Source organism: Excalfactoria chinensis, chromosome Z (genome assembly GCF_039878825.1).
Source record: "Excalfactoria chinensis isolate bCotChi1 chromosome Z, bCotChi1.hap2, whole genome shotgun sequence".
NCBI classification, from domain to species: Eukaryota; Metazoa; Chordata; class Aves; order Galliformes; family Phasianidae; genus Excalfactoria; species Excalfactoria chinensis.
Genome location: NC_092857.1, coordinates 62,631,930 through 62,704,018, shown reverse-complemented (window position 1 = coordinate 62,704,018; position 72,089 = coordinate 62,631,930). Strand labels below are relative to the sequence as shown.

At 46.1% G+C, this 72,089-nt stretch overlaps 1 protein-coding gene across 2 annotated transcripts; it reads right to left on the bottom strand.

Moving 5' to 3' along the window:
* Positions 1-19,298: 19,298 nt before the first annotated feature.
* Positions 19,299-70,835, bottom strand: CORO2A (coronin 2A). 2 transcript variants are annotated; one of them, XM_072359214.1, is made up of 12 exons: positions 70,737-70,835; positions 41,247-41,447; positions 36,806-36,922; positions 28,008-28,157; positions 27,340-27,519; positions 26,435-26,551; positions 25,476-25,580; positions 25,027-25,123; positions 23,537-23,649; positions 22,843-22,933; positions 22,290-22,555; positions 19,299-21,530 (listed from the first exon to the last, which is right to left on the bottom strand). In XM_072359214.1, the coding sequence occupies exons 1-12, from the start codon at positions 70,779-70,781 to the stop codon at positions 21,399-21,401; spliced, it is 1,614 nt and encodes a 537-aa protein (XP_072215315.1). In that variant the 5' UTR covers positions 70,782-70,835; the 3' UTR covers positions 19,299-21,398. The 2 variants fall into 2 exon arrangements, with proteins under 2 accessions (XP_072215315.1, XP_072215316.1); XM_072359215.1 differs by having other exon boundaries at positions 19,423-21,530; positions 22,350-22,555.
* Positions 70,836-72,089: the final 1,254 nt, after the last annotated feature.

The window sequence follows — 72,089 nt, the reverse complement described above, 5'->3', positions numbered from 1 at the left end:
TCAACCCAGGCCATTCTATGATGATTCTATTTTTCAGTGAAGTGTGATTTCATCAGTAAGAGTCTACTAATCCCTGTATGTTGTAATACACCTAGGAACCAAAATAACTTTTTGTCTACATGGATTTTGCAAGTGCTTTTATTACAAGAAATGAAGCAGATGCACAGGCATGCAAGCCATTTTGCACAAACTCCATCATATCAGATGTCTCCCTACACTTTACACAAGATGTCACAATGCAGTTTCTTTCAGGCTTCCTCAAAAGTGTGACTGAGAATGCTGACATCTCTCACTCCAGCAGCTGCAACAAACCCCAGCACTCGCTACTTTGCAAGGGACTGGAAATCTGAGGCTTCCCCATACAGTACCAAGCCCTAACAACCCTCCAACCCTATGCAGAGCTGATTCCAAGCATGGGAAAGGTTCTACAAGCCTTCTTGTGCTGCAGGTAGACATTGAAAAGGCCTATGGGTGGATCCAGCTCTGTAGCTGCAAGTTGGTGGGGATACAGCATGGGAGATGGGCATAGTTCATCTCCACCTGTGTTTTTCTTCAAATGCTTCTGACAAGGAGCTTTCCTCCATGTACTGAAGCGTTAAAACCAGATCCCAGAGGTTTTCTTATCAGGAAGAGGAATACACATTGTTTATATATATATTAGATTTTGAGCTTGATTGAAATCAAATGTAAAAATGCAGCAGTTTTTAGGAACTGAGTAGATGTATGCTTCATTTGGCGTGGTGTTTTCACTTAGAGAAGGAAAACACAAATTTCAGCTCCAGTATGCCTGGTTCTTAATGCAAGGTGCTCAGATTCACGGTAGTGGGTCATCTTTCCCTTCAGAGAGTTCCTTTCTATATTTCTGATGAGTTTCCAGGTGCACTGATGGTGGGACTCTGATCTCAGCAAAATGTCTATGTAACACCAGCGCATCCAGTATAAACTGAATTAATTTGGAATTGCTCTTTGCCATTCCTCTTTGCAATATGAAGTAAGCAAACACCAAACTACCAGAATTACTTAAAGGTTGTCTATGTAAATTTGTGTTTTCTGGAAATAAAGAATAGAAGAACCCAAAAAAAGAGTATTGTTTTAATAAAAACAAAGAGTTTTGAACCTATGAATCTAATGCCACAAAATGCATCAGTTGCTTTGGAAAACTCAAAAACTCACTGTCTGTAAAAATGCTTGGACACAGTGGTTGAAAAAGGGCTTACAACTAATATGCTTTAGTGAGCATGGTAGTGACAGCTTTAAAGCTGGACTTGGTCTTACAGGTCATTTCCAGCCTTAATGGCTCTTCAAGCCTATGATCCTGTGCTTACTTTATTGGAGATAATTTATTATTTAAAGTTATAAACTCGACTGTCCCAAGCAATTATGAACTTCTTCCTCCTTTAGTCCCAGAATTCGGTTTAAAAAAAAAAAACACAACGAGCAATTGAAATTAATGAAAACACACCCCTGCTACCAAATTGGTTGTCATGGTAACAAATGTTACATCCAGGAAAAGAAAGAAGTGGCTTACAGAACTAACCTTCCCACAATCCAAAGCACAAAGAAGCTTCACATGGTGGCACGTTCCATCACGACTCAGTCCTGGATGCCAGCAGCCACTCCTGACCCAAGAGGCAGAAGTCTGAACTCCGTGTCCATCTCAGGGAGTTTCAGTGGTAAACCATCTGCTGTTATTGCTGCCAAAGCCCAGTTATGCAGCGCCACTTCCAAGTGAAATGATTGTACTTCTGGTTGAGGTCATCAGCTGAGAGCACAGAGCAACTCTTCTGCACTAGCACCAGGACAGAGCACATGTCAGCCTGCTGAGGACTACTCACATCTGAACTTTTGCTCTTAACAAAACAGCAATACTGAACTCCAATTCTAAGACAGTGCAGACCTTCACAGGCAAGCAAATCTTTGCATGTTTCAATTATTAGGAATAGAGCTAATGCTGACATTTACTTCACCCTGATTAAACTGTAGAATAAATTGGATATTATTTAAAACACCCATTTTAAGGAGTTGATTTTCTGTCTACGATCTGTACACCCTTTGAGACCTACAGATTATACCTAGTGCATCTGGAAAAGATAATTAAGAGAAGCAAGATGTTATCTGTTGGCTTGAACTCTTGTCTGCATCTCCAATCTCCACACATTTTAGGGATCTACAAAATGAAAGTCACTGCTTTTCAGGCCCTAGCTGCATTTCATATGAAAGCCTCAACTGACAGAAGAATCTCTGTATATCCCTGCCAAACAAGAAATCGTGAAGCTGTGAGTGACATCCATTCATGGAATGTGCATAACCCTAAAAGAATAAAAGAAACCTTCCTCCACAGGGTATCCAGACCTATTGTAACTGAACTACCTTGTAAGGAACTGTGGTGGACCTGACTCTGGAAGGGACCTCAGCAGAACAACAGCTGTTCCCTTCCTTGGTAGATACTCCTTTATGACCACATAAAAGTCCCTGCTCCCCATCTCTTGTTGGCCACTGCACTGAGAAGCTAAATCTGGAGCCATACACCTCCACATCACTGCCTGCCTTTGAAATTTCTCTCTCTTTGCACTGATATCAGAACTATAATGCAGACTTACATGCTAACTTAGATACCTTATCCCATTTCCCACTCTTAGCAGTGAAAGATTTTGAGGAAGAAGGAGGGTGAAATCAGCTGACAGAGACCTGTGTAAACATCAGCAGTATCCTCATTTAATATACACGTTATAAAAGTAGATTGTTCAATCAGTAGTCATTGTAAGAAAACACGCTTTCACTGTTAATGCTTTGCTGACTCTTCCAATTCAACACTGTTAATTCATCTCACAGGCATTTAGCTTACATGTGGCCTGATCAGAAAGCAAACCAAAGCCTTGCCCTTGACTTCAGTATACTTCAGCTGGCTGTTTTGCTGCTGTTTTTGTGCTCCTGGACTGAACTGTCATGCAGCATCTTTCAGGCCAGAGTGAGAGTTTTTATTGCAGTACTATATTCTCTGGAGGAACAACTTTTGTAATGAAAGCACCGACACTGACCCTTAACTAAAGGACAGCTTTAGATGCTGTTACTGCTCTGCTTTTATAAAGTCTCCTACCAGCTTCACAGCTCTAAAGAAGAAAAAGCCAAGTCTCATGGTGCTGTCAAGGAGCATTTCACTCATGCTTACAAGGTATTATTTTTATTCAACCTACCTTTGCCAAATTTTAAAGTCTATTTCACTTCCTCACTGAATACACCTGCTGCTGTCATATCATTAACTTCACTTGCTCTTGAGCTATACAAAGCATTAGATTTATGTCACTGTTAATTTGCCCCTGTGCATAAAGCTCAGAGGCTGATTTATAGCTTTAAAATAATTTCTAGGCATAAGAAACTGGGCCAACTACATTCCAGAAGCAAATCACTGAGTATTTTTCTTCTGCCCTACATTACTCCCCTGCAGGCCTCTAAATGCTATTAATCTGTACAGCTCCAAGTGGCCAGGACCACCTTAAGAGGTTTCATCTTCTCCCCCTTCTGCCACTTTCTTCCCTATTACACTCATGGCAAAAAGTTATGCAGATTAAGGCAAATTGTAACTGGTCAGGATGTCAAGGTCCAAGCCAGTGATTCAGCCCTACATGTCACCATTACACAGCATGAATAAAGCATGACAGAGAGGGCACATTTCAAAGGCCCAGACCTCTCACCAGCTTGCCCTCATTGCTGATCCATCATTTCACTGATGAACCACTGCAGAGGGCTGTCAGTATTGCTGTCACAATGATAAATGAGTCCACTGGCTACAACTTTCTCAAACAATATATTGACCCCATCTGTTGTTAATGTTGCCAACACCTCCCTCTCAAGACACTCCCGGGCTGCCATCACTTCAACAGTTGTGTTTGTCTATTTGAAATTGATGGGGGAGTAATTGGAGTAAACACTCTATGATTAGAAATGCAGGGACTTGGTCACAGATAAGAATACAGGAATAAGCATTTGGAGCAATCGTCTTTACCTATATACAGAGACACACAGTCATTTTAACCAATGCGACCAGTATATTAGCTGCTTTAGCCCATAATCATGCTTTCCAGTGTAAAATATGTAAATCATAAAAGGATATACACAGGTACATTACTCCTCTGTTAGCTACTGTTACTCACTACTGTTAGCGTCAGGTTCTATGATTTGATAAAGTACTGCCTTCACAGTAGGACAGCCTTAAAGCATTTGCACTAGGTCAGTATCCAGTGCACTCTCCTATATGTGCTTGTAGGATCTGCAGAAAGTTAGAACAGCAATCTGATCCCTGTATTGAACAAGGTTTTGTAATATTACTTAATCAAACACTGATGCGCTGGTAAACACTGATAATCAGTGTGGCTGAAATGCTAATGAGTTTCAGGATTACATGACAGGATATATTGTTTATTTTTTGGTTTTGGGTTGTTTTTGTTTTGTTAATAATAGCCTTATAAAATCAGTTTTTGTAAGTGCTGATCCCTGAATCTTTGTTGTGAAATGTTTTGTTTAGGTAAGCACAAAAAGCACACACTTATTAATCCGGTTTATAAATAGCTTTAAAAACAAAACTGAAATCAATTAATAATGCAATTCCCACTACAGAATACTATTTCATTGAGTATTCTGAGGAGCTCAGTGGCAGATCCCAGGTCCCTCAATTCCACTGTAATAACCTTCCATACTCGCCTTTGAATGTAGTCATTAATCAACAAGCATAAAACGTCAAGTGATAGATTTAGCCTTTCTTGTGGTTACAAAAAAGAGGCAGGAAAAGGAAAGCGTTGAAGAGAAGTCCTTATTTTCCAGTTCTGAAGATAATATAATGATAAAAACAGCAGGAGCCAGACTTCACTACTGCTCACATTTGTTTTTCAAAGAGAGACTGCCAAGTCCTGTGCACTATTGAAGGACATCTCTGAGTACCTTGTTCGAAAACCTTTCCAAGTCTAGAAAGGAGAGGGTGGCTGTTACTGCTCATCTCTGCTCAAGCACATCTTAATGAAACCTCTTCCTGTCTTACTTCAGACTGCACCCATCTCTTGGTTCAAGACAAATCCTTGGAAGAAGGATAAGGTAGGAAGAATGAAATAAAATGGATCAATGTTCTTTAATCACTGGAAGGACGTGAAAAGGGCCTATGACACAATACAGCTCAAAAGAAGCCCCCAAAATTCGGGGTGCCAGTATGTGATGTCTCCTCTGTTCAGGATGCCGTTACTGTCATTTTGTTTCACTTTGCTGTAATACACACACCACCGTACCCACATGCAGGTGAAAGACACACTGCCCATTCTCCCTTTGCATCTGCTGCTGACAGCCAAGGGTCACTAAACCTTAACCCTAGGCATCCCTTGGACAGTAGATCTTTTGAAAATGTTAAGAAAAAACTCATGCAGAAGGCAAAAAGCTTACACCAGCCATGCTGCTGAAATTAGGCCATAGGAGTGAATGCCACGGAAGGTGTTCCAAAGAAATAACAAAAGCCAATTAGTGCTGCCTAGATCCTTTTTCCACATCCAAAGTACATGAGCCTCGCTGTGTTACTTGGGCACCAACAGTGCCTTTGTCCTCACTAAAGTCCTCTGAGGTAAGGAAAAGAAAGTTCCTGACTTGTGAAACTCAGATCAGGGCTGAAACTGGTCTACCTAACCCATGCCCTTTGTTAATTCCTTAAGATACTTATGACACAGAAGTAGGGATCTCTGCAACTTGCACACTGTCTTCCCCCTTGCCAGAAACCAATTTTATCCTACTCAAGGCTAAAACCTCCTTCTCTGGAAGCGTATAATTTCTCTGCGGACCCCATAGCTGGCATGTCATTGGTCTGGAGCATTGTAAAGGACATCAGGCATCTAGAGTTAAGCTGGATGAATCCCAGAAGAGGGCCCAGTGTCACATAAGTGTTATCAGAATAGAGAGCAGCAGTATGGCATGATCCTACTTTTTCATCCATTCCACTCCAGCAAATATGCTGCCAGAGCTTCAGAATTAAAAAAACAAAGCACAGGACAGTCATGTCATTGCATACAAGTTTTACTGGGCATGGTGATGATGGGTCCACATTTGGACTTGACGGCCTTAGCAATCTTAATGGTCTTTTCCAATCTTAACGATTCTGTGATTCTGTGGTCTCTCCACCCAGGCAGGTGACTGATTTATCTGAGAAACATTTACATATTTTTTAATGAACTGGTATATAAAACAGTCCAGCACCATTTTTAAATTTCTGAGCCTCAGAATTACCTTATGTATCTCACTCAACTGTGCATGAGGCAAGCACTCTTTGCCAGCCCTTGCAGACAGCTTGGGTTTTACAATTCAAGCCAATGGTATTGTCACCTCAATGCAATTTGGAAATCATCAGTACACTGGAATTCCTGCTTATAACCTTTAGCTTGTCTGAGTGCTTGGGACAGATACAAGCCCAACCTTGTATGACTGCTTTCATAGACCCCAAGGAGAAGATACTCGCAGTCATTTCACAAGTCCTCCCACTTCAGCCTCAGCTGTCACACAAGCCCCATGCCCCAATGTTCCTTCAGAGCAGTGACAGGAGCTGGCTGTGCACCCTCACACCTTGACACTTCATTCAAAGATCTTAGGGCAACTCCATGCTTTCTAAAGGTTCTTTTTTCTATTTTTCACTTTTGGAATTACAGCTTTGCTTTTCTCCCACGAGTTTACCTGCCTCCCATTCACATGTAGGCTCATTGAATTTTTAGCAGACTTGCTTGTTATAGCCATTCCATTCTTCAATATGTGCAATCGTAAGTCTGGTAGACAGCACTATTCACCAGAAGATTGTAAAATAGTTCTCCTCCAGGCACTAACTCTTCCAGAAAGAAGAAAAGAAGAAAAAAAGAAAAGAAAAAAAAATAAAAAGAATAAAATAAAAAAAAGAAGAGATACTTTTGACTAGAACTATTCTGATTCTGTTGTCTGGGACTACTCACTGCTCACACAAACAGTATGTTTCCACAGTGTACTGTCCACTTAGCAAGGTTACTGCAAGATCTGCCACTTTTTGGTGACATAACATCTTCTATATCCTGCCTGATTTGACTTGATGTACAACTGATCCCTTTGATACAAAAGTGTAACATTCACCTCCCGGCCCTTGCTTGAATAATATGCCTGCCTCATGCACCAATCAGCCTCCCAGTTAACCTCTTTCCCAACCCCACAGTTCCATTTAATTGTAAATCACTCAGGAACAACTAATGAATGTCTTTGGCTGGTATCCATATTGCACTTTGCATGTCTTTCAACTGTCAGTCTCTCAAAGGGCCCATGGAAGAGTACTGTAAGGTTATAAGTGAATAGAATTGCATAAATAGTTTTAAGTGTAGATTATACTTCACATTTCAAAGATTATATCCACAGAAGATCAATCTTCCTGTCACAGGGACTTTGAAGTTTAAAACTGTCTACATCTTATGGGAGAATCAACATCACATACTCCTACAGAATCATCTAGACAGCAAATCCCCTTGTATCCATGTCAGCCCTGTCCCCATCTATCTAACTCTTGTCCCCTTGCTAATGCTGTCAGTTTTGCATACAACTAGGTGTCTGTGACCGCAGAGCTCAGTAAGGACTGAAGACATACATTTGCTCATGCCAGTATCAGCATAAGACAGCAGAGTTGGTATGTGACAGGGTCTGCTGCAGTCACTTTCTCGAGCTGGGAGAATGAAAGATCAAACAACAGTTAGCAATAATCTGAGCAGACAAGCCAGCTATTATGTCACTGTATTTCCCTTGATGTTTTGGGGAAACTGACCTGAACAGAGGTCAGAGCAATGCTGAGGAAGAAAGAGCAGTTGGGATCAACACAACCAGGTGCCACTCAAAAAGCGGATAAAAATGTAAGCCATTTAGGCTTCTTGGAAGAAAAGAAGAAAAAAGAAAAAAAAACACAAAACTGCCTGTGACTGCTTGCTCCAGAAATAAGATGCTCAGCTGAACATGTTAAGGAGCCTAGCACCACAGTGCTTACATATGCATCAGCACTATTTCGTTTTAGTGTATGTGTATGTGCATATGCATGAGAGCATGTATGTCCATGTCTTTATGCACATATCTACCAACTGGTCAAGCGTCTGTATTTGTCTGTGGGGTGTTAACAGAAAGGTGAGGAAGTCATTATCACAGTAACACTGTTCCTACTCATTGTAGAACTCACTGAACTGAGACAGAAGGAGAAGAAACATGAGAGGAAAAGAAGAAAAAACTGACTTAATGATATCTCATCGTAGTTCCACAGTCATGAGAAGACAGAGAGATCCATCAGAAGAGAACTCATGAGAGGAAAATATCATGTAGGACTAATACTTCTTAGAAGTGAGCATCACACAGAGTGCTGTGCATGTCCCTGTGGCAGGAACACAGACAGCTGAGCTGCCTAGGACTACCAGAGTAGCTTACGTCTGGTGGCAACTGAGAAGGTTAGCAAGAGCATCAATCAGGAGCTAGGCAGAAGATGTGAGTGGGAAGGTGTGCAACACCTGAAGAAGCTTCCTGAAAAACAAGTCCCAGTTTGGTGACAATGGCTCAGTTTCTGAGTCTACAGAGCTAGGTAAGCAATTCCTGAATAAGGAATGCCCTGAAGCAGGTAAGTGCAAAACAATCCAGCACTGAAGTTCAGCTTCACTGGCATAGTGGCTATTCAAGCATTTCCTCCCTTTTGTCCTACAGCATCATTACAAATTAGATTCCTGCCCCTAAAACTGCAACAATAAAAGCCTCTGCTTTGCAATATTATTTCAAAGAAGATGCAAAGAAATGGGTCATGACATCTTCAGCTGCAGAGCTATCTATCATAATGCACCACGGCTCCTACAAACTGCTGCCTTGGGCAGATAATGGCAAGCATTTCTAATCATCCCCAGGTGGCTAATATATGGCAATGGTTTCTAACCTGCATATGCTGGACCACCACAGCTGCTCCACTGAGCAATCCTGTAATATTGATGGACAATGTTCTTGACCCGGAACATTGAATATGTTTAATAGTGAAGTATTGCCACCAAAATCATTCCTTTACGCCTTTCCTCCACATCCTCAATTCAGAAGTCAGAAGTAAAATCAAGCTCTTTCAAAGCTGTCTGGTGTTCTCAATTTTGGAAGAGATATTTGTGCTTTCATCTGACAGCTCAGTAAAAAATACTCTGTCCTGTGTCAACATAAAGGATGGTCCTGCACATTAACAAGCAGAGTACTCTTACACCCTATAACACATTCTTTGTTCCAAAGCCTAGGATCTGGATTTTCTCTTAAATAAGGATGTGACACGCTTTGGTTTTTCTTTGTTTGTTTGTTGTTTGTTTTTTAAATGAAAAAGCCTTTTTCTTAATTAATCTTTATGAAAACCACAACTCCATAGAAAATAGAAAACCACTGTCACCACATTTGTTAGTGTAGTATGCATTACAGTGTCATTCAGTCATGGGCCAATAACAACCCAATTTTCAAGTTTGGTTAGATAACGTTTCTAAATTACTTAAAACACAAAAAAAAAAACAGTTTCTTTGTGTGTGTATCTGCGTGTGTGTCTGTGTGTGTGTGTACATATATACAGGTACTGGTGCACATCCTTAAGGAAATATAAGAATTACAGACAGCTTAAGAATCCAGATCAGAGTTTAAATCTGTAACAGCATTCCATCTGACTCTACTACCTGGAGCTGAGCCCTTACTACATTATTCATTTTCTTCTCTTTAGAAGTTGTTGCCTGTTCTCATTTTTTTCTCCACTTCTGTGTTCCTTTTTAGCCTCCCTTTTATTATCACTTGCCCTTGGTATTGTTAATGGCCTCACTGATTGTTTGCTTGTTAAATGATTTCAAGCTTGAAGGGACTGATAAATCGTCTGAATTGATCTCCCTCATGACGCAGTTCAGAAAGCCTCACCCAGGTACTTTCACAGAGAGACCGGTGACTCATATTTAGCTAAAACATGATGCAATAGACATCTCAATGTAATCTGGGGAGACCAAAGAACATGAAGTTCTCCATAACCTTTTTGTGATGAGGCCCTCTGAATCTCGGTATTTTACAACTGAAAAGGAAGGTTTAATTCCACTTTGTTTTTTCCTGTCTTCACGTTCTGTAAGCACCCTCTCTCTAATCATCCCCAGGTGGATGTTTCCCAAACACTTTTCCATATTTGTACTTGTATAGTAGCAAATGTACTAAAAGTAGAGCATGCAGCATATCTACAGGAAGAAAGATCAAAATTAGAATAAATATACTAAGTATTCCATGCAGTTCTTTAGGAAAGCAAACAAGATATAAGCGGATAGAAATAGGACTGTAGCTGAGATAATGTGAGGCCAATGGGATGAAGTTCAGCAAGACCAAGTGCCAGGTTGTGCACTTTGGCCACAACAACCCCAGGCAATGCTACAGGCTTGGGGCAGAGTGGCTGAAAGACTGCATAGAGGAAACGAATCTAAGGCTGTCAGTCAATGCTTGGCTGAATATGAGCTAACAGTGTGCCCAGGTAGCCAAGAAGGCCAATGGCATCCTGGCTTGTATCAGAAATAGTGTTGCCAGCAGCAGGAGGGAAGTGATCGTTCCTCTGTACTCAGCACTGGTGATACCACACCTCGAATACAGTGTTCAGTGTTGGGGCGCTCACTACAAGAAAGACATGGAGGCCCTGGAGTATGTCCAGAGAAAGGCAATGGAGCTGTGAGCAGTCTGGAGCACAGGCCTTATGAGAAGCAGTTGAAAGAGCTGGGATTGTTCAGCATAGAGAAGAGGATGCACAGGGGAGACCTTGTTGCTTCCTGAAGGGAGGCTGTGTCGATGTGAGAGTCAGCCTGTTCTCCCATGTAACCAGCAACAGCACAAGAGGAATGGCCTCAAGTTTCACCAGGGGAGATTCAGGCTGGACAATAGGAAAATCCTCTCCAAAAGAGTGGTAGGTGCTGGAACAGTCTGCCAAGGCTGGTGGTGAAGTCACTGAGCCTGGAGGTGTTCAAGAAACATCTACATGTTGTACTAAGGGACACTGGTTTAGTGGGAAACATTGGTGATAGGTGGATGGTTGGACTGTATGATCTTAGAGGTCTTTCTTGGTGACTATGACTATGAATTCACCTTTGTCCTCAGGCATTTGTGCAGTAAGATTTGAATGGGCCATCCAGGGATCAGCAAGATTATTCCAGTGAAGAAGTAAGTTAGCTGAAGGTACTTAGTGGTCTTCAGCAGGGCATAAAGTTGCTGTAAAATAAAAAGAGTATCTTCCTTTTTCACAAGGCAGGACAAATAGGTGTGAGGGATGCACTTCTATTTCATGTGCTCTGGCTCAGGAATAGCAATACCTGAGCTGATAAGCAGACCTACTTGGGCATAAATACTGTAAAATCATGCAGAGTCAAGAGCCCACATTCCAAAGTACAGCCTGTGTAGCTGAGAAGCTGTTGGTGATAGAAGAAAAAAAATCAGTGTGTACAACTGCAAGAGGAAGATTGACTACAAGTCAGAAACTCTGTGCTCTGAGTATTTGCATCCACTAGAGCCCATGGAGCTCTCCTGTACACTTCTCAACACCTCCAGGTCAAGAGATATCTTATCTGACATCTGGTGTTCACACTAAGGTAAGCAACATTTGCATATGCATACAACATTTATGTATGCCAAACTAAAGAGACATTTTCCACACATCAAGCTAGCTCAACCATTAGATGTGCAGCAAACAATACTTGACAGTGCAGTAGAGTAGTTAACAGCTATAATAATTGATTACTGATTAATAAATTCTTTTGGTTAATCTCACTATGAGAACTTTTTTCAATAATTCATCTCAGATAACAGGATGGAAAGTAACATAAGGAACTGTAGAAAAGCCAGGTTCAATATTAGCACATAGCCTCTTGAGGGCAAAGCTGCAAGCACACTGGCACAGGATGTCTGAGGAGGGCAAACATTTCCACCTTCAGAGGTTTTCAGTAGGCTAAAAAAACATCTGCCAAGAATGGCATGGATGCAGTTAATCCTGTTGCAAGCATGGGGATGACTAGTGATGCCACTGGTCTTTTTTAGTTCTGCTCTGTATATTTTCTTCAACATAGACAGATGAAGCTAATAAGGAAGTAAGTGACATCTGACTCAACTGTATTTATTCTTCCCTACTGAGTTCCACATCACATTTGCTTCTTCAGATTTGTTGTTTGGGTGTTGGGTTTTGTTTTTTGTTTCGTTTGGGTTTTTTGTTTGTTTGTTTTGTTTTCTGAGACTGAAATACATTTGTTTTCTTACATAAAGCAAACCTTTTATACCAACCTTATAAAGAATTTCACACCATGGCAAAGTTGTAAATGCAAATACACGTAATGTTTGTAGAAAGATTATAATATAGCCTTGAGGTATCATCTTGATTCCTATCTTTGTTTATCAACAAAGGAAGAGCTACTCTGAACTGCCTGTCTTGCAATCTTACCTGCAACACAAGTTGACTGGAAAACACAGAAGGAGAATGAACTCATTAGAAATGAACAAGTATTGGGATTTTTTTTCTGCCACAGACTGTAAGAAGTGGTACAGCTTCATTGTAAATTGCAGTGTTGATGCAAGATATCCAGAAACCTGTTCACTGGTTTTATCTGGGGTTACAAAAGAAATACAATTAGTCTACTGATGTTAAACAGAAGTCATTGTCCAGAGTCACCTCCCTGATAATACTTCAGAAATTTTAGTTGTTGTTGGTATGATGAACTGGTGATGGACAAGGGAGAAAGCAGAGAAGAGCATAGAAAACAGCTGCCGTCATCAGGCCATAAGATTATTAGGACTGAAGAGAGAGCCATGAGGATGGTTTTATTGGTCTGAATACCCCACTTTAATGGTTAGCAGCAGCAATGAGGATAATGGAGTGATTTAATTGACAAGTCATTAATTGCAATTTCACAGTAGCCCTTAGATCTCTTTCCCAATCTGATCTCACAAGCTAGCCTTAGTGTTGGCAGTTTAGCAGATTTGCTTTCTTGTACTCAGTAGTACAAGGAACATCATACATGGGACACACTATCTGCATTTTGTCTTGAAAACAGTTAAATTGCCTTTCATTCCTATTCCCTACACCAGTCTATATAGCCAAAGCCAAACCTGAAACAAACTGACAGAGGTTTGATGGTTCCATACTGTGCCTTCAGTCTTGAACTCTTTTGCATGTTTTTATGCATGATGAAAGAAAGTGCAAAATATGTCACAACTGAAATACTTCATCTCATGTCGAGATGAGACCAGCAGAACTGGAAACAGAAACAGACCATTACCACCAACCAGTTATGACAAAGAAGAGCCTTCTCTAAAGTCACAAAGTAAATGACCATTAAATTCTCTCAGCATGTATTTACAACTGAATAATAATAATAAAGTAATTCCACTTAAGCCATTCTTAATGAAACTCAGAGATTTTTCAAGCCAGAACATTGAGAATCTGTGTTCTCTTGAGAACATCCTTTCGAAAACACTCCTTTGTGATTCCTGGAAGTGGCTAACAGCAGTGCTGCAAACACCACCGTTTGTAGAATGGGCTTCTGTTGTGTCCCAGAAAATCACAGTAATTGAACACAAATCACAGTAATGTCAGCTATGTTACCTAAGTAACCTAATTACAACAAATTAATTTGACATTCCAGAAAACAAAATCTCAATTGGTCCAGCTTTATGATAAATACAGTTTGATTTAACCTACATAAGAATATACAAGACACAAAGACAGATTCCATTTTCTTGCTATCCTAACTTTTAGTGTTTGGTTAAAATCACTCAATAACTCTGTTTTCACAGTCCATCTTCTATTATCATTACAGCTGCTCACTTTCATCTTTGCCGTACGTGAAACACGGAGATGTAAAAAGCTTTTCTGAAGGATTTAGCGCTCGCTGTACGCGAAACAACAGACCCCCCTTCTGGACGAGGATAACATTGCACTCCATTGCGCAGAAACGTCTGCCGAGGAATGAACTGTTCACGGTTACTGAGCATGGATTACGCGAGCAAAGATCAGATCAAGTAGTCGACATAAATAATACAATTAGTCTACTGAATTCAGAGGTGACCACGGAGCAGTTCAGACCTCTGGTCGCGTGGATTGCATGAGCCTCTCGCTGGCTTTGTGGGGCAGCAGTAAGAATGGCTGCAAGGAGCGAGCCAGTGGAGGCTCATTGGGAGAGCTTTAACCTCTCAGTCTGGGCATGCTGTATGAAAATACGCAAAGAACTTGTCAGAAATGTGATTATGTATGACTGTTCTTGGAAATCTAATGCATATGTATAGCTACTGCCTGAGAGCAAGGTGTGCACCTTAGGTGGAGCAGTCCTCTGTGCATCCGGTAATAAGAAGTGTCGCCTCTTAGCGATGCATTGGTCACTGGTGTTAAGAGGTTCCTTTGGTCATGTTTTTTTGGTGACAGCAGCAGGAATAGATTTGTATGTTTCAGACTGTTTTTTTTCCTGAAAAGCAAGGACTGCTGTACTACAGTTCATGACTGCAGTTCCCTGCTCCTCCTCCTTGCTTTGTATTTTCAAAACTAGAATTGATGCTGCATTTGATCAGAATAAAAAAAGTGGGGAAAATGTGGGGAATCCTTAATTAGGCATGACAGAATTTAACAACAACATCCATCATCTTTGTCCTGGTGTAATCTGGAGGGAGTGTGAAACACTACTTTGGGAAGCATCTGTATTGGAGAGATAAGAGAGATTATGTGCGAAGAAACTGGCAAAGAACAGTGGGCTTCAGGTTTGAGTTAGGACAGGAGCACAGAATCATATAATGGCTTTAGTTGAAAGAGACCTCCAGGACCATCAAGTTCCAAGCCCAAGCCACAGGCATGATTGCCTGGAGCCCCATCCTGCCTGGCCTTAAACACCCCCTCAGGGATGGGGCATCTTCAGCCTCACCAAGCAACCTGCTCCAGCACCTCCTCACTCTCATTAAAAACCTTCCCCCAGTCATCTAGCCTATATCTCCCCTCCTTTAATTTAAAAGCATTCCTCCTCTGTAAAATTATAATAATAATAATTAATAAACATTAAAATATATATATATATCTATATTTCCCTCTTGTTTATGAGCTCCTCTCAAGTACTGGAAGGCCACAGTGAGGTCTCCCCACAGCCCTCTTTTCTCCAGGCTGAACAAGCCCAGCACCCTCAGCTTTCTTCTGCAGAAGTGCTCAACAGTTGAGGCCCTACTCTGGGCCCACTTCAACAGCTCTGCATCCTTCCTGTGCTGGGGGAAAATTTGCTTGATTTTGCCCACTTAATTTCCTAAATATAACAGCAGAATGTGAGATAATACAATATAATGCAATATAATTGGAACTGAAGCAAATAAATCAAATCAAACGAGTGTGTCTGAAACCAAAATGCTCGTTCTCATGCTGTAGGTGAGACAACCAGGGAGCACACAGAGCAAAATAGGTAAAAAGAGACAGACCTGTGATTGCCAGTGAGTTTTATCTTTCCCTCCTAAGGGAAGAAGGGAACAGAAATATAAAGTCATCTGGGAGATGCAGTTCACTCTTCTCTTCTAAGTAACCAGAACTACTGATGGTATACAGAACAGCAGCACTATCTCTGTAAAAAATTAAGAAGTGTTAATGTAAGTGGTTTATCAGCCTGTTTGGCCTGGGCCTGTGATTGACGAGGCAGAGCATTTGCAGGCCCGTGCCCTAGGAGGAGGGGAAAGGAAAGGGTAGGGAGATGGTAGATGTGTCTAAAAACAGAGCTGCAGCAACAAGCTGAGGAGGAACATTAAGATAACACAATGCAATACATTACAAGTGCAATTGAGGCCAACACATCAAAGAAAAATGAGTGTCCAAAACTGAGGTCTAACTCTACAGACTGCAGGGGCACCACGTTCTTTGCTGCTGGGAACAAAGACTGACAGAGGATGCTCTCCTGCCAGCAGCTACGCCTTTCTTTCTCTTGGCTGAAGTCCTCTAAGAAGTGCACCCCCACTCCACTCCACCCCTCCACTCCGAGAACCAAAATGCCCAAAAAAAGGCAATCCACAGAACCAGAACATGAGCTCTTTAACTCCCACAGCTTTACATGATGTTATGATGTGAAACAGTGACAACGAAAATCACAAGACCACAACATTCCACCCTGTATTCCACATCACTACATCGTGCTTAGCATATACTTATACACAAAAAAGCAGTAATTAGCATGTATTACAACAACACATATATCTGTATGCGTATGCATACATGAAATGGAATTACTGTGCTCCCCCAGCATCAAATTCCCTTGTGGTACATACTGGACATCCCCATTTTCCTCCATCACTTACCAAGTTCACCCAGGTCTCTGTGCAAAAACAGTTCCATGGAGAGGTTTGCCTTTTCCAGAATCTGGAAGGACCCAACACTCTCTTTAGATGTACTACAGGGACCTTATACTCCTTCTACAGTATGTAGGGAGCTGGATCATGTAGAACCATCTCAATTGAATGATCCTCTGGTGTTGACCAGCCAGGTGGCTTCCGCCAAATACTTCTCCCAGTGCTTAGATGTTCCACCACCCATTGCTTTTAACATTGTTTTCAACAACCCATTGTATCGTTCAGCTTTACCAGAAGCTGGTGCATGGTAGGGGATATGATAAATCCATTCAATGCCTTGTTCTCTGGCCCAGATATTTACAAGGGAATTTTTGAAATGAGTCCCATTATCAGACTCAGTTCTTTCTGGGGTGCCATGTCGCCACAGGACCAGTTTCTCCAGACCCAATGTGGTGTTTAAGGCAGTAGCATGGGGTACTGCACATGTTTCAAGCCACCCAGTGGTTGCCTCCACCATGGTGAGCACATAACACTTACCATTGCGAGATCGTGGCAAGGTGATATAATCAACCTGACACCCCTCCCCATATTTATACTTTTGCCATCACCCTTTCCCCCAAAGAGGTTTCATCCTCTTGGCTTGTTTAATTGTGGCACGTGTGTCACAGTCTTGAATAACCTGTGCAATAATGTCCATAGTTAAGTCCACCCCTCAGAGACTTACATGTCACAGCTCTTCCTTGAAGGCCTGAAGTCTCATGGGCCCATCGAGCTAGAAATAGCTCTCCCTTGTTCTACCAGTCCAAGTCTATTTGAGCCACCTCAGTTCTGGCAGCTCAATCTACCTATGGTTATTTTACTGTTCTTCAGTAACCCAATTCTTGGGCACAGGAGCATCAACATGACACACCTTTATAACTGTATTATTTTGTTTGGGCAGAAATGTCTTTCCAAAGTTCAGCAGCCCAGATAGTTTTACCCTTCTGTTGCCAGTTGTTTTATTCCCACTGTTGTGACCACCCCCATAAGGCATCCATGATTCACTACAAAGATAAAGCATTGATCACCTCTCCCATTCAGCAACATCTAAGGCCAGCTGGACAGCCTTTACCTCTGCAAACTGACTTGATTCTCCTTTACCTTCAGTGGCCTCTGCAGTTTGTTGTATGGGGCTCCACACCGCAGTTTTCCATCTGCAATGCTTCCCCACAGTACAACATAATCCATCAGTGAACAGGGCAAATTTCATTTTCTGGTAATTCATTGTATGGTGGGGCCTTGTCAGAGGTGCTCAGGGACATTATTTAGCAGAGGGCTGTTAGTTAGGGTAGTGTGTTTAGCTCATGGTTAGACTTGATGATCTTTATGGTCTTTGCCAACCTGAGTGATTCTATGATTCTAAGATTCCTGGTGACTGAGGTTCCCATCCAAGCTTGTTGTGTAATCAATGCAATCCACTTACTCCAAGTGGCATCAGAAGCATGATGGGTGGAGGGAACCTTCCTCTCCAGCAACAGTGTAAAGGATGTTCTTTACATCCTGTCCCATCCATACTGGCCCCAGGGCCATGGTATGGGCTATCTTCTGCTTAATTTTCTCAAAAGCTTGCTGCTGCTCAGGGTCCCATGTAAAGTCACTTTTCTTCTGCATTGCCTGATAAAGGGGGCTTACAATGAGGCTGTAGTTTGGAATGTGCAGTCTCCAAAAGCCCACTACACTTGTAAGAGATTGTGTGTCTTTCTTGCTAGTGAGTAGAAACATAGCAGTGATTTTGTCGATCACATCTGCTGGGATGTGATGATGCCCATCTTGCTATTTTACTCCTAGGAATGGAATATCCTGGGCAGGTCCTTTCACTTTGCTCCACTTAATAGTGAAACCAGCTTGCAGGAGGATTTGCATTATTCCAACTTCCTCTGCTGTATTGCCCCACACAACAGTAACACCAGTGCACTGCAGATGCTTGGGAGCACTACCCTGTTCCAATGCAATTTGGATCAACCCATGGCAAATGGTTGGGCAAACAGTTCCAGGTATCCTGAATGCTCCTCCAGGTGAAAGCAAACTGTGACTTGCATTCTGTGGCCATAAGAATGGAAAAGAAGGCATTAGCAATGTCAGTGGTGGCATACCACTTGGCTGCTTTTGACTCCAGTTCATATTGGAGATCTAACATATCTGGCACAGGGGTGTGACCTCATTCAGGCCATGGGAGTCTACTGCCGGCCTCCATTTTCCACTCACTTTATGCACTGGACATATGGAGCTGATAAAAGGTGAGTGAGTTTTGCTTATCACTCCCTGACTCTCTGGTTGATGAATCAACTTATGAATGGGGAGCAAGAAATCCCCATTAGTGCAGTACTGTGAACTTCACTTGCACTGTGATCCATCTGTACATTGCAATTTGCATATTGCAACACATAAAATTCAGTAATTGTTGCATCACTCTGTTAAATCAAAATCCCATGCAACATCAAACATTTTCAGTTAAGTAAATTTAGTATTAATATATTGAACACTGCTGGAACATAACATCTGCTGGTCAGAGCACACTTGGTCAGGGAACACCCCCCCATGCAGCAGAGATTTCCAGAAAGGGCTGGTTTATTCATAGACATAGCATCATGGTGCAGGACATTTTGAGATGGCTGAACGCTGCAGCATCAGGGACAGAAGGGAAAGCTAAGGCCACAACTCCACACAAAACAAAGAGACAACAGGGGATGCTCTTTTCTGAGCTTCCTCGGGTCATCCATCCTCTGATTCAGCCTAATTTTTAGTCACTTTAAAAATACAACGACAATAAGAAGCCAACAGCCTTACACGTATCAAAAAAAACTCGAAATATATTTATTATTCAATTATATTTGCTTTTCATTGCACAAATTTGTTTTTTATCCCCATGTTTTACAGGTTTCAGGCTTTTTTTGTTTTGTTTTGTTTTGTTTTTTGTGTTTTTTGTTTTTTTTTTTTACAAAGCAGTTAGGAATTTTAGAAACTGTTAAATGATCACAGAAGTCAATTTAGGCACAGTTCATTAGCCCAGAATTACATTTTCTCCTTTTTTTTTTTCTTCTTTTTTTATTTTTTTTAAGATTTATGATTGTATTTGAGCTCCAAATTGAAGTGTATTTCACAGTGTACACTTTTATGGGCATACTGTCTAAAAGAGCAGGTTTGATTACATTGTCTTGCCTTATCAAAGACTGCCAGCAAAGCCTAAATGAATCTTTTTTCTAGAAATGCTAAAATCAACACAACCCTAAGATGGGAACCATGGTGGCTGACAACATTCTATGCTATCCAGTCATGGCATGATGAAGAAACAGACCTCGAGAGAAAGTACAAATTCTGTGGAAAAATTATTATGACTAGGAAATAATTTAAATAATTTATTTTGTAGGAAAACTAAGAAAAAAAAAAAACATCCAACAGATAAAACACATACGGTGACTGACAAAGTCATATCAAGCACTTGTCCTTCTGATAATAATAGCATGGAAACCAAAGTACCATATTCCTGGGACTACACTGTGAAAATGGCTTTGAAGCCTGAAAGCTGTCAGGTTTTCTTGGCATGGCTGGAGAACTGTGGGCTTTTAGATCTCTTATCCAGTCGTTCTCTTTGGTGAGAAAGCCTGACCACTTCTGGCGTAAGATGCACGTGTTTGGTTTAAAGCTATGTATCTGTGGTGTGTTGCTTTTGCATATAACTGCATACTGCAGAGTGTGCCCAGGGTGCAGGAAAGCCCATTTCAGAGGACAAGAAAGTCTGATTCAACAGGGCTGTTCTTAAGATAATATGAATCCTTATTTTTTTACAAAAAGTAGTGTTAAAGAGGAGTTGGAGTTGGAACTGATGAACTTTATCAGACTCCTCCAGCCCACGTCTCTTCATGCCATGCCTCATCAGCTCATATCTCTCAGGAGCAAGTGAGACCTCAGGACACCAGCCAGGTTGGGGACTCCATGTGCTCACACGTTCTGGCCCAGCTCTGCACGTTGGGGACAGCACCTGCACAGAGATGGTCACTGGTGCCATCCTGAAAACAAGGACGGGACCTGAAGCCTGCGGCTGCCCTCACCCTATGCAAAGGGATGGCAGTGAGTGGGTGCCACAGGGCACAGATAAGCAAACTGTGGGACCTGGGGTGATGGGTCAGCCTACTGGAATGTGCAGCAGATGGAGCAGCACAGCCTGGAAGGAGAAGCCCAGGAGGAACAGGACAAGGCATTGGCACCTGGGAATTAAGAAGGCAGCAGCTGTGAGCACAAGAACAGTATTTGCATTTGTGGCCAGCCATGGTCCCATGATTCACCTGCGGCTGAGATCACTTTTCTAGCACTGTTGCTGAAAGGTCTGCAGTGGGCTGGGAGTCTTTGGTAGAAGGAAGGAAAGAAGGGAAAGAAGCCCCTGACTCAGAAGGAAGGAAAGCATCCAGGAGACATTTGTTGCACTTGAATCTTTGCTGGTGGGAACCATCTGGCATCACTGCCCCTTTTGCGTGGCATCTCCAAACAAAGCAGCCCTCTTTCACCTACTGCCAAAGTGCTGACCACTGGCAGCCCCAGTGCAACCTCCTGCATGGAACAGGACTATCCCCAGCACCAGGTGAGGGAAGCTGCAGTATCATTTAGCCCCCCAGTGCAGGGCTGAGTCGTGAGACAGGAGGTGGCACGAGGATCACTTTGGAGTCTGAGGTGGGAAAAGAAGCAAGCAGCTGCCTTTACTCTCCCATCATGTAACGTGAAGGAACAGCAAAACAGGTTTCGGTCAGGTGGCTTCACCAGGCCAAGAGCAAGATTATCCAAAGTCTCTCACTACCTTTAATGCATGAGCTGCAGACACAAGTGACTTGGCAGGAGACTGAAGAAGCACAGCAAGTCCATCAACAACTGTCTGGTGATGATTAGGGAAATGTGACCACCACAAGCCAGGGAAATCCATGCTGCCTGAAGCATCAGTTTTTCCACCAGCAAAAAAATAAAAAAAAAAAAAAAAAAATAGGAGTCTTCTGCAAGAAATGGAGTCTGCTGCAGCAGCTGAGGGTGCAAAGAGCCACAGGCCGGCACATTCAGTACCTGCCTTTGTCCATTTTGAGGTTTCTGAGCTCCAGCTCCAGTTGTTTAATCTTGACATCTCTGTGATTTAGGAGCACACGAAGTCTGCGGATCTCTTCCTGTTGTCGGTAAAACATCTGCAGAAGCTGTAAGAAAAGTCACATTTTACTTCTCTTACAGTGAGGAAATAGAGACTTATCCTAACAAATACCACCAATCCTGTCAACTTTTGAGAGAAACAGCACCTAAAGAGAGTGCTTTCAGCTTACAGACTGACCTGCAGCAGCGATCACCTACACTGGGAAAGTAGGTCTTTGTCCGTAATGTTACACCTGCTTAATTCAATAGACAATATAACCATCCTCCTGATGGCTCAAGCGAAGGAGAGTATTTGGATTCTAGATTCCAGGTCTCTCACTGTCCTACCTGAGTGATTTTTTTTTTTCCTTTGTCTTTTTTACTTCTGTTCATGCTCTTTCCTCTCTATTTGGACTAGCATGACCTTTTACTGTTCGTGCACATGACCAGCTTTGAAAGACATGCTTCTGTAGCCTCATGGGGCAGGCTCAGAAACATGAAGAATATCCTTCTTCACACCACTGGAAAACTGAGGTCAGTACATTTCTGCCTTGTCAAGCTCAGATGCTAAAGCCTTGCCTAAGCAAAAGAGTCTAAGCATGACTGTGGGGAATTAAAACCTTCCAGGGTTCCTAAGTGTAAACAACCAGCACATACTCAAAAATGTCCCTGAGCTGCCAATGGGCTTCCTGCTTGCCACAAAGATCTCATACTCTTCCAGACTCTGCAAAATAAACCTTTTCCAGATTCCATCATCCATGCCTTGTGAACCACATCTTTTTGCCAGCTGACTCTGGCCCCAACCCTTCACCCTACAGTCTTCACACCTCATTTTCAGTTTTTGGTGGTGGACACTCAGATACGTCGAAGCCATTGGACAGACGCACGTGCTCATTTTTTGGCAACCTCTCCTCCTCCTTCAGCTGGTTTCTGCTGTCTTTAATCTCAACTATCTTCTCCATCTTCTCTGGTGGCATTCTTCCTCCCTTACTCTTGTTCAGGTCAGGACTTTTCACACATGGCTCTGACTCAGGAAGCTGTGGTAAGGGATTCACAGGTCCAGAGCCTGGTCTCAAGGATACCAAGAGAGGCCCTAGGGAGGGAGGCAGGTGACTGGTTAGCACTCACAAACCATCTTCAGAAATCAGCAGAAAGCAGTTCATTCAAACAAGCTGCAGGGATGGACATGGAGGCACTTGACAAGAGAGGTCTCTGGAGTTCACAGTAGTGAACATTTCAGCCATTATATTATTATAGTTGACAGCTATATTTGTTACATCTCTCCTTTACCTCCATTCCTATTTCTCAGGCCAGAGAGCCAGCAGCAGCTTACCCAAGCCCTGGGGAGCTGAAGGGCTGGGGAGCTCTCCATGTGCTGACCTTTGTTAACTCCGTTCAGCCACTCTTGTGCCGTCATTGCTGGCTGGCTTCCTGTAGTCAAGGGGTAGATGTCTTCCTGGTATGACTCTGACTGCAAGCAAACAAAACAGTCACAACATCAGAGAGGTTTGGGCTTAGACTGTCCATACTGGAACATGGTGGAGGAAGGATCTCATTCCACCTCAGAGCAGGGAGTAAGCCACTGGAACTTACATATAATCTTCTCACCTGCCCAGAAACTTTCTCCTCCTCACCTCAGCTCAGAAGAAGAGCATCTGATGGCCTATTCTAAGTTCCTGTGAGTAAAGCCCTTTCACATCTGGACAACAGTCTAGGGTTAGTAACACAGGCTAATCCTATGTTGCTAAACTCCTTACATCTGTATTCTTGAAGTTTACAGCCAGCTAGTTGAGCTGATAATCAGAGAGACCTTTTGTTACACACAAGCAGAGCAGTCTGGTGAGTATGTGTTTTGAAGGAAAGTTGGCCATTACACAGGGATTTAATTCTGAGTTACCCAACCCACAATTTGGTGGCAGGGCTGCCCCACCAGCTGACTAACTTTGTTCCTTGGAGAAGGAAAATCTCTTGTTCTTCCTGCTTACCTGCCGTCCAGTAGTCATAGAGAGGAGGCACTGCCCTCTTACTCATTGATTTTTATCCCAGACACATGCGTGACCTGAGGCTAACTTACCCGTCGAGGGACAATCATGGAGACAGGCTCAATCAGGCTTTTGGTTGGAATCAGTTTGTAAAAACGGAAAATCTCACAAGCTGACACTTCAAGGCCTCTTTTTGGCATCATTCCTGTTGGGAAAGCAATAGAGAAACAGGATAGACATCTTCCTAGGAGAACTAATGTCATCCATCATGGAAGAAGGGCCAACAAACGTGAGTCAGAGTGCCAGCTCAATAGCAGCACGGTCTGAAATCTTGACACAAAACAGGCTCAGTGTTACAAATTACAAGTAGAACTCGATCTTTTTTTCCCCTTTTTATTTATTTCTTTTTATTGAGCAGAGCCTCCTGTTCGTTATTCGTTCTTACAAACTGCAAATAAAGTGACCAGCACTGGGCAGACCTAGCAGGTGATGCCACAGGATTTCATTATCATAATCTGTAGGAATGGAGTTCAGGACCCCCCAAACACCACAATAGCAAATGGATGGGTCAGACCAAGGGTGCTTCCAGGCCAGGAAGACCACCCCCCCAACACTGTCCTAAACTAGAATGGAGTATAAGGGTATAAACATCTAATTTTTCAGCCAACGTCATGTGTGTTTCAAGGGTTGGCTGAGCCACAAAAGATGTTCAAGTGCTTTGCAGCTTCAATGAAAAATTGGTGGAAAAAAATGAACAACAGAGAGATCTTCCAGTTCAGTTCTAAATAATTTATTCTCTTCTGACAACAGTTTCCTGGAGAAGACCTGCAGGCACAAAATCCAGTGCTCCTAAGTATTTGTACCAACATCTAGGAAGAATAAAAGTGTCTATAGGTAGCATGTTGGGGTGACAAATGGTTCTAAAACCTCATCTGCCTCTGTTGGGAAATCTGGCCTAAAGGATAGACTAGGACATGTCCAAAAAAGGGCTACAGCTGAGATCTGAGAGCTGAAACCCAAATTCCATAAATTAAATTAGTCAAACAATGGAGTGAGTGCAGGTTAATGAGCAAGGGTCTTGATTTGAGGAGGGGTAACCTAGTTGCAAGAGGTCTAACTTGAATGGGAAATGCTGGTACTGAAGAAGGTAGGCTAGTGGAAGGAGCAAAGGCAGTGTGTGAAATGCATTACTCATAAAGAAATCCCAGAGTAGAAACAATGTCAACAGAGTGGAAATCTGCAAATCTTCAGGCAAAGCCTTAAAAGGAAGAAACACACTCCACTTCTAAACCCAGACTACAATCCCTTCCATCTTGACCAGCTATGTGGAGGGGATTTAGCACAGATAGAGTTCCCCAGTCCATACTTTGCTGGCCAAAGGAGATCTCTCCAAGTAGTGACCACGGTATCACCTGAGATACATAGGTGATACCTAGGGTCAAGCCAACCACTATTCCAGTATGGAGACTGAAATTAACCCACTCTCTTTTCTACACGTGAAATTATATTTTGGACTCCAACAGCCTCTAAGTTAGGAAGTCACCACCCTCTTGTAACATTAGGCAAACACAGTGCCACTCACCTATTCCCTTCTGTGGTAAGTGAGAGCGATATTCCATCAGGTAGCTCAGGTATGGTTTCTCAGGGCTAATCTCATAGTACCGTATATTTCCATCACCCTAAATGCAAATAAAATGAACATAAGCCAGGCTCTGCGGTCCAGTATGAGAGTCTGAGGAGAATGCATGGCCCCAGAAGCTGTGTGAGGTCAAGAATGTAAGCACTTCCTAACAAAATATTTACCCTGTATGCAAGGAAGTTAGGACTCTACTGTCCCTACAGTAGAAGTGATATGTTTGCAGTAGAAAATGTGACCTGATTCTCCAGCATTCTCAGACCTCATCCCACTGGTCCATATCCCTAGGTTAATGTGATCACGAGCATCTATGACTTCTGCTTCAGCAATGTGGATGGTGCAACACTGACTTAGGGAAGAATCAGACAGCATTTGCTAACATGGAAAGCACTTACCTTTCCCACAATATAAAGCATGTTTGTGTCTGAGTCGTAGAAAGGAAACAGGAGCCCTGAGGAGCCATCCAGATCCTCCTCCAGTAAAGGCACAGAAAGGTCATTCTGGGTAGGACACAGGAAAAGCAAACAGCTGGAATCACCTGGTAGCTACCTCTAGTCAGGAACATCTTACATGAATCCCACCTTGGAGTGACATTTGAGATCTGCTCTGTAATGTCACTGTATGTCTCAGCACAGCTCAGCTTTGTGGAAAGCGTTTGGAAGGCAGCACAGTTCTCTGTCATACATAGTGAAGCCATGTCCAAACACAGTCAAATAATAATACATCAGAGAGCTGGTCTACCAGCTCTGTCTGCTACAAGGGATGATTGTGTGAAAAAGAGGGAGAGGACTATGCCACAAGGTTAGCTGATGCAGAGGGGTACAGCAATGTGGTGGACAGAGGAAAAGTGTCTTGCTGCATATGAGGCGGGCAGAGGAGAGTTTTGTAATGCCAGCAGTCATCATTGAAGCATGTCTTGAAAGCGGCAAATGCTACCTAATGTAAGGAGCCATCATAAATCAATCAAAAATAAATAAATAAAGCGCATCTCCTCCCTTCAGGGCTTTGCTTGAATGTATTTATCTAGAATTCATTTAACTTCCAGTACCCATAACAGTTTTGCCAAAAAGACCACTAAGAGCTGCTTTTAACTTTTTTGAATTACCTTTTCCTGCACTGGGCACAGCATTATCTTTGTTGTGGTGGATTCTACACACACAGAGTTGAGAGCACTTTCAGAAATTCATACTCAGTTAATAGTATCCTAACAATAGAGCCTATCACACTTCAAGAATTTGATAGACTGCTTTTGAACTGCTGTTACAAACCAATTCTTGAGCTGGTGGAATAGTGAAGTGACAATAAAAGAGAGAAGAATGTAGATAGTAAGGATAGAACTGCTGGTTCAACTCACTTGATCCCATAATGCAATTTGCCTATTATTCCACCGGGATGTTCCTGTAGAGAGCAGCTTCTTCATGTTTCCAAGAAACAAGACTTTATTGGCTCTGTGAGACTTGTAGCTGGCTTCCTATAGGAGGAGAAAACTCATTCCTGAGTAAAAGATAGCACCTTTCCTTGCTGCAGTAAAAAATTTCATGAGAAATAACATAATGGCAAGAAACCACCTTCCATTGCTCATGAAGCTTATGAGTGGACTGAGGCACACCAGTTCATTTTCATGTAGCCATGCACGGTTGAGAATAAAAGAACCTCTCAGAGTATTTACCCTCAAATTCTTATGTGGGGAAGTTGTGCACATCTAACAGAACTTCCCAATTGGGCTGAAACTACAATGAAGAGGATTTCACAGGGATCTGAGAAAGGCAGATTGAACTCTTTCAGTGCATTCTCAAAAACCCAGTTAGGCTCTCTGGTTAGTGATTCACATCCACATCCTAGGGGAATCCCTAGGAGTTACACTGTTGGATTTTCTGTGCACACAAATGTGTGCAAGTACCCCCAAGAGGCAGTCAGCAACACCTTACCAAGAGACATAAAGTACAGACAAATGTACACTTCCATCCAGCTGACCTCCTGACATCTGTCAGATAGAGCAAGGAATCCCAGAGGACTTCAGAAGGAAGCTATTAAATTAGAGCACTTCACAAAGGGCATAAGATAGGTAGGAAGATACAGAAACCCTGTTAATAGTGGAAGCAATTGTTCCATGTAAAATGGAAGACAATTCCACCATTAAATGACTGGAAGAATACTGATCACAGATCTGTCTTTTTTAATGGCAATTAGTCTACCCAGAAGTGGAAATGCACCACAAGTGAGATCAGCTGGATCTAAAAACCCTAAAAATCAACCTACTTGTAGGACTGTTCTTGCACGAGGGTCTATCAGACGGATCTTTTTATCTCTGCAGGCTGTGGCAAGAAGGCTGCCATCAGTGTTGAATGACATGGAGAGGACCACATCTTTGTGAACATCAAGGATCTTCACTGGGTTTGACAGGACATCTTCCTTGGTATCAAGGTTCCAGATCATTATCTAAGGCAGAAGAACAAAACGTCAGCTGTTTGTTGCTTGGCTAAACTGGGACTTTGTATATGTACACTCATTACATCTTTTTCTCTTCTCTACATGTATAGGTCTTACCATCATGTTTTTAAAATAATTTAAAATAATTTCTGGTACATAAGGCAAAACATGGTTTATACATTAAAAAAAAAATTGGCCAGCAGCAGTGTGGATATTGGACGAGCAAAGAAATGAAGTCAAAGGTATATGGCATTGAATATTGCTACAGGAAAAGAGAACAGAGTAAGCTGATGTTCATCAGAAGAAAGGAAAATGAGCCTGGTGTTTTGAAACCCATGACAAAGACCTCTTGCCTTTGGACTCAGTACGGAATTTCCCTCTCAGGAAGGTTTCTGAAGTCCTTATCATTAACTTATAGCTTAAAATGAAAACAAGTTTCAAGAGAACCTGACAAACAAAGCATTTCAAGGGGAAGGCTCTGCAGAGAACAAACCCACCTTGTAGTCATGGCCAGAGCTGAAGAGGATGTTATTGGCAGTGGGATGCCATTCAATGAGGCCAACCCTTCGAGCATGGCCAAGAAGTTCCTTCTTCGGAGTGGTGATGTTTTTTGTTAGCAGGTGCTTGGGGATGTCCCAGATTTTAACCTGAAAGGCACAAAATGGGTCTTAGTGAGATTAGTGAGTATGGTACTAATTAGGAATTTACAAATTTCTCTTCATATTGCATTATTTTGTTGGTACATTTCCTGCCTTTATTGTTTACCAGCCTTTCAAATCTATGACTTCATTTTTAGTGGGTCTAATTCACTCACTGTAGGCAACAATTTCACATTTTTGTTTTAAATTGGCAATCAGACTTACACTCAGCAATGCCATCAGCGCATTTACGAGAAACTATTGTTCAGGGTAAGAGGTAAGCCACAGATCTTACAGATATCAAACCACATCACCTGCAGTTTTCCTCTTTGTCTCATACCAAACTTTGAGCAGGAATGGGCAAAAATAAAACAAACTTCAGCAAAGAGTCCTAGGAGATCTTACAGCATTGACAGATCCAAGCAATCATCCAGTCAACACTACCTGGTACAACACTGGTTAAAGTACACAGAAGCCTATGTAGGTGGCCACACGGTAGGCACCCTGATCAGGGAGACTGGGCATCATCACACTCTGGGAGTCTGCTGTCTCATAACAGCTCTGCTTGCTGCCCTCCATTCATCTGGAAGGATACTACATGGAAACAGAAATAAACATTGCCCCACTGGTGTGGAAGGAGACAGTAAAGGTAACCTGTAGAAACAGATTAACCTGTGTGACGTAGCTGTCAAATAACCCGATCGGCCCGGAACCTCGACAGTCCAGGTGGGAGAGACACAGCCATGGATGCCATGAAGTCTTCTCTCAATTACTGCTGCATCACATTCCCTATATATCATCTATCATCCTAATTCCCGCGCAGACGCGTACACCCACCACGCACCCAATACACGCGAGAAAAACCCATACACACACCTACTCAAACCCCCCACCCACTGGCTCCCTAATCTACAGGCCGTAACTCAGCTAATCCAGAGCACTCATCCTACCCAGAACTACATTCTATGCACTCATTAACCCTTACACAGAAAACTCCATCTCCCAGCACCTCCCCCCTTTCTTTGCTAAAATGGAGTTTCAAAGTCACAAGTGGATTATAACAGGGATCAAACAAACAGCAAGCAAAATAACAACTGAAGCGATCACACCCAAAGTTAGAACACTCTTGAGTTAGCTGGGAGGGGTCGAACAGGTTGGAGAAGAAACCCCAGCGTAAGCCAATCCGAGCGAGCAGGAAGTCCACCGCCATGCCAGGTTCAGTCAAAGAATGAAAAAGGATCGATCGTGCTATTTTTTGGCCTCCAGGAATAAAGCAGAAGGGATGAAGGTGTCCATGCTATTATTTTCATCACTCCAGTGTAGTCAGCATCTGTAAGTCCTTGTAAAACAAAAAGTCCCATCCGTGTAACAGAAGAATGTCCAAGTAAGAGGGTGCTACGCCCATCCCAAGGGGGCACATGACACCTCATGGAATGAGAGTCACGGTGCTGTCAGTCAGCAGCACTGACTGGGTGGTGGCCGAAGAGGGGGCACACAATTCTGAAGTTCTCTCCTTGGATTACTCCAAACCAGAAATGGAAGCGACCCAGTTGGCCTCAGCAGGACAGGACGGCCTGATCCACATCTGCAGCGTGTCCCATAATTACTGACAGGAGCAGACTCTGGATGACCGTTTGTCAGCTGTGGTGTCGGTCTGCTTTGCAGGGAGCGGAGAAGTGCAGCTCATCCCTTGAAGGGCTGATAAGAGCATTTACTTCTGCACCGGTCAGCAGCTCCTGGAGGGGTTGAGCTTCTCCCAGACACACAACATTACTGAGAAGACCACCCTATGTGACATGGATGTGGACATGGCACAGCAACACATGGCCGTGGTGAGCCAGGACCACAGCATGCAGGTGTATGGAGCCAGCAGTGGGAAGCAGCAGTGCAGCTATATGGAGGCAGCATCACAGCAAGAGACATAGGCAGGACAGAGGGCAGGAAGAGCACAGTCAGTATCAGGGGCAGAATGACAGATGATTAACTGTCATACAACTTTATGAAGTTGCATGTCAGATAAAACCAATATTAGTGGGCAAATGTGCCAGAATGTGTTGTTGGTGGATGCAATAGGGAGTGCCAGCAGAGCATGTCCTGCTTCAGAGAGCACTTTACCTCTCTCACCCATCACAGATTCTCTCTCCTGCTTTTATTTCTCTCAGAGTCTGAAGGGTATTTTTCCATTTCTACAACATATTCACATGGCCAATGAGTGATACACAGCCCAAGTGGAACACCTGCTTAAAAGCCTGTGGGAATGCAGGAAGGATTTTACAGAGTAGCAGCTATGAAGCAAGATAAGGACTACACAGAGCAGCAGCAGGAGCAGAATGAACAGCATGAGAAGCAAGGACACCTCTAGGAAAAGAATGAATGGCTCACAGCTTTGAAGGGGGGTTTTAGGGTTGTTATTGCAGTAGCTTTCCTCCAATTAGTCTGTGTGATTTTTTTCGAACCCCCTCATCTGTCTGCTATAAAAGCATGGCATTTCAGGCAATTAAGGGAAGTATGATTTATCCATACTGGTGAATGTCATAACTTCATTTGTTTGATCCAACTACATTTGGCACCCAAACAGGGACCTGAATCAGTGTTGGAGCTGGAATTTGGGAAGAGCCAGATTTGGTGTTGGAGCCGGACTACAAAATTTCTGTGGTAGACCAGAGGGGTGGGGGAAGATGGGGATGAACAGTGCTGTGAGGCAAGTGATGTGCTGTAGTGGGAGTGGGGATCACGACTCCACAGCTCATCAGGACTGCAAAATGGAAATAGAGAAGGCATTCCAGCTATAACACTCCCTAAGAGAGTTCTCTCTTGATGGAGAGCTTTGGGACAAAATTGGCACAAATCCTTTGGAGGCTTTTATTACTAAAGACAGAAGGGCTGCTACACTTTTACCTGTTTGGCATCAAATAACGGACGGGCTTAAACAAATTAGACAAGGACGAATTTCTTCTGACCGTTCCCCAATGCCCTCCAACCCTCTCTGCTGCCCCTCGGTGCTGAGAACAGCCCCCGCCTGGATTCGATCCGCGGCTCCGACCTCCCCCAGGCTGGGGAGAAGGGAAATCGCGACCCCCCATCCCCAGCGCGCTCCCGCCCTCCCCTCCGTCCCCGCCGCAGTCGGTGCCGCTGCCGCCTTCCACCGCGCGCTGTCGCCGTCCGCCGCGTCTACGTCGCCTGCTGCTGCGTCGCTGCAGCCTGCACATAACTTGGCTAAAGACAAGGATGGACCGGAACCACAGGAACCTTTTGATCCTGGTTCAGTAGATTCGAAAAACGAACCGATCTTTTTCCCTCACGATGATAATTTGAAGGATGAAGAGATTTTCCTACAGCGCACTGCAGTGCTTTAGAGCAGTGCAGAAAAGATACAATATTACCGGGTGATGCTGATATGTTGCAAGCCTTTCCCATGTTCTATCATCTAAATCAGTGGGAATCCATGCCTTACGAGGCAGTAAAGGAGCAAAGGAAGTCAGTGAGAGGCTGTGGAATTCAGTCAGCAATCTTTTGGTTGCAGTTGGAGACAGTTACATTATGGGCTCTCACAACGGGAAAACCTTGTTACGAACAGTACTGTCTCCCACGCAATACACCGTGTTCATGACTGAACACCGAGATCAGGCTACTATCCAGGCTATGAATAATTTGACTAACTTAAATCATATTGGCCTGGAGAAAAAAAAGTTGGGGAGAGGGTCTGGGCAACAGCTCTGGCCCAGGCACAGATGGACAGGCAATGCTTTGAACAAGTTAAGATTTTGGTGTTACATGCTATCCATCACATACCTGATACTAATTCACCTAATGCCTCATTTACATCACTTAAGCAGGAGGCCTCCAAGCCCTCTGTCACTGTATGGGAGATTGGTAATCACAGCCTGAACCCCTGATTAATCAGCTGAGGCAAGTGGGGGAAGCACAGGTGAGAGTGATGTAGCTGTGCTCCCGAAAGGGATGGAGCTCAACTCCACCTCCTTTGAGACCCCATTTAAGGGCTGACCCTCACTGAGGCAATATCTCTTGGAGATTGCTCTTCAGTGAAGGCTGCCCCAGCTTCCTCAGCTAAGGCATCACCACTGGTGAGTTTCTCTTTCGCTTATAATCTTTGTACATTTACTACCATCTTTGCTAACATCTGTATATTAGCTACCTATACATTTGGTGAGCCAGGCAGGAGCCTGTAGATATCAGGGGAAATATGTCCTTTTTGTGGAATGTGTTTGGTTGGTTCAAGGGGGAGAAGATCACCCCCTTAGGAAAGATCCTCCCTGGGCAAATCCCAGGGTTTGGGGCATCTCCATATTTCCAACTGGCAACTATTATCGAACAATGGGGTCCTTTACGAGTAACAGACAATATGTCCCCTCTCCATCTGACTGAATATTTTCAGGGACTGCAAAATGGTATTTTGACCACAAAAGAAAGACAAATGGCCACGTCTATGTCAGCCTGGCCCCTACTAACTGCTTTAAATCAGGCAGAAATGAGATCAAATAATATTGAACATGAAAATCAATTATTAAAGACCCGTACTGAAATACTAGAGGGCAAGCTTAGTCTGTTAATGAGGAAGAATTCATCATTTTTTTTATCTAACCCCCAAATTAGATACATTTCAATGAATGACAATCAGGATCCTGAAACAACAGATCAAAACAAGGTTACTAAATCTGACCTAGAGGAGCCACCTATGACCTTGTTAGAGGACCATCCTGTGGTGACTCAAAACAAAAAAAATTCAGGATCGACCAGCAGGGGTACCTCCTGAGCAATGGCCCCCTGCATTAGTATCCGGGCAATACAGACAATATTGAGAGGCCATGCAAAACCCCCATTGGGTTTTGGTCTCAGGTTTGGCACAGAGCAGAAGAAAGATATAGTATGATTGAGAAACAGTTATTGGCTGCCTATTCGGCGTTACAAGCGGTAGAGCCAATAACACAAACAGCAGAGGTCATAGTTAAAACTACATTACCAATGGGATCGTGCTGCTACTTGCAGTTGCTTATTGAAGGCCTCATCAACCTCATCCTCCTGATCGGGGGCCTGTAGTTCACACCCACAAGCATTACCCTTACCAGCCTGTCCCTTGATTCTCACCCACAAGCTCTCCACAGCTACGTCACTCTCCCCCACGTGGAGTTCAATCCATTCTAGCTGCTCTCTCACATAAAGAGCAACTCCACCACCCCAACTTGCCAGCTGATCTTTCCTAAAAAGCACATAGACCTCCATGACAACATTCCAGTCATGCGAGCTGTCCCATCACATCTCTGTGAGTTCATGGCTTTGCAACCACACACAGATCTCCAGCTCTTCCTGTTTATTTCCCATGCTACATGCATTAGTGTACAGACACTTTAGGGCAGCAGCATCCCCCAGCCCCTCTCCATCCCTTTGAACTCCACCCTCCTCACCCATCAAGCTCTGTTTTGAGCCTCGAACTACCCTCTCAACCCCACTGGTCCTCATTTTGTCCCCTGGAATTCCTTTCCAGGTTTTGTCTGTGTAAATTAAGAAAAGGCTAATAGCATCATAACCAAGCATTACTAACGCATCAAAAGAACTATTCCCATAGATTTCAGCTTTGGCAACATCAAATTCTGCTTAATTCATATTTGATCTATTACTAAAATAGAAGAAGCACACAACAACCTGGATAATGCCTAATAAATCTAATTCTTGAGACTGCACTGGTAACACAGGAAATTCACCCACTATGTTACACTGCTGTTATCTGCAGCATAACAGGTTACAAAGCAATACCAGTTAGTAAGAAGCACATAATCCCAATCACTATAAAAGCTGGATGCTGTTTTCTACCTTGAGATGGGGCCGACCATACCAAAACCCACATGGGGCCAATCCTAACGATTCCCATTTACTTTCAAAAAGCAACATTTGGGCGGGCGATAGGACCGCCTTGGCCAGACTACGCCAGCCAAAGGGGATGGTGAGCTCCATCTGTATCACGGCCAATAGGGCTTGGCAGGCGGGACTTTTCAAGCCTGAAGTAGCCATCACTGATCTTAACTCCTTAACTAGCTGCCAATCAAAGGGCTCCCAAGTGGGCCGGCCCTGAGCATCCCGTACCAAGGGCCCTCCCCCCTCTGATGGCCGAAAGAGAGGATCTCGTGGAAGTGGGCAGTTCTTGGCAATCGTTTGCCAATGGTCCGCTGGGTCCTTAAGGGGCGTTGCCGAGCCGCACTGTTGTTGCGCAGCGTAAATTTGGACTGCCTGAGCGAACGATCTGGAGTTAAGTGGAAGCTGCCGCAATTCCTTTAACAGCCTCTCTGGTAAATCATCTCCCTCAGAATCCCCAGCGCTCTGAACGGTCCCACGCATCCTTCCCCCTCACCCCCCCATCATCATGAGCCGACGATGTCAAACTAACGTCCGAGGGGATGCGGCCGGCAGACGCGGCGCAGAAGGAGCCAGCGGCGGCGAAGGGCAATGCTGGAGGCAGGCGGCACCTCCTCCGCAAACAGGGAACCCGAGGCTTTTCCCTGGATGACCGGCAAAACCTGTGCTGGCTGCCGAGAGCCCTCACAATCCTCCCCCTTTTCCTCTCTAGCAGATTTCTTAGACGAATCGACAGAGAACAAATGAAGACTCTCCCCAGAGCTTTTAGGGCTCGAATTCTCCGGCTCTGCCGCTCTCGGTGAGCCATACGCAGTATCCGCCGCCGCCATCCAAACACTGCGACTCGCGGAGTTTATGGACACAAGCTCGTAGCGCTCGTAGAGTCTCAGTGCAGCAAGTGTTTAGAGTCACTTTTGGTATTAAGACCTTTGATCAGCTGAGTGTTTCACCTCCTCACACTGGAGAGTGATCCAGTGCAGGAAAACAGAAAACTGGCAGAGAGCAGCTCTTCTGCTTAGGCACCAAGGTTCTGGTAGACAACAGAATAAATATGACCAGGCAGCACACCCAGGCAGAGATGAAAGCTAACATCCAAGTCTGGAAAAACAGAAAGATGGCTTCTAGATCAAAGGAACTGACATTTCCCTTTACTCAGCCATCATTAAACAACCACTGGAATACTGCATCCAGTTCTGCACTCCCTAGCACAAGATAAATGCTGGTAAACTTACATGAGTCCAGTGGAGACCACCAGGATGTTCTTGTCCTGGGAGAAGAAGCTGAGGGAGATGAGCTTGTTGAGAGTGGAGAAGAGTATCTACAGAGGAATCTGATGAAAGCTTTATCTTTTAACCTAAATCTTTTATAAGATTACTTACAAGATTATTAAGAGAAAATAGGGCAATGCTTGTTACTGAAGTGCAGAGTGGGAGGGTGGGATACAGTGGTTATTAACTACTCTGGGAAGGTTCTAACTGCATACAAGGAAGAAGTTCCCCATCGAATAGTAAAGAGTAGCAACAGGTTGCCCAGAGAGGTGGTGAAATCTACGTCCTTAGAGGTTTTTGAGACTCAGCTCTACAGACTGGGACAGTCGGTGGGGCCAGAAGCTTCCCAAGCTCCCTTTAAATTTGGATTGCTTTTACTGAATGTATTCCACAACTGCAGCAGGAAGCTTCAAAGCTTGTGCTTACTCCTCATCTGAGGTTCAAAATAGAGGTCATGGTGATGCCTTTGGGCCCCAAGACCTTTCTGAGATGGCATAAACACCTGCATACCATCTGTAAGCCAAAGGCAGCCCAGAAATTGAAAGAAATTGTGAGAAAAAAAGACATGAAGTTCCTAAAGAAAGCAGAGTCACTAAGCAAGAAGGAAAATTCAAAATTTATGGATTTCTAATTCAAGAGAGATCCCTGGCAGATCTGAAATGGCAGAGGACATCCAGTAAGCCAAGGCTGGAGGAAATGACAAGGAAAACCTCCCACGTTCTGTGTGGCAGAGGGTAAATAATCACAGTAGGAGGAAACACGTGTTGGCTCTCTGAATAAAAAAGCACAGTGGGTAGTCAGGCTCTTCACTGTCATAGACGCCAAACCTCACTGCTGATAAGTCATCCAGAAAGCAACCTTCCAGTGGGTAGGTATGGGCTAACTTGTCCCTTATGAACACAAATGGCATCTTTGTGCTCCTAAACATCATCTACACTGAAGTAAAGTAAATCTGACATGTGGTATTTGCTGTTTATCCATTGTGTGTGTTAGCATTAGCGTTTGCATTTCTGGTGTCCCTCTGCATTTTCAGCAGGAAAATGCTCTCCTTGATGCCTGGAGCAGAATAAAGTACAACACAGAATCCTTAGCTACCCTAGTATGGCTTTACAGAGAAACTCAAGGCAGGAACAAGCTCATAGTTGCTACAAAGGTAAATAATCTGAAATAGTTGTTACAGATCATTGCATAAAGCTTTTGTTTTGTAGTAAAGGAGGAGTTTCATAGTGATTGACCTTGAAACAATTTTAAATTCATATTCTTTCTCACATAAACATAGCCAAAAAGATGGAAGGTGCCCAAAAGAACAGATATTTTTGCTATCATGATTTTAATAACATCAGCTAGATGGGATTACATAGGCCTGACCCCAAGAGAAATACAGAGATCCTGCTTTTATATCTGGCTTTTGTATGGGTACTTTCACATATCATCCCTGGGCCTTTTGATTCTTTTCTAATTTCTCTCCCCCAAAAGCACATTGGACAGGTAACAGCACAGAGGATAAGCTGGGAAACTTACAGTGGCATCTTCTGAACACGACGCTATTACGAAGTCATTGAACGGGTTCCACTTGATGTCCAGAACGTTCCCTTTGTGTCCACATATTCTGGGATAATGTGGGTCAAGTTTCCCTGTCTGGAAAAAACAAAGATCAAAACAAAGATGAGCCTTGGAATCACAGGCTGTTTCCAAGAGAGACCTGAGCCAGCCCAAGTGAGAAACCCCCTGCTGTTGTTACATTCCAAATACCCTGGGTGGTTTCTGCTGAGAATGGGGTTTTGCTGTTCCTGCAAGGCAAGTCTCAATGATATAATTGACTTGAAGGGGAGTCCTGCTGCTCAGGCCTTCCTTAGTGTACATTGCTACCAAGAAAACTGTACACATACAGCAGTCAGGAATGCTGTGGTTATAGAAGTTATTACTTGATTCAGATGCCAAATAAATCTACAGGAGGAAAAGGGAATGAACTGAATCTCTCAATTTTTTTTTTTTTTTTTTTTTTTTTTTTTATTTTTTTTTTTTAGAGATTTGGGGAGGACAGGAAAATCTCATATTTTTTTTCTTGAGTTTACTTTTCATTTAAGCTGGAAAAAATGTTTTTCCTGTTTTAGCTTCTTCAAGTAGAATTTATTAAATTTATTTATTTTTAAGCAAGCATACTCGAACACAAGTTACAACCCCAGCTTTTATTTCAACATTTTTCTCCAATGGTTTTCAAATCCAATCATTCATCACATTAAATCAACATTCAGGACCTTCTGGAAATATATCATGTTTGGGCTGTAGGCTCACTGCTAAACACCATCCACAGTGAAACACACCAAGGACCTTGATCCACATGGGGGCTGTGCTGCACCAGGACAACACATACTGCAAACAGCCTCTGCTGCAAATTGATCTCAGCCTTACTTGCTAATAGGGTTGCTGGGGATTTGATTAAGGTTGGAGCAGCACTGGCTTCTCCCTGCCAGCAGGAGAGCAAGAGGAGCTCCAGGGCCTCTCTCCCATGAGTGCAGGTCAGCCACATGAGAGATGGTGCCAAGCTGGTCACACTTCACCAGCCTTCTTTTATTCCAACTGGAGGAATCATAAACCAAACGTTTGCTCTCCTGGCAAGCAGTCAGTGCAGGGCTGTGCTCCCCACACCTCTCCAGAGGTGGCCCTCACGGTGTGCAGTGGAGGGGCAGCGGTGCTGACCATAGCCAGCATGTGGCAGCCATGTCATTTTTCCATCCTCAAACATCTACAGACTGACTGCTTTTTGTGTAGAATTGGATGCGATGTAAAACTACTCTGACTTCACTGGAAAGTTTGTCACACAGACTGGAACTAACCTGCTTCAATCAGAACGCCCAGAGGGCTTTGAAATGTAAAATACAGTCTAAAACAAAGCATTTTTGTAATAGGAGCAATAACAAGTGACTCAGGAAGGGAAAAGACAAGAGATTAAAAGGTTCTAATGATATTCCTGCCCACAGTGTTCTTTTGCAGGATTCAGGGCTTGGTTTCAAGCTGGCAACACAGTAGGCTGGGCAGCCAGCATCACAGGGATCCCTTGATCCCTGTGGGAACTCACAGAGCTTTCTTGCCTTGCCTGCTCCAGGCTCCTCCTGGTAGACACCCAGGCTACGCAACCACACCATCATGCCACAATGAGACCACTCTGCCTACCACAGTCTTCAAGCTTCTGCTGCCTGCCCAACCTCATCAGGCTCAGCTGACCCCAGAAAAGGAACCCTCCCTGCTTGCAGCAGTCCCACCTGCCCCGAGGCAATTCCACAGCTCAGGCACTCAGCACAGCCCACAGAACATGACAGGCTCCCAACAAGCACCCAGGACAAGCCACAGACAAACATACTGTTGGTCTCAAACTGCTGCATGTGGAAGGTTTGCACGTGCTGGGAAATTTAACTCCATCAGCCAAGCACTGTTTTAGTAACTAGACGTGTTGTTCTCCATGCAGAGACACTTGGCTTTCTTAGTTATTTGCAGAGCCTGAAAACTAGTTTAATTTTTCAAACACTTGCTTTACAAGCTCCATGCAATAGAAGACCATTATCTAAGTGGTGGCAAAAAAGCAACTCACTCCTCTTCTGCTTGAAGGCATGAGTACATGCTTCTAGGCCCAGGAGTGGGGTATGTATACCAAAGGGCTCATTTTCTAGAGCTGCTTCCCATCCCTACCTTATTCACAATCTGAGTGAGAGGGGATGAGTGGAGCAAAAAGCAAAAGGTGGCATTTCTTCAAGGAGGAATGTGTGCTCACTTCCATGAGTCAGCAGGAGAGCATGATGAGCACTGTTAAATCTATCGAGGCTGAGTCTGCATTAGAGCACATGATGAGGCAAGCGGCCCCTCTGCATGCAGACACAGAATCAACTGCAAGAAAGGGACAGAATGGGATGAGAGCAGCTTCCCACACAGCCTGTTCATCCTGCCTGGAAAGCATACTCCCAACATAGCTCTCACTGAATGGGTATCATTTCTCACATCAGCCAGAGGTGACATCCTGGCTCCTAGGCTCTTCCTCCACATTGTGGCATGTGCAGGCTGTGTCTGCTCCCTGTGCATCCAGTCAAAAATAGCCACAGATCAGCAGTCAGCCATGTGAGGACAGCACTGCCCCAGACACACCTCTAGACCAGGCTGCAGTCAGGGGAGCAGGGTAGGAGCCCATGGGGCTGCTGTCACTGCACCACAAGAGGCAGTGGCCACAAAGACCACTTCAAGGAATACAAGTCAAAAGCTGCCACTCTTCACCAGCTGGCACCAGTTTAGAAGCTTATAGTGAAAAAGATGGTATCACAACTGGCAGACTCGGGGAACCCCTTTCTGAGGGCGACTGAAGCAGCGCACCCCCACAGCTTGGGTTAGGAGAAGGCATGCAGAGGACGGCTGTAAGAAGCAAAGCATGTACAGATGCTTTCCCCAGTCCACCGCCAAAGCTTAACCCTCAGGGGGCTTCCTGAACAAGGGGAACTGTCTCTGAATAAGCACAGCTCACGGCACAACTTATCTCCATTCACCAGTCCCATTTTGAACACTTTAAATCTTCAGACTCATCAGCATCCTGGGCTGCGAGCTCCACATCTGAGCTTCAAAAGTGTTGGATTCTGCCTGCCACCACTCTGCTCCCCTCCACCACTCACATTAAGGATTGCTTGCCAGATCTCTTCCCCACCCTATTTACTTTTTCACCTGTCTGGCTTATTTGTCTTTTTCACCCAGACTGATTGATGCCTGAGCTACAAAGTCTTTCCTCATAGGAAAGCCATCTCACATTTTCATTTATGTACTCTAATTATCCTTTTCTGGTTACCTTTTCTAGTTCTACTTTGCTTTTGACTTCTGCAAACAGCATTTCATTGCTGGGTGGAGTATGTAAGCAGGTGTTAAGAGAGGAAGAATTGTTGCCAAAGATGGGCTGAGCTGAGAAGAGGTAAAAATACAGAACTGACAGTAAACAATGCAAGCATCTTCAGCTCATTTTACCAGTGATTTGAGACCTGGGTCTCACTCCAGGCCCCACACTCACCAGCTGCCTGCACATAGATGCAGCTCTGTGATGAAGATGAGCTCTTCAGCCTCAACAGATCGTGGTCAAGGGGGCAGAAGTGACTCAGCCAAGAAAAACAGGGTTCATCTTAGGACTGCCTCTGAACAGCACCAGCGGTGAAAGCGCTGAATAAACAAAGTCTAGAAGGGCCAGGATCTGTGCTAGGTTCTTAAAGTGCACTCCGATCACTTTCATCCTTAGCAAATATATACACTGAAAAACTGGCATTACAATAACACCATCAATTAACTTTTAATTAAAGGCTGAACTTTTGCCTTTCATCTCTTCTGGTCTGATTCTAGAGAGCTCATAACCCCATCCTGAAGGTAATCCACATTAATGCCTGCCGACTTCTGAAGCATAAATGTCAGATGGCCAACTTTTCCCTCTCATCAAATCTCTAAGTCATCAAAACCCACAAACATGGGATTTGTTTCTGAAAGGGAAGTTTTTCTAGTATGAGTGCTTGAAGCTCAAGAGCTTCATTGTCTCATAACCCTGTCTGCATTCCTTTGTGAAGGAGAAAGCAGTTATAACAAAATACATCATACTCTCCTTTGGTGACAGCTGAAGCCATGCTACTAAAGCACCATTCAGATTTTGCCCTCTGTATCTACTAATTGCTTTATGATTTGCCATTTCTCCTAGGAGACAAACATTTGAGCACCACAGTTCCTGCTGAGTACACAAGGCAACAGAGATACTACGTGAAGGAAGGTGTTGGAAACCTGCAAGCAGCTACATAAGGCATGTTAGGTACAGGTCACCTGCCAGGGAACTTGGGGCCCTATCCACACTTTCTTCAGCTCAGCAAACAGCACTAATGAAATATCCTCTGTAAGATCCACCTCCATATGGGCCCAGCACTCTTCCAACCCTCACAAAAACCTGGATGGAGCTCACCTGGTGGATGGGAATGACAAGGAAGGCCCCTCCGCCTGCACACTCAGTCACCACCGCGATGAAGTGTGGGTTCACAGCACAGAAGTGGTTGTCATGGACACTGTGGGTGATGGGCACGCAGTCGTAGCATTTCTCCTTGCTGGCAGCCTTGCCATACACATGGCGGAACTTGGAGCTGCGGTACTGCGGGTGCCACGACATCTGTGGGGAGAAAGACAGAGCACTGCAATGTGAGGGCAGGCCCAGCAAGTAAACCCAGCCACATTTCCCCCCTTCATCTCTTCTGGTGCTCAAGAGAGAAGCAGTTCTCCCTCCCCAGCCCCACCAGCCAGTCCCAGCCTACACCAGCACTCTCTGCACTGCTGGGGCAGAGCCAGGTGATGCCAAGGACACAGGACCCCAGGTAGCACAGCACTCAGGAAGCACCAAAGTTGACATCCTAAATGAGGGGAGTGAATGAGCCAGCCCAGACACGTACTTCATTTAGCTCTTTGGTGGTTTAAGTCCAAAAAGAAGTCAACATTTTGCTTGAAAGGAAAAATTAGATTTGACAGTTCACAGAAAGGCACCTGTTGGTTTATTTTCCCACTGACAAATACAGTGTGTCTGGTTTATAGCTGCGCCACAGCCCTTAGCCAGACAGCATTTTAAACAGTATTAAAACTGAAGCATGCTAAACAGAAGAATTACCTTCCCACAGAGAGCAGTGTGGCTTTGTAGAACACACAAAACTGATTTAACACAGGAAGCTATCAGTGCAGTAAGGAAAGAGCAATCCTGGCTACTAACTGCTCTCTCCACAAGAGAAAGGCAGTAAGAGGCATGTGGAGGGAATGGAAAGGAAAAGGCAAATAAATGCCAGACCAGGCAAAGAAGCTGTAGGTGAAAGAGTTCCACACAGGCAACTGGAATTATAGGCAAAGGCTGGGACAGGATTTTGCACCTTGTTTGATGTGCATTGGTACAGTTTGATCAGTGATGCTGAAGCAGAGATACTGCAGTTTGAGGGGGGGGTCCCAGCCAAGCAGCTTTTGAGTTGCAGCAAGACTGATATCACTCACTCATGTGGTTAAGCACTGGCAGGAAAGCACGCATTCAGCACAGGGAAGCAAGATGCATCATCAGCATTTGACAAGAAGGGGTCCAAGAAACTGTAGTTTGAAATGTCCTTGCATCCAGCATGATATTTCTCTGGCACTCATCTCCCTTATGGAAAAGCTGTTAAGAACCAGCAGCCTGTCTTGCATGACCCTGGACAGCCAAGGTGGGGCTGTACAAGTACCCATCAACACAAAGATCCAGAGAACACGCATCCCACGTACACAGCACCATCTGGTCTGCAAATTGCACCAGGGCTCTGGTTCTGTCCCACTCCCTGCCCTCCTCTCATCCACCAGCACAGCTCAGAGCCAACCCCACCCTCAACAAATACCCACACCCATAAAAACTCAATCCTGGCAGATCAAAGTTGGCTCCTACAGTCCCTTCTGTACCTCACTTTCAATACAGGATGTTCTACCTTTACTAAACCTGCATTAGCCCATATTTGTAGCTGATTAAATTTCTTGTGCACAAAACATTAGGTGCAGCGGATCTCTGATAACTGTGAGGGCCACTTTCCCCAAACAAACCAAAGGAATACAAACTACGCAGTAAAGAAATCACTCATCCTGGGAACCTAGGCTTGGAAGGAGGGATGTTCAGAGGCAAAAGGACAGCTAAGGTGCAAATGGCAGGCTCCCCTAACAGTCCCAGGAGACCTGTGTTTTAAAACAATGTCATGTTTGTTACAGGCAGGAGTTAATTACCATGGTCCAGGGAACTTCTAGCTGAACTACTCCTGAGCTGGGAGGGGTTTTGTGAACAGGAGGCGCTGCACTTCTCAGCAGCAACAGTCTCAGCTGAGAAATGAGTCACGAAGAGCAGGGGAGAGATCACTGTTAGGTTGTCCTTCGTACTGGAAGAAGGAATACACAGCAAGATATTGATGTCCTGTAAAGTCTACCTGCAAGATTTTGATGACAAACAAGAAATGAAACGAGGAACTAAATGCTGAAGTTCAGCCTGTGCTTAAGAAACACAGAAAAGTAGTGTTTTGCTATTCCAATTTATAGATGTAAGACTTGGCTGCCACTGAAATGGACTCCGCAGCACTTACAGTTCTCCCAAGGGACAGAAGGGCAAAGCATGCCTTTGGAATAACAGAAAACTGGCAAAGACGGTCCTAGTGGAACTGTGATCCTCATGACACCATTGTAACGACAACAGATCAGCATTAGGAGATAGACATGGGGTGAACAACAGGAAAAGCTGTCTGGGAGGACTGTGGAGGAGTGCTGTGCAGCTGGTCACTTAGCTAGTGATGGGGGTCTCCATCCTTGGAAATCCTGTCACAGTTTGGCTAGAAAAGGCCTTGTCCTACTAAGACTGTATCCCAGCCCCTGAGCACACAGGCTGTCTCACAGTGGGCAAGATGTAGTTCCACAGCAGGAAATGATCTTGCAGCTGGCTCTAATGAGAACAGCGCAGCTATTAATAGCTGACAGGTATCAGCTATTAAGACAGTGCAACCTGTGGAGCCTACAGGAAGATCCTTGCAGAGAAATCAGGTCAGCATTCCTCGAAGTTCTCTGCTAGAGCTTTCAACAACACTAAATGCTGTGTATGTGTAAATGATAGCCCAATACCAAACACACAAGTGAAGAGTAGCCCAGACACAGAAACTGGGAAGAGCTGGACTGGGCAGACCATTGCTCTGCAGTGCTATCTATACAGGAGGTGACGATCTGAAGCATCTGCTTTGGAAGAATGTTATCAGCTCCATTCATGTACCACACAGATAACTGGTTTTTCCTCCTTTGCTCTCCACCCATGTCAGTCAGTTGAAACAACTTCCTCACAGAACAGAAGCAGCTTCCTGGACAGTAAGGCTGCCAGTAAGGCCAGTAAGGCTGGGAAACAGTGGGAAAGCCCACCTTGACTTCTCCTCTATCTCTATCTCTATCAGCAGAGCAGCAGGACTTCTCCATGAGGACCTTTAAGCTCCCAGGTGACCCTCATGCACCGCTGCAGTAAACCTCCCATGATACCAGTCCAACCAAGCCATGCCGTGCTGGACACATTTCTGTGCTGATCACAGCCTTTCATGCCTCACCCTGCCAGCACCCCGGGAACAAGGAAGCGGGTCCTCTCACCTCACAGAGCCGGGAGTCCCATGGTCCCATCAGAGCTGACTCCATGGCCACTATGAGCTGCAAAAACCTTCCTATAACATCGCTCGCTCCAGGCCTTCTGAATACAGGGAAGGTATGGAATATCTGCTGGGAAGAGCCTGAGGCCCCATCTGGAGGACCCTCAGCTCACCTCTGCTTGTGGGGCAGCAAGAAGCCAGCCTGCCCTTGTCAGCATTGTGCAGAGCCCTTCACAGGGCTGACTGCTCTGCAACAAGGTGGTTAACTGTTCTGCTTGGAAGTTGGGAGCTGATTGCTTTGTCTCCATCAAGAGCTGAGAGCACTGGCATGAACACTTTGAGGGAGGTGCTGGGAGCAGCAAACCAGTGATGTGACAGAACCACCAAGCATCCTGTTTTAACATGAGTCTTCAAGGTCTCTCTCATTTCCTTAATGAAGGAGGGGTCTCATGAACATGACCTAACTTTAGTAAAGTTCTGTAAACTGTCACGGTACCCACAGATAGTGTATCCCTAATCTGATCCACAGCACTGGGAGCACTCCAGTGCCTGAAGAAATGCTGTGCTTTACATGGAACAAAGTAGAATACATCCATTTGCCTCATGGTTCTTCACTGCTGGCATAAACAGAGGAAGCAGTTTCACTGTCTCTGCATGGAGGTTAATGCTACTGAAGGAGACACGAAGGACATACAGCTAGTTATAAAAGACTCCCTGAAGCCCCTCACAATAGGCATTCCTGGATTCCTGAGGTGAAAGGAGAAGGACATAATATGGACTACCACGAGATAAAGATCTGATTGTGTGAAGAACCTCAATTGCAGACCAAAGGAGCTCTCATGCAAGTATAAAAAGATCCTCACCTCTTATCCAAGCTCCAAAATGCAGTACAAGGAGGCAGAGAAAGGGAGGTCATAGTTGAAAGTCCTCACACCTCATAAGAGCTGGTGGGGGGAATGACAGTGAAAGCTTTCTCTGCTTCAACACTTTGCAAGCAGTAGGAATTGGGACCAGAGACCCAGCATAATGGAGATCCAAGATAACCAAAGAAATGTCTGCAATGTGCAGCACAGTGTACAGAATTCAGTGAAAAAACTTGGGTCTGCACCTAGCCCTCCTGTTTCTGGGTATGCACAAGTTAAGTCATGGATGTAGTGAGAACAGCCAACAGTAGCTCATGAGAGACCTAGTATTCATCTCAAAGTCTGGTGGATCACAAAGACCTTCTGTTAAAAATGCAGCCATATTGTCCTTGCCTCTCTTGGGTCTGATATTTTAAGAGAAACATCAAAGCAGAAGCAATTCTCAGCAGTGGCCAGAATGAGCAACACTCCTTTTCCAACCTTTCCAACATTCCTTTTCCACCCCAGCCATTGTGGTGGCTGTTTTTGGTGCAACCCATGCTGTTCACAGATGCATCCTCCACCACGGGTCAAGGGGTGGTGGTTTGGCAGGATTCTAGCAATAGTTGGCAGACTGCTATCTTCACAAACCGAATGGTCAGTGTGCAGATGCTTGAGGTGATGGCTGTAACAGCCGCAGTGCACCTTTGGCGAGAGATACCCTCTAACATTGTCACTGACTCTGTTTTTGCAGCCAAACTGCTGGCCCGGCTGGGCCTCCCAAGTACAGAGGCTGCTGGAATTCTGGTAGAGGCCTTGGCCTCCCGCACAGCTCCTGTTGCTGCCTTATATGTGCGTAGTCACTCTGAGGTGCCAAGCTTTTTTACCACGGGTAATGCAATAGCAGATAAAGTTGCCAGCACACCTGTCATTGGGGCTGGGGTTAACCCTCGTGGCCTCAGACCGCTGAAGATCTGGCAAACTGATTTCACCTGGGAGCCTTGTCTGTCTCCCCACCAATGGTTGGCTATTACTGTGAATACCTCCCCTACTGTCATCATAGCCACTCAGCATGTCAAATCCAACTCGGCTGCAGCCCAATACCATTGGACAACTGCTATTGCTGTGATCGGCTTACCCAGTCACATCAAGACTGACAATGGGCCCTGCTTCACTTCTCATTCTACTCAAGAATGGTTAGTGAAGACTGATTATGGGATGTGGGAAGTAGGATAAGAGTTCTTTACAGGAGTAGTTGGTGGGGAGTCCAAATCTGGTACCTGAGGCTGTTCTTCTGCTGTTGGTGTCAGTGATAAGTACCGCTCGAACAAAAAACGTGAGGACCTTTAGAATTCAGTCTAAAATTGTCAGGTCACAGCCAACAGTAGACTCATGCGTATCTGTATTTACAACCTCACTTATCTTATAGGGTGTGATTTTAATTTTCTTAGTCACTACATATCAATTATTGTCATCCAATTACACGTCAATGTAATGATGACGCATGTTGCCGTGTGCTAATGGGATGATGGACGCATTCGAGACTATGGACAGAAAACTTTGACTACTGTTCACCATACAGAGAAGATACATCATACCTAGGAAGAATGAAGAGGGACGGAAAACATCACTGATGAGAACTCAAATGGTTCCTGACAGCAAAAGGACTATTTAATTATATGCTCCATCCAATCATGGTGCTGCTTTTCTTAACACTGTTGTGCCTTATGCTACTGATTATATTATATAGAGTTTATTAAGGTTTGGTTATATTAAGGTTGTATATTTATATAGTCATATATAGTTATATGAGATATATCGTATATTAAGGTTATACATAGCATATTAAGGTCTAGCAAATTAGATGGATAATTCAAGTGGACTTGAACAGAATTAGATCACAAAAAGCATGTGGTGTAGGACAAATGGAGTACAAATGAATGGTGGTCACATCACAACATCATAACAGGATGCAGAGGAAACTGCAGTTCCTTTGGCAGTGCTAAGATCCCCTCAGCTCACCTGGGCACCACGCAGGAGGTGCAGCTGTGCCACCAACCAGCCTGCACTGCAGGGAGCAGGAGCAGCAAACCAGACCTTGCTTCCTTCACTGTGAGTTAGTGCCCACATCTCCAGCAGGGCTGCGAGCACCAGTGCAGGCTGTGCTCCACCGTGCCAGTTCTGGGAGGAGTTCAGACTACAAAAAGGCCAGATGTGAGATGGGTCTGTAACCTAAGCAGGATGTTCAGGAGCAGGAAATCCCGCTTAGCATGCCCAGCTCCTGCATGACACACTGCAGGCGTGCCAGCCTCCTCTCTTTCCCAGTCCCAAGGGACTAGCAAGCTCCAAAGCAGATGCCATCTGCTGCCCTGCAACTCTATCACGTCACACACACAACATGTAACACCAGATCTCCACAAAGGAGAGGGGAGATGATACCAGAAGGCATGTGAGCCAGGACTTCCATTTACTCATACACTGGCTGCTAGACAGGACCTTCATTTTTTATCTCCCATGTGCACGCAGCAGAACTGTCAGCTTCCAGGACTCACCCACCACACCAAGGGCTGAGTGTGCATGTCTGCTTCAGGAGCTGGGACTTTCTTCTGCCATCCACCCAGCAAAGAGTCAGTGACAACTTTTCCATGACTTCATGTGAAGGGAAGGGCTGAGCAATCCCACCATTCACTCATCTTGGTGCTCTCTGGGTGTTTTCTTTCATCCCAGGCACATTTCCTCCCCTGAATACACAAGCAGGGGATAAGGTAGCCCAGCTCTGTGCTGAAATACCGAAGCATGGCACAAGCTGTCTGTTCCCAGGACAGACACATGATGCCTGTGATACACACCAAAAGCACAGGGAAGATCAGGCTCTGCAGAGTGTTCCAGCCTTCTCTGCAAGCACTTCAGCTCATGTTTCTCATCAGCAGCAACACACATGACTCAAAACATCAGTGCTGGCACTGCAATCAGGTGCCGGGCAGCTTGAGAATTCAGTGGCCAGTGCTAGCAAACAGTTCTAAGGGCACATGGCCTAAAAAATCCTATAAGCTTCAGTGTGGACATGAGGAGGGAAGCGGTAATAATAGGTTTGAAACACTGAAGTCCACAAGGAGGGTTCAAATCACTTGCTTTCGAAGTCTAGGGGAGACAGTCAACGAGCTTGTGCCTTAGCTGTATCAGACTCTCCAGTTGAGCAGCAATAAACTCTCAGTTGCAAAGAGGGAAAGTTATCAATCTCCATCAAGCAGCACTGATTACAACCTAGCAATGACCACAGGGCTAGAGCTGATCCTGATCTGGGCAGGACACAGACTAACAGAGCAGGAACATAGGAGAAGTATTGTAGTTTCATTTGCAGCAAGCCTCTGTGCTGCAAACCTTCATCTGCCTGCATGAACTGCACTGTTCCTTCTGCAGGACACCTGCCATCTTCTTTTTATGCAGTTTACAATTGAAATATTAACAGCCATATGAAGAGTTCTAATTCTTAACATCCAAGGCAAAACGGTGGAATCAGATATTGCTACTGCAGAGCAATGTGCTTCATCATGGCACAGTGCTGCAAGCCAAGCTGAATGATGACAGCCATCACAGCTGCCAGTGACAGGTCAGAATGGCTGCTGTCAAAAGTAGCACTGCTCGGAGCCATTATCAGAAGTGGTACAATAGGAGGCGAACACCAGAAGTCTGAGTTTGTTTGGCTGATGTAGCATCTCAGTTTTAGCCTTCTGCAGTGTCCCCAGGAAAACAAGCAGGCTCTGTTTCCCTTAGGTTGAAAGCTGCATAGAACTGCAAAACGGACATGCAGAGGGAAGGCACAACCTGGGTGCAGAGCTGAACAGGAGAGAAATGGGTCTGATGGGATCAGACCTTCGGAAGCAGAGGCTACAAAATATCGTGGGAAAGGAAGGAAAGAGACAGAGGTACAAAAGCCCTCAAAGTGACAGAAGATGGCATACAGAGAACTCACAGCAGATGGATGAACAAGTTCAGAGGGCAAAAGAAATATTTTGCTTGGACCACCTGGGTCTCTGTTAGTGTAAATGCTAGGAGGCCCTTGAGCATGGTCCAGGCTAGGACCACTTGTGAGCTGAGTCCAGCTGGTTACAATATAACTGGCCTGAATATTTTTCCCGGTGAAGTCTGGCCCCAAGCTGCCTCAAAACAGCCTGAAGCCAATGGGCACAGGAAAGGTTCCAGAGCAGCTTGGCACAGAAATTCCCTAGGGGTGCATTCCAAGGCCTCCAGGCACAAAAAGGCTTTTCCTGAATGGGGTGAGACACACAGCTGGTGAAGGGTGTTGCTGCTGATAACCAGATGCTATCTCCAGCATCTCTTCCCTGGCGCAAAGCACTGCGTCACTGCCGGGAGAAGGTATTCAGACTTTGTTTTACTGCTGTGGTCAAAACCACATTGGCTTTCTGAGCTCTCTGCAACCAAAATGCCCACTTCATCCGTTCTTCACTACCTGTGGAGCGTCACATTAGCTAAAGAATCCCTCACAAGGCTGTGTTGCAATTCTGGTGCTGAAGCAGGGCAGTGAACTGCAGAAGCAGCACTCAAATCAGGCCAGTGCTGTCTTTCAAGGCTGAATCAGAGCTTGTGAGGTCTGACAGAATGCTGTCCAGTCCCACCTACTTTCAGATAAGCAAAGGGAGAACTGTCTTCCTGTTTCTGCCACCGATCTCAGGGCTGATTTCAGAGCTCCTGGAGAGCAGTCTGGCATAGCACCACCAGATAAACAAGACTTGCATCTTCTCCCCATCCAAACACATACAAAAATGCTCACACTCCTCAGCGCACCCCACACATGGGCTGAGAGCTTCCCAGATCATCATGCACAATATAGATGGTACCATCCCCTTGTCAAATAACAGTTTTCTTTTTTCTTGAGCTGAAGGGCACAAATACCCACCAGTGACATCTAAGATTAATGATTATCTTTCCTTCACCCTCTGTAGTTTCACCTCAACGAGCCTTCCCTTCCCATAAGAGCTGTGCTAAGCATGGCCTGTGCTGCAGCGCAGCAGAGAGCCACCCTGGCACCAGCAGAGCATGGATGAAATTCTGCCAGTCCCCTGAGATCTCACTCCTCAGCACCCGTTGGGAAAGCTGTGATGTGATAGTCTTCCACAGTGTTTTTAAGTGATGTTTCCTTTTCTTCTAGGCAGGTTTCCATGCTCTGCCTTTCCCTCATCATCTACTCTGAAAAGCACCGTGCCCAGGCAATCCAGCCTGACAACTTGGATGCTCTTTCCCCCTGCCCTTCCATCAAGCAATTTACAGTCCTGAATGATTTTTCTGAGGTCCTAATCAGAGCTCTAGAAATAATTTGAAAAGCAGGGAAAAAAAAAAAAAAAAAAAAAAAAAAAAAAAAAAAAAACCACAGAAAAAATAAATCTACCCTTTGTTCCTTCTCTTGCAAGCACGGTCGAAAAGAGATAAAATGGACAAATAAAGGAATGCAACTGCTGATAAGGGGAGATTTTGAAAGCTACCATGAATATTTCAATGTGCAATGCCATGAAAACTTTTCCCTTTTCTCTTTCCAAATGCTAAACTTCTATGGTATAGATAATATCTTACACCTTTCAATCTCATCATTTTTAGGGAATGTTTCCATAGCCAAAAAATAAACCTTAGGGTGGCTTTGCTGGCCTCTTGAGAGCACTGATCAGAAGTATCCAAGGAGAGTGCCATAAGAGAATCAGGCTTCCAACTGCATGCAAACAGACTGAACTGTACATAGGATTGATGAACAAAAGTCTCCAGAGAAGCTGTTTGTCTACTTTTCAGCCCTGATTCACCCATCCCCAAAACATGCATTCAGCTAAAGGTAATAAAACCAAACAAAGCAAGAGTCACTGGCCTTCCCCAAATCTGCTTAGGTCCATGGTCTTCTCTGGCTGCTTTCCTTCTACTGCCTTCAGCTCAGTTTCATTCTGCTTATCTTTCTCCTGCCAAATCCTCTCTCCTTACTTTCCTGTCATCTCCACATTTACCTCTCCCCATCCAAAAATGAATTATGTAACCTGCTTCCAAAAGACTGGAGGAGTCACCCTGGGAGACACAAGAAAGCTCTCTTGGCTCTGCTAAGGCTATTCAGTTAATGGCAGCTTGCTAACACACAGGGACAGACAACAAGATCAGGACATACATGAAATCAGCTTCACCTGCCCCACACTGCATATCGTGCTGAGTATGGGGCACAGGACGCAGCCATCCAAATGCGCCAGGGCTTGCAGAAAGGAAGCAGTTAAATACATGGCTTTAAATAAAGTCATTAATATACCATGGAATGCTGCTGGTTTTCTGCCTGAGAGCCAGCTACATGCACTGTAAATTTCATGACGCAACTCTGTACCAAGCAGGCTGTACAGAACAGCCCCATAGAAGTACTCACCTTCCACTCTCCACGCTGTCCCCCAACAGGTTCACACTGAAGCCAGGAGACGTCTGCTTCCTGCTCCCATGTGATCCTTGCTCAAGCACAAAGTATGGGTCTCAGCCCACATGAAGGGCTGCTGACCCCTTCTCAGAGCTGCCCTGAATGTGCCAGGGCACCAGAGGGACCGAGGGCTGCCTGCTGCTGGGCTTGCCACCGTCACTGTGTTGTCAGGGCACAGCCAGGTACAGCCCTGCAGGTGTTGGGTCAGCAGGCACAGCGTTTCTTACACCACCCACAGAAAACATCCCTCCCCAGAGTGCTGCACTCCGGCGAGACTCAGAAGAGCTTTCAGGAGATGCCCAGCGTAACCAAACAAGCTGACCAAGTTGCAGGTCCCTAGACTGGGACTGTTACAGCAAGAGAAGGACTCTACAAAGATCAGGTCGTTGTATTTACTCTGAATAACATTACCAACGTTTCTCCACAGAGCAAAGATCTCTCTGCAGCACACGTGTTCCAGCAGACCCTGCCCCTGCTGTTAAGCAGCAGCACTCCAAGTGACAGACTGGAGAAACAGTGCATAGAGAAACTTCTTCCTTTCTGATGGCTTCACTACTTTCAACCTCACACTGCTCCACATGCATTTCTCACCTCTTTTTCTAGCCCTGCACAGAGAAAAGTCTATTGGCTGCAACCCTGGCAGGAGTGCAGTGATGACTAAACAAGCAAGCAGCAAGAAAGGTGTCTGCTGTTTGTGCTAGTTTGGAGTGCCAATGTCTAGGAACAGCACTGGGTTTCAGTTTTCAGTCCTTTGTGTCCTTCTTTGCCACCAGCTTTCAGGACAATGAAAAGTGCTCCAGCAGAAAAGGAAGTGAGAAAATGTGCCCCTGTTGTTAAACCAGGCACTGTAGGAAGACAGTTTTCTGCCAGTAAGACACACTCATCCCTGAAGGGTTTCGGAAGACAGGACATGCAAGCATAGATCAGGTGTAGGCACAGGCTGTCAGCCTTCTGGAGCAGGAGCTGCTCCAGCCACCATTCATCCCACCCTGTGCAACCTTTGTTCTCAGGTGATCTCTCCAGTGCAGTCAGCCCTTTACAGCTCACTGTGCTCCCTCTTTCCCCTTTCGTGAGCAGCAGCAACGGAGACAGCATTGTCACAAATGTTAGTGAACAGCTCCCCTGCTCCCAGCAAAGCTGTCCCCAGCAACAGCTTGGCTGTGGCTTTCTCCAGCACTGACTTACTGAGGGAAGGACAGAGGCTGCTCACTCTCCTGGAGCCGTGCACCAACTGTTTCAAAGCAATCCCCCCATGCACCTGAAACCTTCAGTCTTCTGCTTACTGTTCTTCATGCATGGCCTGAGAACAGGCAGAGCAGGGAGTTATTCCAGAACCACTCACCTTCAGCCCCCAGAGACACACACCAGCAGCCCAGGGAAAGCCTGCAGGGTTGTATTGTAAGTCACTTAATGAAAGGGTCACTAATAACACAGACCTGGTCATAAATAATACATCCCATGTTCCACCAGGCAGGTGGAAATGCAGTCTCTGGTCTGTGGGCTGCAAGAAAACTGAAGGAAACCCCTCAAAATATGAAGGAAGCTACTGTGCTGTCAGATTGCTTGCAAGAGCAGGAGGAGGCTTTGTGAAAGCACTCCTTTACTCCACTGACTTTGGACCATTCTCATCTCATCCCATTAGCATGTTGCTTCCCCATGATAAAGGTCTCTGTCATAAATGTGAATGCTCCCCTCTCCTGCTCTCTCGTGCACAGGGACACTTCATTTAGAATAAGCTCTTTCCAAGAAATTGTACATTATGAAATCAAAGCAAAGTCCTCATACAGACATCCAGATGCTGTGCTCACAGGGTCACACTATCCCTTCACATTTTAAGCACTCTTCAGGTGTGAAAGGCTCTGGGTGAAGCTGTGCGCCATGCTGTGCAGTCAGCGTGGAGAAAGTATTGCTAGGAACCGACTACAAGTTTAACACATTATCTCTTCCCCAGCAACAGTAGCCAGAGGAACTGCACAAGTACCTCTGAATCTTCCATTCCTCTGGTACAGAAATGTGCAGGTGCCGTGACAGATGACCAGCATTTCAACTCCCCTCTTAAAGTCAGTGTAAATGTTTTCTTTTGTCCAGAAAAGACAGAAAGTCCAACATTAACTGCAACTCTGTTTTTCACTCAGGAAGTAGATCTAAGTACAAATTACAAAGCTTGCTGCACAGGAGCAAGAAACAAGGTAGGTAAAACAGTTAATCCCTTTCAGGTGGCATGGAAAGAACACAGTACTGGAAGCAAAGGAAAGTAAAGTCGTAGCACAGTCAAGAAAATATAAGGGGGCTTTTAAATTTAGGCAGATTTGATATACAAAAACCTCAAGGTAAGGAGCAATTTCTAGATGGCACAAGAACCACTGAATTCTTTTTCCAGTACAACCAAAGCTGGATTTTCAAGGGTCGGTTTCTTTAAGTTCAAGAATGATCTGCCAGAAAATGCAAGAAAACAGCACTGAACTGCATTACAAACAAGAACTTCTTCACAAATCTCAGCCATTAAAAGGATACACATAGGAAATGGAAGTAATTACCAGGGAGAAATACCATGACACTGCCTGAGCACATAGGGCTGCGCTTAGGAATGCCACAAGCCCAAATGAAGTTGAATCTGGTGAGGGATGTGAAGGGCAACAAGAAGGGTTTCTACAGGCACCATCAAACAGGAGGACAGCTGTGAAAAATGTGAGCCTGCATTAAGCAATGAGGACTTGGTGAGAACAAACACCAAAAAAGGCTGAGGTATCAAACGCATTCATCTCAAACTATGCCTAAAGGGACAAACGCAAGGGAGCTGACTGAGCCACTCATGTCATTCCAAGGTCAGCAAGGCAACAAGTGTGGGAGTTGTCCAGCAGCTGAACTGGTTGCCCAAAGAGTCTGTGGGGTCTGTGCCTCATCCTCAACATGTGATGTGCTGAGCATCGTGATACAGGCAGCCCTGTGCTGAGCTGGCAGTCCGACCAGGTATCTCCATCTTCGGCCATACCGTGACTGTGAAATGTGCACAGTGATCTCCAGGGAGACAGAGTGAAAGCAGACCAGAAATGTCTATATTCACTCACCATAAAGAAAATGGGAGAAGTTTCTGTTCCAGGACACTGTCTGGAGGGGACTCATCAGACCAGCAGTGCTTATGAGAAGCAAGATGGGCTGTAACAACTCAACCAGGTGACTGAAAGTAATAAAAATAGCTGAACTGCAGCACGACCTCATTTAAATCCAGCTTCATGAGATAAGGAGGAAAACAATGTTAGGTTTTTGGGGAGGGCTGGGAAAAGGAAAATTAGATCAAAGAAGAGAAAAAGAACAAAGTTGGTGGAAACATAGAAAAAAGGTGAGATAGAGGGAGAGCCAGCATAGCTTTTGTAAATCCTAACCTGGTCTCACATTGCAAACTGTGCCAACAAACATCAAAATCTCCGTGTGGTCAGGTTCCATTACCCAGCACAGTTCCACACCAAAACAATGAAGCAGCACAAGGTTAAACAGAAGGTCCTTAAATTGACAGGATTTGTGAAAAATGGGAAGCTCCTACTTTTTGAGTGCTGCAGGCTCAAGTTCAAAATAGATTCTCACCACCTTTGTTATATGTCTGCATTCCCAGGAAGGACACATTTATGGAAAACAGGCAGATCTGCACAGATCTCAGGACCACATCTTTCTCTTGTTCTTCTCATTCATTTCTTTACATCCTTCCCTGATTTCTAAAATCCTCCAGTGACAGATAGAGCAGCAGATTCCTATAGAACTTACCAGTTCTCAGCTGTCTTTAATACTATGGAGCTTTCAAAGCTTAATCTCCTTTTGTGCAACCGTGTCCTTTGCTTCTTATCCCATTCAGCTTCCTTACAGGGAAAAGACTTCTTCACACATCAAGCTTTCCCATGCATCTGACACGCAGCTTTTCAGACATACCAAATATACCTCATTCTCTCACCATTGCCCATGTTTTCTCAACAGCCGATGAATTTGTTCTCCTTGCTTCTGCTTTCCCCCAACTGATCTGTATTTTTCCAGAGCAGTTGCACCTAAAGCTAGCATATTTCTATTTTAGTTACATGGATGAGCATATGCTTTCTTTATAATTCACCACATTCTTTCCTGTTTGTATTTGTCAGCTTCTTGCTGCAGGGTGTCACTGAGTTCTGCTCAGTATAGGATGAACCACAGACCCTGAGACACCTTTCTGCAGGACTACTCTGAGCCATGTCATCCAAATACATCCACCTGGCACTGCTCAGCTGCATCCTATTTTTCCTGTGCTGTACCTGCAGCTCATCAAGGCAGTTTCAAACCAGAGGCCTGCCTTCTGCAGCCTTTCTGCTCCTCTTGCTTCCTGTTTATTTTTCCTTTGTCCTAACACTATAAAAAATATCTAACTGCTTCAGATGACAGGGAGAGCCCTGCAAAGCTTTTCTTGATGAATTCTCCCATTTTGATCATGCAGCCACAAGAGCTGCTATATAGCTTCTCCACCAGATTTACATCTCTCTTACCATAGACAGGTCTATATATATATGTCTGTGTGTCCCCTTGTCTTGATTACATCCAGCAGCACTGAACATTTGTCTAAAGCCAAGATAAATGACATGCCCTGCTTTTGCACTGCCCAGTGGGCTTACCAACCTTCATGAGAGGAAATTAGGGTGGGTAGGCATGATTAGATTGCCATGCTCATTCTACTTCTTCCACTCACTGTCCGTCCCAGGCGTTACCCTTTTTCATGTTGCTCTGACAACTATGGACAGGCTTGCAATTCCCTTTGTCCAGAGCTACAGTCTCTCATCCACTCTCTTTGGTGTCCTTAAAGACATCCTGTTCCTGGCCTGGACCCCACAGATCACACTGAGCATGGTCCACACACACTAGCCCTGAACAGAGCCTAAACTCAGTCTGCCCCACTGGAACACTATCCAAGAAGACACTATCGTCAGCATCTGTGAGACCTGCCAGCCAGAACCAAGCTGATGGGGTGATAGCAGAGCTGATGGGTGAGCAACAAACAGACGGACTGGACAGCATGTGGAACAGCAAAGCGCCTGGTGTTCATGGCAGTATGACAGAGTATGTAGTCCTTCTCCATTACTTCCATGCTTTTTTTCTCATAGGTCTTTGGAAACTGTTTGTTTGATTGTTTGTTTTTGTTTTCCTGGTACATCAGACTGAGCTCCAGGTCCAGCACACCAAACATCAGCATCATCAGCCATTTCACGAGAGCAGATCTAACTTGTCTTCTGCTGGGGAGAGCTCATATCTTGTCTGTGACTGGAGATCTGGAGCAACTCCCTGGAGTTCAGATTACAAAACAGTGAGCCAGGACTCTGTCACAATACATCTTCTCAGTACTACAAAAAATCTTGCTGCTCCCACGCCGGAAAATCAAGGCTGCAGTGAAGTGCAGGAGAGGCTGCATTATACCTCTGTCTGTGCTGGGTTTTGCCCAGCACACTAACAAACAAATGCCACTGTGCAGACATAAAAACCTACAGGCAAAAATTAGCTGAAGAGTGTCTTTGCCTTCTCCGCTGTAAGAAGATCCCCTTCTAGATTAGTTTCTTTGTGCCAAGATGAAGTCTAACCTGACCACCAACACCACTGGCTTTATTAGTTTGAGTACATACTTCAGCTTTTACTGGAAAAGTGGAAGTGGTAACAGCTAAAGGTACCTCACAATCCACAGAAAGCTCTAGAAATCCAGACAGATCATACTTTGCATCTCAAAGATAGGACCATCCCCTATCAATTCCTTTTCTCCCCCTCTTTAATTTCAAACTAGAAACTGTGTTCTTCTGCATGAGAAAGCAATGATGGTAACAGCTACTGGAGAAGACTCTCTTCCAACATAGAAAACCTAAGTGAATTGCTTTTGCAAGTAAGCAGACATCCACCATGCAGGTCCCGTGCGCTCTCCTGCCTTTTACAAACATTTTATCAGGGTTTGTGTCCTGGTCACACTGTGCTGCATAAATTCCACATCTGCTGCTCAATAAAACTGCCGAGGAGGACGTATCTGGAAGAAGTTGCTTTGGATCCCAAGTCAATCACACAGCAATCTGAAGCCCTAAATGCTATCTGTATGTGTTGTTGTAAACACCACTACAATCCCAGGGTCTACAGATTTATTGTCATGAGAGCAATAAACAGCAGAGATAAAATAGTTCTCACTTCCCGGTGCACAGCTCAGCTCCCCCAAACACAGGGCAAGGAGGGGCAGTTTCCTTTCCCGCAGCCCTGCCTGTAGAGACATTGCCCTGGAGATGGGGTTTGTCTTCCTTGAGTCCCTAGATGGGAGCCTAGGCCAGCACTCCTTGGCTCAGTAGGGATCAGAGCAGTTTGGGCTGTCACTTGGCTGCCAGTTGGTAAATGACACAGAAGAGAGCTACAGGATGAGATGCGTTCCCATGAAGACTAATGCATCCAGCCCACAGAGCAGAGCATCCCAGTGTCCACAACTGGGAACCAAACCCCTCTTGCTGTATGCAAGGTCTCTCCCACAGCAGACGTAGTGCAAGCAGAAAAAGCACTATCTATCTTTGACTCCTAGGCTTGCAGTGCAATACAGAGCTGCTTCTGAAAGAGGCTCGTGCTGCCTGCAGCTCAGGAGGGGCTCTGAAGGGGCACCAAGCACAAGCATGAATACTGCAGTTGTGCCCATTGCCACAAGAAGGGCACTTGGATCTTGGAGCGTGGCCCTACTGAGGTCCCCCACCACACAGCAGAAAGGCAGGCACTGCCTCCCGTGGCTCTGCTGCTGCTGGAGCCGAGTGCCCCAGCATCCATGCTCCCCAGTGAGAATTCGCACAGATAAAACTAATGCATATGCATTTGTGGAGCTGTATGCAGGGTTCCATTACTGCAAATGCTCAGTTTTCAAAGCCTGCCTTGGCATGCATGCCTCACTTCAGACACTTGAGCCCTTTCAGGAGAGCAGTTTAAGCCCTGTGCCACGAGGAAACTAAGCTACAGGTGAAGTCTCACGAACAGGACCAGTCTGGCTAGAAGTTTTATATAAACAATGCATTCCACAGATACTAAAAAAATAGGCAGGTCACTGTTTGTAAACAAGAACAGAGCAGGAGAGCCACTAGCAAAGTGATCTCACGTTCCTCAATTTGCTTTATCAATCTCCGTATTCATTAAAAAATAAAAAAAATAAAAAAAATAAAAAAAATAAAAATAAAAAAAAGGCTTAAGTGTAGTCCGGGCTTTCCAGTGGACCAACAAAACCACACAAAGGGCTGCACCACTTCCCACAGCCTCCAGGCTGTGCATTAGCTTTTAGCGAAGGTATCTACCACATGAATAATGCAGAACGTCCTCCAGAGCATCTGTACTCCAATCAATCCGCAGCAGCAAATAAAAACCTTTCAGCACGCCTTTCTGCCAGGCAGTAGGACCCTTTCACAGCTGCTCAGAGGCACGTTCTAGGAAAAACAACCCTATCTGCTACACTTGCTGGAAGCCTTTCAGATCAGCCAGCTGGGAACCAGCCATTAAATCAGCCATCCTGCTACCGGCCCTGATTTTATCAATTGCTTTTCTTTGCCTTTTGTTCCTAAAGATCCACACCCACCGCTAAGGGGCTCAGATTAAGGGCTGGGTGCGCTTCTGGAAAACGACACGTGTCCCCCTCACCCCCCGCCCCGCTGCCTCAAAGCACGGCGGCTCTGCGGCTGCAGCCCTGCCTGAGCTCCTACTCCATCCCAGACGGACCAGGTGCCCCCCGCCACAGCGCTTCTCCCACTGCTGCAGAGCATCCCCTTCCCCGCTGCTGGAGAAAGAGCAATGAGCCTCCTCCCAGCCACGTACAATCCAGGAGCTTCGCTTGCCTCCTATCAGCAGTCCAACCCGCAGGCTAGAGGCTGGAGGATTACTGCTGGTGCGAGTGGAGGAGGGTCTCAAGACGTGGTGGTGGTGGGACAAAGGGACAGCTGCTAGCAAGAAGCCAGATGGGCCTGTGTTCCAGAGATGTATGCCTTCCATCAGAAATCCAGCTGTAAATTACACTGCAAAATAGCATCAATTCACCGGTGCTGCAAACATGCTGAAATAGAGTGCCTGGAAACCTGGCTGTGAAAAACACTTCTGCCTGGAGTATCAACATTACACAAGGAGGGCATGAACTGGAAGGCGCAGAAATCACTCAAGAAGGAAACGAGTTATTTCCTCATTCATGAGACAGCGAGGTCTGAGCCTTCCTAACTGTGCTCAGGAGAAGCCCCACTGCCCCATGGTTTCAGTGTATGCAGGACACCTGGGAGGAGGCACACACATCCATGCCAGCAGGAGCCCAAATCACACATGGACCTATTGGGTGATGTGGAGAGGTGAGACAAGTGTCACATCACCCCACAGCATCCTTCCACTGTGGGGCCCAGGGCATCCATACAAAGCGCTAGGGCATAACCAACACATCATCTGCATCCAAACACACATTGTGTGGATTTTCTTCATAGTAGAAGATACACCAAGTGTGATAAACCTCAAAATAATTTTAAGCACGTGTGCCAGGAGTGAAATGAAACTGTTGTCCACAATGAGAAGCAGAGATACAGAAATTCAAAGCATAACCACCCTGGATGGGCTTTCAGCTGCATTTGTATTCGGCCACAGCAGACTTCCCAAGGCAGGCAGAACTGCAGAGTGAGGTGCAGGATAAAAGCTCTCCAAAGGTGACATCCGCCCATGGTACTTCCACTTCTGCCACCCATTACTACTGTGTAACTGTGTTCTTCTCTCACTCTGATAGGGCAGAGAGATGGGCAAGGGAGCATACGTGCCTCACAGAAATAGCTCAGCCAGGTTATTTTTAACTCAGTCATCCCAGCACAGCCAACAGCAGAGCCCAGGAGCAGAGGAAAGAAAACCTGCCAGCCTGCAGCAGTTACCAAGGGGCTGCCAGAGGGAAAGCCCTTCCACAGGACCTGATGAGGACCCCAAGGCTGCATGGGGATGGGATCCCCCAGAAAACTGTAAAGAAAAGCCATATGATGAAAAGCAGGCTGCGAGCTCCTTACTGCACTGCTGGTCTTACACTAAATGTGCACTTGAGCATCCCCTGAGTTAAGCAGGAGAAGCAAAAATAAAGCAACAGCAATAAAGGATGCAGAGTCGCAGGAAAAAATCAGGCCAGGTGGCAGTTCTGAGCATCACAAGCCCTGCCCTCAGCAAGACTCACTATGCAGGAAGGCATCCAGCTGAGCCTGGCAGACCGACATGGAGATGTTGCTCATGGATGGAGATTTCAGGGCCTCTTTGGGAAGCTTGTCTCTCTCCTGGGCTGGCAGCAGTACCTGGGTGAATAGTTGAACTTATTGCCTACCAGAGCCCCCTGGCCTTCACTGAAGAGCTACTACCTTGCCAGTTGGCCCCAGCCTTTATCGGCATTGCTGCAAACCAGGTGCAGAAGTTGACATTTACCTTCACTGAAGGTTACAAAGGACTGTGTTTCTCTTAAGGCCACAGAGAAGTGTAAAGCAGGCTGCACAGCTTGGGAAGGGTTGCTTAGGAAGTCCGGAGGCTGGGAATTTCCCACAGAGAATCTATTGCCAAATCTTGGACTTCCCTGCAAAGGCTTCAGATAAGCCCTGCTTTTCCCTTCAGCAGCAAATGATTCACCCTGGAGCAAAGGGCTCTGAGGCATCTGTGGCATCATGACAGCCACTCTGCTGCCAAGGGAGCCTGGAGCTCCTAACATGACTCCACACTCAATGACAACACCACTTTCTGATGGTTCGGCCTCCCTCATCCCCACACTGCCCATGTCTGCTGCCCTCCTGCCTTCACTGTGAAAGCCCTGACAGAAAGATGAGGTGTCAGGGGCACAAACCGCACAAGTCAGCATGTTCTTTGAGAACTAAAATGACCACAAAACTCAACTCATTTTCATCATACTTATCAGAGCACCCAGGAAGGGCAGGAGCCAGCCCTCACTCTCTCAGAACAAGCCAATGCTTCTGTGGGTTCAGCTCTAGCTCTCCAAACCTGTGTGCTCCAACAGAAAGATAACACTGACTTGCTTGCATTCCCCAGAGACAATACCTTCTTTCACTTTGCTGGTTACCTGGGCAGCAAAGAAAATATTATTGCTTATCAGCTTCCTTGTGAGTACTAATGTGCTTCTGAATTCAATGAGAGGGCAAATTCCAACTCACTGAGCTTTTCTACCCTGGCAAGAAATCTGCTATGTTACAAAAGAAAAGCAAACAAAACAATCCTGTTTTGAAGAGCAGTAAAAACTCAAAGCCCCTTCATCCCCACAAAAACTCAGCATAAAAAGGAAGCAGTGAAACACGTGAACTTTAAGAGACATTCCCACATTTACTATCAGAAGACAGCCTTGAAAAACTCATCGTCTGACCTGCACACTCAGCAGCCTCTCCCAAGACCAGAACTCTTGCTCTCATGTTTTGCAGGAAGAAGTTTCCTGCTGCCCAAGGCCAAGCCAACCTCTGAGTTTCGGGAGCCAAAGTTCAGTTCCCCATTGAAAATACGCAGTCAGGTCCAGCAGCCTGCCATCTTGTATGGCAAAGTAAGGAGGTTTGATCCCACTGCTCTTTACCATAATGTCTAAGTATGCTTGAAGCCTTCTGTGACAACGTGGGTACCTCAGGTGCATCAGCTGGGATAGAGTTAAATTTCTGCCCTGTATTTAGTATGATTCTGTGTTTTGGATTTAGGAGGAGAACAATGCTGCTAACACACCTACGGCTTATGTTGCTGAGCAGTGCTTCACCAAGGCGTTTTCACCCTGCCCTGACAGTGAGGGAGCTGGGAAGGCACTGAACCAGGACAGCTGACCCACCCTGACCAGGGGGATATCCCATACCAAACAGCTTCAAGCTGAGCATTAAACCTAGGGAGAACTGTTCTGGAGCACAGCCGCATCTTGGAGACCTGCTGGGCACTGATGAGCAGGTGGTGAGCAATTGCTTGTGCATCACATTCTCTGTATATTCCTTATGATAATTATTTTCTCTTCCTATTTTCTGTCCTATTTAACTGTCTTTGCCTCAGCCCGTGGGTTTTCTTTTTCTCCAATCCCACTGAGGGGGAAAGAGCCAACATCTGTGTGCTGCTGAGCTGCCTGAAGTAGCCAGAGGGATGGTAAGGCAGTGGAAGGACATTAAGCACAGATGCTTCTCTTGAGTTCCATGGGAGCTGGAACTCACACTTCACCTGGATATCTAAAGAGACAGCCCTTAAATGTCATATAAACTAATGGAACCACAATCTAACCAGTCTACATGCTGCAGTGTTTGCAGGACATGATGAGATTCTGGTCAGCAAGACCAGGCCTGGCCTAAAGGATCTCATCTGCAAAGCTACCTGGAGAAACTAAGAGCATGATCAGCCAGGTGAAACAGAAACTGCTACAGAGCTGGGGCACTGACAAGGCTCAGTCCGTCTGGGCAGGAAAGCACAAGCACAGGTGCAAGTGGACAATCCACAGGTGTCCAGTCCAGCCTCACAGCAAACCTGTCCCCTTTTCTAAACTAGGGTGGGTGTGAAGCCTCTAGAACACCCAAAGCCCCCAAAGGGTCCCCAGAAATGGGAGTGGGGTGAGCTGTCCCACACATATTCACTGTGATGAAGCTTTTCTCTTTGACTTGCTGATTAGATCAAACTTGACATCCCCCAGTTCTCTGGAAAATTCCTAACTCACTTTTGAGCTCTCTAATGGTAGGTCCCATTTATCTGAGGCATGACAAGCTAGCAGGAGTGTGTGGCAAAGGCAGCTGTTAGCAGAGGCAAAGGCCACTGCTCTCTACTACCACATCACAAGCCTGAAAATCAATTTGCCATCTAGAGAAAGGATAGCCAGTCCATTTGCCATCTAGAGAAAGGATAGCCAGTCCACTTTTTGCTCTTTTCAGTACTTACTCTAGCTTTGATTTATGTTGGCTAAGTGGAAGGACTCCTGATGCATTCCCTGTCGGAGAAGTGCCTGTTCTGTGCCTATCCATTCACTCACTGGTCTTGGCAAATGAACAGTGCCAGGGAAACCAGTAGTGTTTTCCTGAACCTAATCCATCAGAGGAGGCGCAGGACTTCTGTTTGGTTCAGGCTGTGAGCACACGTTTGAAGCAAATCTCTGCATTTACTTCATTCCAACTTGGAACGTGCAGACAAGATTCACTCCAGATGAAATTAGAGGTGCTCCACAAATCCATCTGCTAATGCACACACTGGCCACAGTGATGGGTCCTGGCCCCTCATGGTGCACTGCCTGCATGCAGACAAGGCTTCTAGCCCAGTGCCAGGCCTCCAGCCAACAGCCAGCGCTTCCACTTACACTGAATGTCCAAATTCCTGCCTCCAAAACGTCATCCCACCCACTGACCATAAAACAAGAATCGGGAGAGAAAGCAGCTGTCCTGCTGGAGAGATGCTTTGGGAGTGACAGCCTTTGTATCTCACTGGGGAAGACAAACCCCTGCAGGATGCCAGGCAGCTACTGGTGGGCTGAGGGATGGCCTCTGCTTCCAGAGAATGCTGCTCTGCAGTGGATGACATTAGTTAGAAATTCATCTTGTCCAAGCTGCTAGTTATGCATCATCATCAGAGACCTTTGGCTTGATCTAAAGAACAAAAAGAGAGTTTACGGTCTCTGGAAGAATGGGGGAGCTACTTATGAGGATTACAGGTCTGTAGTGAGGCTGTGCAGGGAGAAAATTAGGAAGGCCAAGGCGCAGCTAGAATTGAGCTTGGCTTCTAAGGTTAAGGAGAATAGTAAATGTTTTTATAAACACATCAATACCAAGAGGAAGGCTAAGGAAAATCCCCATCCCTTGTTGGATTCTGAGGGCAACTTGGTCACTGAGGATCGGGACAAGGCTGAGGTACTTAATACCTTCTTTGCCTCGGTCTTCAATAGTTATGCTTGTAACTCCCTGGGAACGCAGCCCCCTACACTGGTAGACGGGAAGGGGGAACCAAAAGAACCTTGCGTGATCCGTGATGAGATGGTTCTGGACCTACTTAGAAAGCTGAATGTTTATAAGTCCATGGGGCCGGATGGGTTGCACCCTAGAGTTCTGAGGGAGTTGGCGGATGTGGTCGCCAAACCACTGTCCATAATTTTTCAGCAGTCTTGGCTGACTGGGGATGTCCCGGTGGATTGGAGACTGGCAAATGTGACGCCTATCTTCAAAAAGGGCCGGAAAGATGATCCTGGCAGCTACAGGCCCATCAGTCTCACCTCGGTGCCTGGGAAGGTTATGGAAAGGATAATCTCAGGTATCATCATGGACGAACTAAAGGTCAGCCATGGGATCGGGCCTAGTCAGCATGGGTTTATGAATGGTAGATCCTGCCTGACTAACCTGATTTCATTCTATGACAAGGTGACCCGCTTAGTAGATGAGGGAAAGGCTGTCGACGTAGTCTACCTGGACTTCAGTAAGGCCTTTGACACTGTCCCCCATAACATTCTGGTAGAGAAGCTGGCTGCTCGTGGTTTGGATGGGTGCACGCTCCGCTGGGTGAAGAACTGGTTGGATGGCCGGGCCCAGAGAGTTGTGGTCAATGGAGTGGAATCCAGTTGGCGGCCGGTCACAAGTGGCGTCCCCCAGGGCTCGGTGCTTGGGCCGCTTCTGTTTAACATCTTCATTGATGATTTGGATGAGGGGATTGAGTGCACCCTCAGTAAGTTCGCAGACGACACTAAGCTGGGAGGGAGTGTTGATCTGCCTGAGGGGAGAAGGGCACTACAGAGAGACCTGGATAGACTTGATCGATGGGCCAAGGTTAATGGAATGAGTTTCAACAGGGCCAAGTGTCAGGTCCTGCATTTTGGTCATAACAACCCCAGGCAACCCTACAGGCTTGGGGAGGTGTGGCTGGAAAGCTCCCAGACAGAAAGGGACCTTGGTGTGCTGATGGACAGTCGGCTGAATATGAGCCAGCAGTGTGCCCAGGTGGCCAAGAAGGCCAATGGCATCCTGGCTTGTATCAGGAATGGTGTGGTGAGCAGGACTAAGGAAGTCATCCTGCCCCTGTACTCAGCATTGGTGAGGCCTCACCTCGAGTACTGTGTCCAGTTTTGGGCACCTCAGCACAAGAAGGACATGGAGGTACTGGAGCAGGTCCAGAGAAGGGCAACGAGGCTTGTTAAGGGCTTGGAGAATCAGCCCTATGAGGAGAGACTAAGGAAGCTGGGGCTGTTTAGTCTGAGGAAGAGGAGGCTGAGGGGAGACCTTATTGCTGTCTTCCAGTACCTGAAAGGTTCTTACAGTGAGAGTGGGGCAGGTCTCTTCTCACTACTGACTTGTGACAGGACGAGGGGAAATGGCCTCAAGTTGCGCCAAGGCAAGTTTAGGTTGGATATTAGAAAGAACTTCTTTACAGAAAGGGTGGTTAGGTACTGGAATGGGCTCCCCAAGGAGGTGGTTGAATCGCCATCCCTGGATGTGTTTAAGAGTCGCTTGGATGTGGTACTCAGGGATATGATTTAGCAGAGGTTTGTTGTTGTGGTATTGTTTTGTGGTTGTTTTTTAAGAGATAGGCTACTGGTTAGGCTACTGGTTAGGCAGGCTGCGGTTGGACTTGATGATCTTCAAGGTCTTTTCCAACCTGAGTAATTCTATGATTCTATGATTCTATGATTCTATGATCTTGTGGAGCTCCTGCCATCATTCCTCCTCTTCACTGCTAAAAACACCTCATTATTTTCCAGATAATTTACAACTTCCTCTTCCATTTACTGGGTCATGTTCTGATTTGTCAGCCAGACTGAAAGAACCATTATCTAAAAAGATAGATGAGATTCCTGGTGTTTTAAACACCACGGGAGCCTAGGGCTCCCCAAAACGCAACCTGAATGCCAATAGAGATGTAAGTGTCACACTTCCACTTGAGCACTTACTTACAAGAGCTCAGTGAAGTGCTGCGTTTGCCTGCTTCAAGACTTTGCAATGCTTGACAGCCTGCATCACACCCATAGCTATTGCACAGGACCCAGTGAACAGTGGAGGGCACAAGTCTCAAACAGACACCATGGGCTGTGAGGTCAGGACCATCAGGACTGAGCAGCCTTTCCAGTCCCTAGCTCAGCCTTTTGACACATGCCATGATTTATAAGACTGTGGGGCTCTAAACCTCTATCGATTTCTATGGGAGATGTCAGATGATCATTAGCAAGATCAATCTTTTCAGTTAAGACTTCAGGCATCAGTTACTAACATGAAGACCTCTGTAAAACCGAAGGGAAACATGAGCCACCACTTGAGCCGCAGGTGGGAGGTGTCAGGTGAGAGGCTCTGATCCTCCCTGACTCTAAGGAAAAAAAGGCCTCTGTGCACAGGAGGAGCTGGAACTAATGAGAACATGAACTTGAAGCAGTGCTATCCTGATTTTTTGTTCCACCGTGTGCGTATTTTGGTATCCAAATTAAATTAGAGCAAATGGCAGAGAAAAATAATGCAAACTAATTACATTTAAGTAGATGTTAGCAAGACGATCTTTGACTTCTTCTATTTGTCTGCTGCAATTAAAGAGCTGTCTGGGTTTTCTGTGCCTATTATCCCACTGTTTCTTTCCAGCAGAGGCTGTTTTTTTAGGCAAGATCAAATGGAAGAAACCAGAGGATCAAAAAGGAAGGTTGGTCCTTCCTGGCATCTTTCAAGTAATCAGACGGCCTTCTCAACAGAGTCAATGTGAGGTTCCTTAGGAAGGAGCGCTGCAGCTTTACCAGCAGCTGAGCCACGATGGCAGCTATGCTTCTCTAAAAGCCTGTGTAACCACAACCCAGCAGCCCTGACAAGCCTCCCTTCCCTCCCCACTGCTCTCCCTGTTCATATACAGCTCTGGGGGCTGTGGGAGGAAGAACAAGATGGAGCTCCTCAGCCTCTCCCACTTTCCTGGAAGTTATCTAATCAGGTTCCGTGGACTTTGCCTCAAATTCAGTCATAAAAATACCATAGGCACTGAGAGTTGCTGCTGCTTTGTCTTCCTTATTGCCCTCCTTGGTAACTTTGCCCTGCAGTGACTGAGGGGTGGTGCAGACAGGTGCAGAAGATCATCCTTCTGCAGGGTGAGCATCCCTGCATACCAGAACAAAGCCCAAGCACAACCCCTGCAGAAGGGTACCCCATCCCTGCAGGCATTCAAGACCAGGCTGGATGTGGCTCTGGGCAGCCTGGTCTGGTGGCTGATGACTCTCCACATAGCAGGGAAGTTGAAACCAGATGATCACTGTGGTCCTTTTCAGTCCAGGCCATTCTATGATTTTGTGATGCTACGAAGGGTGATCCAAAGAGAAAGGGACTGAGAAGCCAGACTTCGGACTGTGCACCACAAGGTGCAGTGCTGGGTGAAACAAAGCAGGTAGACAGTCAAGAGGGAAAGAGGGAACAGTCTCAGGGCTGAGTTCTGTTAGTGGTCCTTCCATGGGCAGTGGCATGCCCCTGAGTTTGAGGAAGAGCTTTGCTTGGCTGAGGACTGAGAAGTCCTGTTTGTGAACGTCAGAGTGCCTTGGGAAGAGCAAACGTCAGCATTACCCTAGCACAGCCCTGCAGGGCGTCTTTTCAACATGGAGAATTGCTGGCAAGCCTGTAATACCGCAAAGGGGAAATCCCTGGAAATACCAGGCCAGGTTGACTCCTCTTGCCAGCCAGCATCACCCTGTGTGTGTCAAACCCCTCTCGGCCCACAGAGGGGGTTTACCCCAAGGTCTTTCCTGTTCCTGCTGTGAGGAGGCAGAAGGCGCGCCAGTATAATTGCCACATGCCGCTGGCTGTTTGTTCCAGCCGGCTCTGCACAGCCCAAGCAGCTCAGCTTGCACCTGTGGGAAGCCAGGGGCACCTGGCTGTGCCCTGCAGCAGGAGAGCAGGCTGCTGGTGGCCCTGCCTCCATCTGGAGGAGGCCAGTCTCATCCAACCAATGCAGCCCCTGCGCAGCAAGGCATCAGCCCCACAGCCTCTGCAACACTGGCTACAGCATCCTTGCCAAAAATTACCACTGCTGTTTATAAGTGGAAAAAAGGAAGATAATTGGGAGGATGGGGGGGTGGGGGTGGAGCAGGACGAGGTGTCTCTTTGTTTTTCCATCAAAGTTAACACACCAAATATTCTTGAGGAAGAGGGGACTGTATAGATGTCCTGTTGTGCCAACCAAGAGCAGCTGCAGAGAAACTGTTCTGGGCTGGTCTCCCTGCACCCTATTCCTTCACAGAAGTCCTCTCATGCCTTACCACCCTCTGACAGGTTCTCTGTGAGATCCTCACTCTAGAAACCAGGGCCCACTGGGCTGGGATGAAGGCTTCCGCTGAAGCCACTGTTGGTCAGGCAATATGAAGATGTCAGAGAACCACAGCTTGAGGAGCCCACATGGTCATGTAGAACACAAAACTTCCCTTAGCTCATCTCTGAGGCATCTGTGTCCTGCTCCAGAACATCATCTTCCTTTATGGGCATTTACAGATGCCTCCAGTGCCCTCCCTATATCTCTGCAACACCAAAACACCTGGGCATCCACAGCTGGAAGGACAGGGAACCTCATGCAGAACAGAGGCATTGGCAGCCCAGATGTCCCACTAGGAGGAGAAAATGGTCCTCATGCAGGTACCACAAGACAGCTTCAGAGACCAGCAGCAGGCTCAGTGCCAAGAGAGCTGCCACAAATCCAGCACAGACATCCCCAAATCCTCTCATTATCCAGCTGATAATAACATTACCAGATGCAGAAAAGTTCAAGATGTTATCCATTCACTGAAATGTTTCCCAGGTTACAAACCAGTGTGTTCAAGGAAGAAAATATCATGGACACAGAGTCAGAGAGCCATCACAGGTCGAGATAACAGCCAGCAGGGAGTCTACTGCCATGGACACCAACCAGAAGCAGGAGGGCACCACTCCCTGCAGGGCACTGTGGATGCTCAGAGAGGCATCACACATCACTGGCCTGCCCAGTGCAGTGGACCCAAGAGAAATGCTTTATCTGTGGTGTGCTTCACACACGTACAAGATAAGAGCATCGCCGTGACAGCAGACAGGCAGCTCAAAGATGTGGTCAGGAGGGAGACCTGTGGAAACAGGATGGGCTCGCACTGGCCAAAGGCCAAAGACCTGGGGACTTCTGGAGGAGAGCTGTCACAGACTGAGAACCCCATGGGCTGCACCAACACTGGAACCCCAACTGATGGTCACCTTCTCTGTTCCTCTCTATCTCTCTTTCTCTATTTTTCCCACTTGAAGCTGCTAAGTAACACAGGGTTTATTGCAGTTTCTTAAAAAGTCACTTAGTTCAGCTGCACAGCTTAGAGATGAGAGTGACAGTACTTCAAAGATCATTTTAGTACAGACATTATCTTTAAGATTGATTATTATGTTTGGACCTTGAGTGTTGTATCACCCCTAATCTAACAGAGCCGATTGGTGAATCCGGCCACCCTCCCTTCCATCACGGGTGGGACACGGGGCACCCACCCGCGGGACCCGTCTGTGCGGCGCAGCCTGCGCTGACATCCCACACCCCGCACTTCTGAGACTCCAGAACAAAGGGTCCTCGTTCAACCTGCCGCACGCACATACGTGGGGCTGCTCTCGGGATCGCAGGAGAAGTTTACGGATGCCCAACCTCTACAGGGCCAGGCAGGGCTGCCAGCACGGCGAGCAGGTGTCGGACGGGCGGGGTTACATCGCCGCGACCCGAGGGAGCCCCGATGCAGCGGCAGGCTCCGCGCAGGGCCGCCGCGGCAACACGGTGATGCCGGGAGGCGAACACCGCGCCCTGGGGACGCAGCCCCGGCCGAGGGATGGCCGATCCCCGCCGCGTCCCCGCGCTGTCCCCGCGTCCGCGGATGGCGGCGGCCGCTCCGCACAAAGCGGGGTGGGGCCGCGGGAGCCCCGCAGCGCCGCACCGGCACCGCCCCCGGCTTCCCCGCACGGCAGCGGCTGGAGGAGCCGTCCCTTCGCCACCGGCCGTCCCGCTCCCGGCAGCGGCAGGTGCCCGGCCTTCCCCTCCCCACGCGCGTCTCGGCCCCGCGCCGCCCCGCTCCTTACCTCGCTGCTGGCCGCGGGGTCCGGTGGCCCGCAGGGCGTGCACATGGGAGCCGCGCCGCGCCAGCCCAGCCCGCTCCCCGCCCCGGCCCGCCCCCATGCCGCGCCCCGCAGCCGGGAGGTGTCCGCGGGCGCCCGGTGCGGGTGCGGGCGGCTGGCGTTGCGGTGCTTCGCAACCGCGGCTCGGCGCTCCGGCACCTCGCCCGCCCTCCGGCAGCCGTGCGCGGTCCCCCGACTTCGGCAAGGAGTTGCGGTGCGGTTTGGGGCGCCTTGAGCAGGGAAACACCTTGCTGTCGTCTGCCCACAATCACGGCGCTGCTGCCGCACGGAGCTGTGCGCGATCGCCGCGCCCACGGCCGCTCTCAGCTGGCGGCCCCAGGAGCGCACGTTTGCTGGCATGTGTGGGCTCGGAGCCGCACGCCTTCACGGACAGCTCGCCGCGTCCGCACAGCCGCAGCCCGGCCCTGGGGCCATGCCTGGTGCCGCGGAGCTCGGCGGGTAGGTGGCAATGCCCAAGACCAGGCACAGAGTAGAGGACATGTCCCTGGCCAGCTACCCGGCTGACCTCGCTCCGTCCCGTTCCCACGTCCCGCACCCATCAGTCGGTCGCGGCGGCGGCTCTGGGCTGAGCCGGCGGGGACAGCGCTGCGGGACCGCGCTCTCCTGGGGAGGGATGCTGCAGTTCGGGTGTCCTCGCACTGCTTCTGCGGAAGCAGAAAGGATGAGGAGCTGTTGGAGCGGGCCCAGGGGAGGGACACGAGGATGATCTGAGGGCTGAGCAGCTCTCCTGCCGAGTAAGGCTGAGGGAGCTCGGCTTTGGAGGGGAGAAGGCTCTGGGGAGAGCTCACTGTGGCCTTCCAGGACTTGAGAGTAGCTTATAAACAAGAGGGAGAACAACTTTCTACACAGCTGGATAGCAACAGGACAAGGGGGAATGGCTTTAAACTTAATGAGGGGATATTTAGGTTAGAAGCTAAGAAAAAATAGGTGAGCTGTTGGCACAGCTGCACAGAGAAGCTTCAGGTGCCCATACCTGGGGGTGTTCCAGGTCAGTCTGAATGAGACCCTGGGCAGTGTGAGCTGGTGTAACCTCAGCTCCATCCCTTGCTGCCGAGGACAAAGGGCACAACAGGCCTGTTGTAGGTTTGCATGGAGGAAGCCTCTTGTTGGCTACACCCAATTAGCACTGTGTTTAACGAGGGACTGCCTAGTTTCCACCTGTCCAGGGCACGGACTTCAGGGACTGATTTAAACACTGCCCTTGTCAAAACTAGTGGGTTTTTTTTCAGTTTCAACATGCAAGAGGATTTTATTGTGTTGAAAACCATTAAACTATCAGAGGATCGAGGAAAATAA

Bases quoted from the DNA above. Each gene is read 5' to 3' on its own strand.
- CORO2A (XM_072359214.1), bottom strand. From the start codon at position 70,781: ATGTGCACGCCCTGCGGGCCACCGGACCCCGCGGCCAGCAGCGAG. The intron at 41,448-70,736 runs GTAAGGAGCGGG...TTCTCCCCACAG, and splicing joins ACCCCGCGGCCAGCAGCGAG to ATGTCGTGGCACCCGCAGTA. The intron at 23,650-25,026 runs GTGAGTGGCACT...CTTTCCCAACAG, and splicing joins CTTACCACAGAAGGGAATAG to GAATGATGCCAAAAAGAGGC.